This window comes from Clytia hemisphaerica, unplaced genomic scaffold (genome assembly GCF_902728285.1).
Source record: "Clytia hemisphaerica strain Z4C2 unplaced genomic scaffold, Clytia hemisphaerica genome assembly, whole genome shotgun sequence".
Lineage (NCBI taxonomy): Eukaryota > Metazoa > Cnidaria > Hydrozoa > Leptothecata > Clytiidae > Clytia > Clytia hemisphaerica.
Genome location: NW_027103394.1, coordinates 755518 through 827606, shown reverse-complemented (window position 1 = coordinate 827606; position 72089 = coordinate 755518). Strand labels below are relative to the sequence as shown.

At 35.8% G+C, this 72089-nt stretch overlaps 2 protein-coding genes across 2 annotated transcripts; one reads left to right on the top strand and one right to left on the bottom strand.

Moving 5' to 3' along the window:
• The first annotated feature begins 21410 nt into the window (after window positions 1-21410).
• LOC136824892 (atrial natriuretic peptide receptor 1-like) lies at window positions 21411-54977 on the top strand. Its single transcript, XM_067080868.1, has 18 exons — window positions 21411-22300; window positions 23533-23816; window positions 24355-24490; window positions 26384-26605; window positions 27247-27452; window positions 29265-29420; window positions 30784-30955; window positions 36990-37072; window positions 38080-38251; window positions 39769-39915; window positions 41231-41405; window positions 43769-43909; window positions 45077-45200; window positions 48636-48708; window positions 49407-49577; window positions 50214-50312; window positions 51119-51210; window positions 52179-54977. Exons 1-18 carry the CDS (start codon window positions 21619-21621, stop codon window positions 52284-52286), a joined length of 3243 nt encoding a protein of 1080 aa, XP_066936969.1. The 5' UTR covers window positions 21411-21618; the 3' UTR covers window positions 52287-54977.
• A 511-nt stretch (window positions 54978-55488) lies between these two features.
• On the bottom strand, window positions 55489-62816 carry LOC136824934 (zinc finger protein Gfi-1b-like). The gene is made up of 3 exons (XM_067080920.1): window positions 62228-62816; window positions 57163-57920; window positions 55489-55614 (listed from the first exon to the last, which is right to left on the bottom strand). Exons 1-3 carry the CDS (start codon window positions 62385-62387, stop codon window positions 55489-55491), a joined length of 1044 nt encoding a protein of 347 aa, XP_066937021.1. The 5' UTR covers window positions 62388-62816.
• Between the last annotated feature and the right edge of the window lie 9273 nt (window positions 62817-72089).

Sequence of the window (72089 nt, the reverse complement as noted above, 5' to 3'; positions counted from 1 at the left end):
GCTTTCTTGGAGACAGCCGACATCAACACACCAAACGAACGATGGAGACGCTCAATCAAAAAGGTGTTTCAAATTGGCTGACATCCATCCCTTCGGAATGAACAAGGTTTCGAGCTGACCAAGCAAGAGTTTTGGGATGCCATCAGAATTCGATACAACTGGCCTCTCGACCGACTACCATCAACTTGCGCGTGCGGATCATCGTTCGATCTAGCACACGCGCTCTCGTGCAAGAAGGGAGGATTCGTGTCTTTGAGACACAATGAAATTAGAGACATTACGTCCAAATTGCTAAGAGAAGTGTGCGTAGATGTAAGAACTGAACCCCTATTAAACGAACTTAATAACGAAGATCTACCAAGACATGCAAATGTCTCACGCGAGGCGAGACTGGATATAAGCGCTCTCAGTTTTTGGACTGCTGGCCAAAGAGCATTTTTTGATGTGAGGGTTTTCAAACCCGTTTGCTCGAAGGTACACCAATTCAAAATTGAGAGAGAACTGCTTATCATCCAATGAACGCGAAAAAGAAGAGACAATATGGTGAACGTATTTTGCAAGCCGAAAATGGGACTTTTTCTCCGCTTGTTTTTGCGGCAAATGGTGCGATGGGACGTGAATGTACGTTATTTTACAAGCGTCTAGCTGAAATGATAGCAGACAAAAGACATGAAACTTTCTCAAAAGTTACTAACAGCATTAGAACTATCATATGCTTCTCGCTCGTTAGATCTACAGTGAGATGCATCCGTGGATCGAGAGGTAGAGTACGACTCCCTCAAGATGAAGTTTAAGTTTTTATTTTTCCTTTCTTATACATAATCCATAATTCTAATTTTATTTAAATCCAAAAGATCCATGCCGGGACAGGCTCCGGTATATAGTATATTTTATATTTTTCAATACCGACTTGTATTTAATTTCTCTAGTATATTACGTTCCGAAAATGCTTTAACGAAAAAATTATCAAAAAAAAAAATAAATTAAGAGGACAGCGCGCTTACCAAAGCTACCGCTGGATGTTCCAATAAAAAAAAAAAAAAAAAAAAAAAAAAAAAAAAAAAAAAAAAAAGTTAAGAACATTTTAAGGCTTTGCGGACACCCGATTTCTTAGGAAAATAGATAAAATGGTAAAAAAGTGGTGAAAATAAGAACATGTTAAGAACATTTTTAGGCTTAAAACACAAAAAGTTAAGAAAATCCGAAAGGCTACAAATATTTTGAAGGTTCTTGTAAAAAAATACGTGTACTACAGCGCTTAAAAACGGTCAAGTCAAGGCGGAATATTTTCAGTCGGGCTCTTCTCTTACAGGAAAATACGGAGTAAAAGACGGTAAAAACGGCTACTTTACATTCTGTTACATTTTTATGATGATCCATTTATCTTTCCCTAAGTTTTAATATTCATCAAAAAAAGAATCCAAGAAGATGTACAGAGAATACAAAATGTTATCTTCTCGATATTACAGGATTCATAATTATTGGAATGAAAAATATTTTCCCGCCATTTTGAAACAGAATTTTGACATTTCTTAAACGGATGAAAGGTTTAAAAAAGGTCATGCTCATTTTGTCCCTTTAGATTTTTTCAAATTTTAGCCCGATATATTCGCCGATTATAATATGCCTGGATAATTATTAATGTTTTTCTAGATAAAAAATGTTATTAGAAAAGACTTGTAGCTTATTAGGGGGATATCGTGGGTATCACAGCGTATGAAAATTATAAATCGGCCTTGGAAGACTGACTTTATTTAACGTTCACAACGCCCATATAACGTTAAATAAACGTTGAAACAACGTTGTATTCCAACTGGGGAACTGCTTGATCTGAGACCCTGCGATTATTACTCTTGTTCACGCTAAGAGCGCGTTGAATACAACGTTGTTTCAACGTTTATCTAACGTTATATGGACGTTATGAACGTTAAATAAACGTTGAAACATCGTAGTGTGCCAACTGGGACCAATCAAATCACAAGTAAGAAACATAGAAATATGAGTTCTCCATTTTCGATTCTTCAGATATTAATGAGATTGATATATGCGCGATACAGTTCATCTCCACAGTTTGAATTTCAGAAAAAGCTATGCTTTAGTGCTCACGTTAAGGGGCATTGAGTGACAGCTGAAATTTGACTAAAAACTTTAGAATTGATTTTGAAGAATTTCATCCTCAGATTTAATAAAGATGGCACTGATTTGAATCCTTCTATTCCTTAACAATATCGGAGGAGATTAAAAGCCAAAATTGTAAATATAAGAAAATTGAGGCTGAGGTATATTTGCAGATGTTCTTATGTAAAAAAGTGTGTAATAATTTTTCATTTTCATTCTCCTTCCTCTACACTTGTAATTTTTCTATTTCGTCTTGCTTTTCCATATTATATTAATTATTTTACTTTTTTTCCTTATAATATATTTTTCAACCCCTTATCACTAAAGAAAAAAGTCACAAAAATATTGGGAAGAACTTGTTTTATTACTTTTAATATACGAAACTATATAAAAAACATGAAAAAGTTATGATGAAAAATCATGACTATGGAAGAAAAAAGGAAGAATACATTTTTTTTTACTTCGCGAAAAAATTTCGCTCAAAATAAGTTTGTTTTTCTGCTGAAAATTTGAACTGATGAATAGAAATGAAACCCTTTTGTAGCTTTTTACAAATGTATTTTTAGTTATTTGATGATGTGATCATGCTGAGAGTAGTTACAAGAGAGGGGCTTTACCAAAGTTTGTTGTTTTTCTTTTTCAAAGTTACTCGGCTTGTCTTCATTAAACAGTGCCGTAGGAAGCATTTTCATTTTAGGGGGCTGAAGTTTAGTGACACCACGAAGGGAGAAAATTTTGAAAATTTGAGCTCTAGAATACTTGAAAATGCACTCAAAAAACAAAATGATTGGGGGGCATAGCCCCCCTTGCCCCCCCCCAGTGGCTACGCCACTGTTAAAGGATATCTTCTGACGTGTTTTCTCAGTCCCCTACCATTTGCTTACTTAGAAAAAAACACCGGTGGGGGGGGGGGTACTAGGGTTGGCGGATGAGGGGTATGTGTAGATGCGACCTCCAAAAACCGACTCTTAGAGATACTGAGTTTTGCTGAAAAGGGAGAGTTTTTGAAAAAATTTTTCTTCGATTTTTGAAAATTTCCCTACCCTAAATGTACTAAAAATCGTGATTTTTGCGACCCTTAGAGAGACTTTGAAGGGTGAAAAACCCGACCCTTACCGTCCGCAAATACTCAACACCTATTTTGCCTAAGTACCCCCCTCCCCCCGGGAAAAACATCTTTCCTCTATCTCCATCCTCCATATTTTTGTCAGCATAAGAGGCGCGCCTCCTTTTTTATATGATAAAAGATATATCAAACTGTTGGTGTTTTTTGAGGAAGTTTTATTCTTCATCTGTCTTGCAGTTTTTGGTCTTCTTTTCATATTCCGATGGTTTGTCGGTACCGTGAGTATTGTTAGGCTTACTTTGAAGTGCAACTTGCGATTGCAAAATCATTGATATGCTTTAATATGCTTGTTTGAGCCCCGTGATAGCGTCATTTGGCAATTAGCTACGTGGCGTAGTTAGGTATTACTGTTTGAAATAAACTTTTGGACCCTTTAAGAGTTCTATGCTAAATTTTCTCACATGTGTTTTTTCCTACTTACGAATCGGGAAATAAGTCGAAACGGGAATACTAATAATAGTAACAATCGGGGAAAAAACTGTCAGATTAGTTTGCTAATAAGTAAATAAGTAAGTCTGCGACCGCAGTCGGAGGCGACCAGATTGCTGTTCTTTCGATAGCATCTACCCGAAGGTAGGGGAGGGTGTCACTCTTTCTCCCTGGATTGCTCCACTTACCCTTGATCCTTCCTTTAACTGTTGAGCATCAAGCAGAGAAGCATCAAGTACCATTTTGGAAATCTTTGTTTTGACCCGGCTCGGGGTTGTACCAACAACCTTGCGCACCGTACCCGGATGCTCTAACACTGTACTGCGGTCGCAGTTTGCTATTAACTATGATAAACGAACGTAGTGAGGGTAAAGCGAGCGTCAGCTGCAGCGTCATAGCCGTATATTTCAATGGTCTATGATGAAAACTCTTTTTTAACGCACGGTGAACAAATATAGCGCACCTTATCGGCCAGAACTTAGTCGGCCTTAATTTTAGTCGGCCTTGATTATTATTCGGTCCTAATTTTAGTCACCTCGTCAAAATGTAGTCACTAAGGGCAGACTAATAACTAAGTTTTGACCATTTCTAAATTTTTAGTCGGCCCAAATTTTAGTCAGCCTAGATTTTTAGTCGGCCCAAAATTTAGTCAACCTAAATTTTTAGTCGGCCCTAATTTTAGTCACTAAGCCAAAATTTAGTCACTTAGGGCCGACTAATTTTTGTCCGATTATGTACTTCTTTGTCCCTTTTTCAAGATGACATGGTGATCTGTTTGTGTTTTAAATCATAATGTCGTTTAGGTTTATTTTTCGCAAGTTTAAGAAAATTTTCTTCCAAACTCACAGATTTTTGGGTAAAAAAGGCAAACCCGTTTCGACACAAGTTTCTTTAAATTTTTCCTGACTGTTTTCAAAGTTTAACTTTACCTTCATGCTTTCGTATAGCTGTCTACCCGAAGGTAGGAGAGGGCGCCACTCCTTTGCCTGGATTTTTCCACTTACCCTTGATCCGTCTCTTTAGTTACTGAACATCAAGCAGAGAGGCACCAAGTACCATTTTGGAAATCCCCCCCCCCACTGGAAAGATTGGCCAATGGAACATTATACCCCAGTTTTTGTCCCCGCTAAAATACAGTAATTAGATAATATATAGTGTTTTTTTTTTATACCCCCGCTGAATTTTCTCACCCTCACTGGCTGACAATGCCCTACCGGGTCTTTGAGAAGGGAGTGTACTGAGTGAGACAAGGCCTGTAGAAAAACTGCCTAAGATTGGACTTTAATTTTAAGGTTTCTAATAGTCATACAATCGTCATACAATGTAAGATGTAAGGGTTAATGTTTTCTGTGTTTATGTGTGTTGATTTTTTAACTACATGAATCATTAAAGTTTATTGATTTTTCACAAGTTTAAGTGATATTTTTAGTGTGGTTTGTACCGGGTGTCCCAGAAAAAAGTTCCGCTCTTTGAAGTGAATTTTCTCGAGTTCTATTATTTTTTAGATAATGAATCTTTTTGCATTGGAAAGAGGAAGGATAAACTTAAATTTTGAGGGGTCATTTATTAAATTAAGTCAACTTGATCAAAAGTTATAGCCTAAATGCTAAAACATTACTTTTCAAAAAAGTCAAAAAAAGACGAAAAAAGAGGAGATCAAATCATCATAAAGAAAGCACTTCTTTTGCCAATTTATTTATGCTCAAAGTTTTTTCCATGTTCTTTAAGGTTTCTTTATTTTATTGTTAATTCCTTTTCTTTTCTTTGTCTAATTTAACGAGCTCCCATGGGCATAATCAAGGGGCACGATGCTTTTTCGAGCTCCAAACATTCCATCAAAATCTTACCAAGAGTTTCCAAAGCTTTTTGTGTCTTTGTCTTACAATGAATTTAATCCCCTCATTTTTCGTCTTTTTTTGACTTTTTTGAAAAGTGATGTTTTAGCATTTTGGCCATAACTTTTGATCAAGTTGACTTAATTTAATAAATGACCCTTCAAAATTTAATTTTATCCTTCCTCTTTCCAATGCAAAAAGATTCATTATCTGAAAGTTCATAGAACTCGAGAAAATTCACTTCAAAGAGCGGAACTTTTTTCTGGGACACCCGGTAGTTTTTTTTTCAAATTTTGTCATGATGGGTCAAACAAATGCATTGGACATAGAATGCAAAAATGTTGTTATATCACAAACATGTAAGTTGTCTTCGATGATTGATTCATGATACAGTTCTGGTCTATTATGAAAACTAAAGCTTGTCTCAAAAGTATGTGGACACTTTTACCTTTTTTACCATTTAAATAATTTCTCAGTATGGTACGCATATGCTATATCAGAATATTATACCTCGTTGGAAAAAATATTTTCAAGGAGAATTATCTATTGGATTTTTTAAAAATTGAGAAATGAGGAAGAAAATTTATAAAAATCTTTTACATTATCGGGGAAAACTTCGTCGGGAAAAAAATTGTCACTTGCTGGTAGTTGGTAAACGCATTAAGGCCGGGGAGAATTTTCGTCGGGGAAAATATTCGTCACTTGTCCAAAATTTCGTCAATTTTCCCCGACGAAGTTTTCCCCGATAAGGTATATTATTCTCCTCGGAAATCCCTTACCAACGGTGTATAGTTTTTTAATACCTATACCATAAACACATGTAAAGAAATGACCAAATACTTGAAGCTTTTTACGCTTTTTGAAATTTTCAGACTTTTTTTTGACCAAGCGCAAGGTATAACCACTGACCTTTATATATCCCTGGACCAAGCAATATCTGTTATCTTTGATTGGAGTTTTTTTGGAATTGGTACCCGAGAAGAAGCCATTGCAATGTTAAAAATTAACGTCGCTACATCATCAAAAGAATTTGAGGAAAAGTAGACCTAGCGCTCTCGATGCATTTACACCGCTATCGAGTAGTGCCGCCATTAGGGTACCACTTTTCAAAAAACTCTGATCAAAGATTTTGCTTGGCTGGGATTGAGAAGCTTGGTCCAGGGTATATAAAGGTCAGTGTGTATACAGTAGACGGGTCATCGTGGTTGGAAGACTTGATGTTTTTCTACACATTTTCTATAAGAACTAAATATTTAAGAACATAAAGCTTCGATAGCCAAAATATCGCGAACAAGTTTAAGAACATTTCAAGGCTTTACGGACTCTAAAATAATTACGTGCGTTAAGCGATTATAGGAAAAAGATTCAACTCCCAGCCAACCGATCAAAGACTCTCAAAATGGTACATGATACTCAGCGACTTAATAATTGGATCAAGGGTCAGTGGTCAAGGAAGGGAGTTGCGACATCCCCTACCTTCAGGAACACGTTGTTTTGTTTTCGAAATGTTCTAATTTCCACAATTTGTGAGTATTTTTATCCATATTCCTAAAAACTACGCGCGGGCGTTCTGGATGGGAGATAAGTGTTTTCATTTCCCATGCAGGAGTTTCGCCTCTAGCCCTTCTGGCTTGAAACTTAGTACATCATTTTATATGTTTACATATAAGCGCTTAAGAAGTAGATAAAACGTGTCACATCTTACAGCTTTATTTTACTTTATCATTAGCACGTTGATGAGATGTACCAAATTCGTTTCCAAGCCCATTTTAAGAAATTCAGAGAATGATTTATAAGAACTCTTAAGCGCCAAATAAAACGATCTTTTTTTTGCCAATTTAGTTATATTAGATGTACCAAATTCGTTGTCAAGCCTCTTTTAAGAAATTCAGAGAATGATTTATAAGAACTCTTAAGCGCCAAAGAAAGCGATACTCCGATCGATCTAAACGCCAAATGAAATTATCTTTGACGTCGATTTAGTTAAGTTGTAATTTGTTTCCAACCCCTTATGAGTATTTCTAAGAATTTATAAGAACTCATCTTTTTCACCGATCTTGTTATACTAGGTGATTTTCAAATATAACTACAAGAACATCTATACTATGGATGTTCTTAACTTTATTTGGTTAGCCTAAAAATGTTCTTAACATGTTCTTATTTTTACTATTACGTGTGTATTTTCATCATTCTTATATTCTCCTAAGAAATTTGGTGTTTTAGAGTCCGCAAAGCCTTGAAATGTTCTTAGTATTTTGGCCATCGAAGCCTAATGTTCTTATATAGTTCTTATATAGTTACATATCTTATGTATTCTCAAAAAAACGTGCAAAGGTTTAGCAGTAACGTTTCCACCCCTGTCTGAGTGTTGATGAGAATTTTCCGGCCTTTGGGGAAAGTCGCATAATTTCATAGGTTTCAAGGACTCACATTGACAATTCTAAATTTCCATGTGGATTTTTCAAAACCATGAGAATTCGTGATTGTTCTCTGAAGGCGATGAAGTTCCATTCAGGTGCTCGTTTTATAAGAACAAACTATATAAGAACATAAGGCTTCGATGGCCAAAATATTAAGAACAATTTAAGAACATTTTAAGGCTTTATGGAATCCCAAACACTCAACTTCTTAGAAAATTGCACAAGAATACTTAACGAGAAATTTTACGCTCAAAACTTAAAAAGTTAACAATATCCGAAGGTTTAATACTATTCACGTAATATAAAAAAAAAGTTTTGATTAAATTTGAAATCTATCACAAATTATTTCATTCGACCTTTACTTCTTATGTAATATTCTCAAGCGAACGGCTTTCTATCGATTGACTACTTAACGTCTCTACACGAAGAAAGAGAACTCTAGATTCGAGAAAAAAAATTCATTTCATTTCAGTTTTGGTATAGCTTTACTCATTTCAAAGATGTTATTTTGCTAATTTCTTGATATGAATTTGGGTGAAAATGGTATTTCTAATTTTTTTAAACACGCAAAAGTGACAGTCATCATGAAAGCCTAGAGTCAAAATAAGAGTTTATTTCCTGGGTGTTACTGTGTTATTTTTTCGGAGTCATCGACAAGATGATACAAGATTTCGATATTGTAGAAGTCGACCTTTTAAAGTTTCAGCATATTAGAAATCATGCGACAATTATTTTGGTAGTTTGGAGTGCTAAAGTGGCTCGGTGTCGGGAATAAAACTGTCCAAATCTCAGAAATGAGATTCTTAAATTTTAGAATTCAGTCAAAATGGCTCAGACACGAGAGAAAGATCGATAATAAAATTAAAACATCCAAATCCTAAGTTTAAGAAATCACTGCAAAATTATTTGGTATTTTAGAAATTAAAAAGCCCTCGTGTGCCCCCTAATAGGAATTCTGCAATTCTGCACATTGTTAAACAGAGCTGATTTACTTTGCAAGTGTGTCCCAAGTATTAGATTTTCATCTTTTAATTTTTTAATGTTTCGTCTAGAGTTTTGAGAAAAAAGGGAGAAGATAAAGTATCCCAGCCAGCACACAACGTCAAAACAACGTCCATTTGACGTTCATAACGTCCAGTTAACGTGACTTCAACGTTAAAACAACGTTGTGGGCCAGCTGGGATCATCAGACTAAATGATTTATAAAGAAGTATGCCCGGTTTTATTGATATCGTTTTATTGAACTTTAAGCCAGAGAAAGAACCTTGAGAATTTTTGGTTGAGCAGTGGACTGTTGTTACTCGAAGAGGTTAGACAGTGATATCTTGTAATACCATAGCTGAGCCTCCGAAGTACATGGTGATGTTAGATTGAATTTATTGTTTTTTCAAAAGTTGACGGCAAATTGTACTTAGGTCTAGCTTTTACTTTAAAAACAAGTAGTCCGTTCTGTCTTGGATAGAAAAAGGTTACCTTCTTTTCCATTAAAGAAATTAGTAGACTAACAGCGATTGTAGTGCAGTGGTAGAGCATCCGGCTACGGTGTGCAAGGTCAAAGGCAATCCCCGAGCCGGGTCATACCAATGATTTACAAAATTGTACTTGATGCCTCTCTGCTTGATGCTCGGCAATTAAAGAAAGGATCAAGGGTAAGTGGAGCAATTAAGAGAAGGTTCAAGGGTAGGTGGATCAATTAAGAGAAGGATCAAGGGTAAGTGGAGCAATTAAGAGAAGGATCAAGGGTAGGTGGAGCAATTAAGAGAAGGATCAAGGGTAGGTGGAGCAATCCAGGGAGAAAGACTGGCGCCTTCCCCTACCTTCGGGTAGATAACTATCGAAAGAGAAGCCTTCGGATCGCCTCCGACTGCATTCGCAGACTTACTTACTTAGACTAACAAACTAGTCTATTAAATTAACCAAATTTCAGGGTGTGGTAATATAAGGGCGATGTGACAGCGTTGTGTACCCAGCTGGCACACAACGTTGTTTTAACGTTCAAATAACGTTATTTGGACGTTATGAATGTCACATGGACGTTGTTTTGACGTTGTGTGTCGTCTGGGCGCTTTAATACCTTTGTATGTTATGTTAAGACCGCTACAATCAAAAGTTGAAGAATTTGCGATGTTATAATTTGCGATACAAACAAAGTGTTTTTTCAATTTTAATTTCCTGTTGATAGTTTTTTCTTTACGCGAAAATTGTCCGACAAACATTCCACAACTTTTTCATTTGTTTCTAATTTTTTTGAAATCTTTTCATCTTCCTTTTGAACTTGTTTACTTTCTTTATCGGGTTTCAAGAAGAGTATTCTCTCTTAGTTTCTAATTATCATGTTTTTCAAGATCCTTTTCCCTAAAATTCTTTTCTGAATCAACCCTAGATTTACTTAATTGCTTTGAGCTATATAGAGGCGCATTGAATTTCAGCTTGTCTTTTTTATCATGTCACTGACTTCTTTATACCTTTGAATAAGCTAATATATCCACCATCTTTGAGTTTTTTTTTGAAAAGTGGTACCTTAATGATAATACTACATGCAGTGTTACCGTTAGGGTACCACTTTCCAAAAACTCCGATCAAAGATTTTGCTTGTCCAGGGTATATCAAGGTCAGCTTTCGCTGAAGCCATTAAATTTTGAGTAATTCCGTGGTGATGTATTTTGGAGGCCCTGGTGATTCTTGAGAAGGATTTGGTGACCCTAGTGATTCTTGAGAAGAACTTTGTGACTCAGTTGATTCTTGGGAAGGATTTGGTGTGATATAAGGGGTACCAAGGGAACCCTAAAGATTTTCAGGATAGTTAATTGGCCTGTTTCAAAGAACTCGTCTGTTTTTTATAGACCTTATCGGAGTTTTTTATTTTTCTAAAAAAGCGATGCATTGTGGGATTGTTTCGAGTGTATTACAATAGAAATCTCTTAGGAATTCCTCGAGGGAATTCTATTGTAATACACTCGAAACAATCCCACAATGCATCGCTTTTTCAGAAAAATCAAAAACTCCGATAAGGTCTATTGGGCCAGCTTTTTTGCCATGATTTCCTGATTCCTGATGGAGGAATATTTTCAGAGTTTTCAGAGTTTTCAGACAAGTATATTATAATGATAAGTGTCTGATAAAATAGAGATACATGTTTTTTTTCTAAGAACTTTCAAAAAATTTTGAAGCCTCAGATGTTCCGTTTTTTTTAATATTCCATTTTTTTTTGCCAAAAATAGTCTTAAAATTTTCTTAATTTTGAGTATTTTTGTGCAATTTTCGTGCAACTTAAGAAATTAGGTCCATAAAGCTTGCATAAAGCCTTAAAACTTATTCTCAATATTTTGGCCATCGAAGTATTACGTTCTTATATAGTTTTTTCTTATAAAAAAGCATTTACTTGAGCTTAGGCATTTTTCAGTGTCAGTCTTCTGAGTGGCTAATGAAGTCTTAAGCCTATAATATGTATCAATTTTTCTTTATTGTGAAGTTTTTTAGATTAAAAATCTTTTAAATTCACAATCTACAGCACTTCAATTCACAAATTGACAGAATATTCATACCGTCGTTTTTTTATAAGTTTCCTATTTCTACAATAAGATTTTTATCACTTTTCCGAAATTTCTCCGCTATTTTACCGGGATAACCGGCAAGCGATTGGAAAGGGTTTGTTTCTAAAAGTACGGAAAATCTTGTGTTTACTAACGAAACTTTTTTTCCGAAGTTCATTAACTATCCTGAGTCCTGGTCTTTTTCCCGAAAGAAAAGTGGCAAAGGGATCTTATTGCAGGAATGGGAGAATTATAAAAAACGACGGTAGACATTGTGGATCTTTACCGGTAGTAAGTATGAAAACTTCATTATTCGATTCTCATTCATTTTATTGTAAATATTAGTGGAAACTTTTTAATTTGAACCTATAAAACTCAAATGACTCGAACAAGTAACACAACTTCACAGAACCCGCCAAATGGTTAAGCAACAACAGTAAAACTGTACGTATCTCTAACACCGGTAATCCAGTAGCTTAGCCAAGGGGTGCGCAAAATTTGTGTAGAAGAGCAGATTTTTAATTTAATTAACAGGTAAAAATTAACTACTTTTTCACTTCGTAGAAGTTCTTCAATTTCGGGCTTTTTTTTGGAAGAAAGATTTGCTTTAGATTGTTAGAGTCGTCGTTAAGTTTTTTGATTTTAATGATGGACGTAATACAATTCGTGAGCGCTATCAGAATCACGAAAAAGCAAACTGGGTTCGAGTTTGTTAAAAACCTTACTCCGTATCTTGAAATTTCCTTAACTTGACCCCCAGCTTGCACAGAACGTGGTTTCAACGTTCATCTAACGTTATATGGACGTTGGGAACGTTAGATAAACGGTAAAACAACATTGTGTGCCAGCTGGGACTGTACTTTAGTTTTATTAGCCACGCGATGAAACTTATTTTCAATCTCAAAACTTTTTGCGCGGAAATTCTGTTAGTGTTATCGCTTACCCAGACTTCTTGTTTTTTACATTTAATCAGGGGAACTTTTTAATTTTTAAATTAATTGAAGTAAAGTACATAGGGCTAATCTTTCAGTGTTTTTACTTTCTTTAACTTTTTCCCTGATTTTTATAATTTTTAATTCGGGATGAGCGATGGCGCGAATCGATTTCTCAGTTTTGTAATTTCTTTTCAAGTGAAGAATATTATCGAACTCACTTTTTTATGATTCCGTTTGTACTCTTACATTGCAAGCACATCAAAAATTGGTGCAAATTGCTCTGGGTACGAGATGAAGGACGTTATCTTAAATTCACCAGCTGAAGGGGATTTTCCTTGTTTCAATATGGAATTTTCAGAACCTTTACGGGAAAAATATGATAATAATATTGAAAATGTTGCAAAGTTTCTTCGATGAACGGGTTTTCCTCGACAGAAAAAAAGCTATAATTGTTATACCCTAAGAGGAACTTAATCTTAAGAACCCTGAATTTACTACAAGTTTTTTTTTTATAAGAACATCCAACATTTTTGAAGCCATTTTTGAGTTTTAAGACTAAAATGTTCTTAACATGTTCTTATTTTCACAAATTTTTGAGTATTTTTGTCTATTTCCCTAAGAAATTGAGTGTTCTAGGGTCTAGCCTTAAAATGTTCTTAACATTTTGGCCATCGAAGCCTTATATTCTTATATAGTTTGTTCTTATGATAAAAAACGTGTGAAAGATTTACTAAAAAAGATCGACAACAAATCACGCCATCCGCATCCCCGACTCTTTCATATTATATTTATATAGCTTCAAAATTGTCAATTCTAATGATTGTGATAAATATTTTACGTGCAAATAAATAAATGACGGTTTTCTGTGGTTTAAAATACCACTTCAGATGAAACATATTTTTCTATAAGAAAAAGGAGCAATGGCCAAGTGGTCAATGGTGTCAGTATTCAAACCAGTGATTCCCAGTTCAAATTCCCGCTCCTTCCTATGTTCTGTTCAGTTCATAGATAGCCAAGCCGGCTGGCCGTGGACTTTGGAAAACAATCGAATCACTGTCTAAAAGCCCTAGATTACTGTACTTTTCACGTTAAATATCGACTCTAAGAATTCTCTAATGGCTCTGGTGAATTTCTTTTTTCTTTTAAATGACTATTCTAACTTTAGCTTAGTACTAACAATTTTAATCAATCCGTTGATAGCTATTTGAGAGTAATATGCTAATTTTGTTCTGACTATGTTCTAACTATCCACAATGCAACATTCTTAGGCTTTCAAAAACAAACTTTGATTCAAAACTAGGATAACATTCTTATAATAAATATTTAAATTACAAAAGATTTCATAATCCTTCTTTCTTGATACAATTTTACCTCAATTCACGTTGTGGTTTTTTTCACACCTAGGGGCTCAAAGTGTGAAGTCCCATACTTTGGGAGAGATTTCAGATTTTAAAGAAAGATTTCGTACGTTGCGGTTTAAAGGAACCTGTAAGATGTTTTCAGATATCTTCCGAAAAGGTAGGTTCCCAGTTATTTCATTCTCAAGTATACTGTTCACGTTTTTTCATAAGAACATTGAAATATTTGAAGCCTTCGGATGTAAAGTATTTGAGTTTTATGCCTAAAAATGTTCTTAGCATTTTCTCATTTACACCATTTTCTGTATTTTTGTCCGATTTTTCTAAGAAATTGGGTGTTTAAAAGTCCGCAAAACCTTAGAATGTTCTTAACTTGTTCTTAACATTTTGGCCATCGAAGCTTCATGTTCTTGTATAGTTTGTTCTTATATAAAATCGTTCATCCCCTGGAAAGATGAATTTCAATTTTCATCCTCAAGTATGTTTTTTTTATTTCAACTGATTCGAAATGGATATTTTCTCTTCAGATTTTCTTCAATATTCTTTTGTAACAGTTTTTGTATGATTTACCAATACATGGTTTTGTTGTTATTAATCTTTGGCATTACCGTTGACGTTTTTTAAAGTATCATAATTTGCGAGATTTCTGAGCGAAGATATTACTACACCCCTGTCTCACACCCTGCCCCGGTGAAACCTTTTTCTTCAGTGGGGAATAAAAATCCCTATTGAAATTCCAATGGGGATAAAAATTTTATTGTTCCAAGGTTAGAAAAATCCAGTGGGGATGATTTTGGAGTGCAATTTCCAGACATTGATTTTCGAGTGGGGTTGAAATCAAAGTCAATTTCCCAATGGGGTTGAAATTTCAGGGTATTTTCCCACCAGGGACTAAATTTTTGCCAAATTTTCCAGTAGGGATGGGGTCCCAGTGGGTTTGTGACACAGTGGAGATATTTCTAATCCCCTGTGTCTGCCCTACTGGAAATTTTGCAGTAAGATTTTCGTCCCCGGTGGAAAAAATTTCAGCCCCATTTGGAAATTGAGTTTGATTTTATTCCCCTTTGAAAGTCAGTTGAAAAAAGAGCACTCTATACTGCGAATTCTGTACACTGCACTCCGAATTTTTTGAGCTGGGAGCAATGGAATTTTTATCCCTATTTGAACTCTAGATAAAGATCTTTTTCCAATTGTGGGAAAAAGCTCAACTGGGGCTGTGAGACAGAGGTGTATTACTGGAATCATTGCTTTCCTTTCAGTAAATATCTAACAGGCGTCCTGATGAAAAAGCTTTTTGTAAAAACAAACCAATCATAGGATTTTGCTCGCTGCAACATGAAGATTTAGTGCGAAAACGGAGCGATCTGAGGAAACTGGAGAATTTGGTGTCATGCACGAAACACTAAAAAACACTGAATTTTCAAAAATGTTAAAGGCATATAGGGATCAATTTAGTAGATCGCGCGCACTCTGCTAAAGATTTTTTACTGCAGTAGACGTTCTCTTTTGAATAAAATGGCTTGAGGCGCCGTCTTGTCACTTTTATATTTGTGTATGTCTCTTATTAGCCTAGAAATCTAAGCTACTTTGAATTAGTCACCAGGATAAATGGTAAGTTGTGACTGAATAACAAGGCTGAATAAGTAAAAGTATTCCGAGGCAAACTTAAAACCCATAAATATAAAAAGTCTTTAAAGCGCCGAGAATGCTGTAATGCCATTAGCCATGTGTGCCCTAGCCTTGTGAATATGGGCTTAGTTAATTAGGCTAATCTTTTATCACAGTGGGAATTTTTACAGCAATTACATATTTTTTCAGAAATTTGCACTGGAAAGGCCTAATATACCAGTTTAATTCACGACGTAATATTTTCTACAGAAATACCCCGATTTTAGCAAATAGCTGCAAATTTAAACTGGTGTAAAAGTCGCAAATTCTCTCAAAATGTTTCACTTTTTTCCCAAAATCTCCAAAAAACAGTACCCTTGAGGGACTGATTTTTCTATTATGGTGTTTTTGCAATCCACCTACGTGGGACTGGTTGAAAGGTACCCTGACCAGCAGCACATCTCCGTACCCCTTGTTTCCCAAATACCCACACCGGATTGACTTTATGATGAAAATTACTTGTATAGTTCTAGCCGGAGGTTAGTTTATCATCATTCACGAATTTATTTATGGAATTAAGATAATACAAGAAGAATGTTAATAAAAACTGCATGTCTAGTTCTAGCCTGTATCAGACGTATGTTTCTCACTTGTTAATGAAGAAGGTTGGTTTGGTTCAGGCTAATTAGCCTATTGATAAGATTATTGTAGTCCAGTGATTAATTGGATTGGTTTTTGGTCTATTTCTCAAAAAATGATTAATCGATTTCACGGTGAGGAGTCTGGAATACCATTATCATTCTGTCTTGTCCATCTTAGAGAAAAATTTTAATGTTTCAAAATCAAGATTAATAGGATATTATTTAGTTCGCTTTGTCTCCTGTTTGGTTTGAGTGTTTTTTAAGCCAGTATAAAGCGTGGTAAGTGCTCACACAGTCTTGATCATTGAGTTTTCAACTTGAAGTCTTAGGGGCAATTCTTCAACATTTCCCAGCTGGCACACAACGTTGTTTCAACGTTCATCTAACATTAAATGGGTTATCAAGTTAAGAGAAGTGAAGCCTTGAAGTTTTGTATCTTATTTCGGATGGTGGATTGAATCTAGCACTTTCTTTTTTTCGTGCTCTTATATTTTTTGTTACAGTTGACGCTCTCTAATTCGACATTCTACTATTCAATAGGCTCCCGTATTCGAAGAAATTTAAAGTCTCCGTCAACAAGAAACTCGCATAAACGACGCTCCCTTATTCGATAAGCTCCCTTATTCGATGAAAATCCAATTTTCCTTGAAGATCGAATTAGAGAGCGTCAACTGTATTTCCAATCAAGTGTTTGTATGAAAACCACACTGGCCGTACAACTTATGTAGAAAATAAGTGGCTTCACCGGCTTCAAATCTTACATAGAAGATTCGACTCTGGCTTTTGGTTATACTTTGTTGTTTTTTGACTGGTAGCTACTGTACGTAACGAATGAAAATTAACTTCATAGCCCGATTTGGTATTTCTTAAATTTTTCGGCAAAGGACTAGAGTAGAATCTCTAGCCTATTCCCAGGCAAGGAAAAGTGAAACCACTTATTTCCCATCCAGAACGCGCCTAGAACACGCCGTAATCATGACGACGGTTTGTATCCAGAGGTTCCTTTGTTTTGAGGACTTCATTTTTTGAAATATAGCGATAGATTTTTGTTTCAATACGGTGCTCAATCTGGATTGGAAATAAGTGGTTTGATTTCCAGTCCAGAAGTCTCGATTCTAGCCTTTCGGGCTTGGAAGTCAATGGTTTTTTCGATTGTAGCCAGTAGTTTGTAGATTGTAGTCCTTTTAGTCTTCAGATATTTTTCATCTTTATTTTCGAAAAAAATTTTGAGTCTGTAGATTTTGGGAGCTTGTTGACGGAGTTCTAATATCTAATAACTTAACAGAGATGACGTCACAAGCATGGTGTATTCTAGAGAAGGGATAATCATGGTTGTTAAAAAAGAAGCAGATTTTTTTAAACAAATTATTTCATTAAGAAAAAAAAATTATAAAAAATTACAAAATTTTCTCCAAATAGAAATTTCTTAACCGAGAAAATGGAGATGAAATGAATACAAAAAGGGGATATTCAAAAAAGGAGACCTGGGGCTGAGTTAAGTGGGTTATTTATCTTATCAAACCTATACAGAAGATTAATTATGAGTTTTCATCAATTTCTTTTCTTTTCCCTCAATGTTTGTTTTTCATACTTTTTTTTCAAAGTCATTTTTCTTTTTCATATATTTCTTTATAGTATAGATTACGGAGTCTTCAGATAGAACAAACTGATTTAACCCTATTAAGTACCATGGGCTTTTGTTCCTTCTTCGAATTCTTTTTTTCTTTTATAAGAACATCATAATGTCACCAGACTAAATTTAAAAAAGTTTAAGAACAATCAAGGCTTGATTTTTGAAGATGTCAACTCTAGGCTAAAAAGGGTTGATTGCCAGATCTCAATTAAAGAAGATTTTTTTAAAACCGATTAATCTTTTGTCTGGGATATCGTTTTAATGTGATGGGGCTCAGCTAAGATATTCTGGTTCTTACAATTAAAATACTGTGTATTTTTCATCTTCTTTATCCAATAATTTCTAATCATTTTTTATAAAAATTTTTGTTTCCCCCACATATCCAAGACTTTTGCTTTTTTTTCACCTATTACTTTATTTGACGTCTCTGCTTCGATGTTTTAACTTGATAACGATTACAGTTGAGTCTCCATAACTCGAACACGCACGGGGGGGGGATACAAATTTGTTCGAATCAAGGAAATTTAGATTTATTATGGAGTCAGGCTTACAAGCCATTGTTAGCTGAAGGGACCATAAAACTTGTCCGAGTTAAGGAGACATTTGAGTTAAAGAGGTTCGATTTAAAGAGATTCCATTGTAACAATTCCACCGTTGAGGAATATTTAAGTTATGGAGTAAGGTATGTAGTAAGGTTTATAATGCATCGTTAATTGACAGGACCATAAAACTTGTTCGAGTTAAGGAAACATTCGGTTAATAGAGGTTCGAGTTAAAGAGAATCCGCTGTTAAACGGAAACAGAAAACAACAGTTTTTCTCTTGGTATGTTTAGTAGGTGGTATTTCTATAGTCTGATTCAGAGAACATTTTAATAGGTCATACGTTGTATGATGGACGTTAGGTGAACGTTAAATAAACGATATGGGAGTTACAGTCAATAGATCTTATCAGAGTTTTTGATTTTTTTAAAAGGTGATGCATTGTGGGATTGTTTCTGATTGATTACAATAGAATTCGATCGAGGAATTCCTAAGAGATTTTTATTGTAATACACTCGAAACAATCCCACAATGCATCGCTTTTTTAGAAAAATCAAAAACTCCGATAAGGTCTATGAAGTATAAGCCCGAAGGGGCTAGAAGCGAATCTCCTTTGTAGGTTTTAAGCCGCTAAATCCTACAAAAGTTGTGCGGCGTTGAGCGGCCCGTGTGGGTTTTATACGAATTTCTGATAGAAAGTAAAATTTTCAGCTAGATTTCAAAAAATATACCACTCAAAAACAAAGAATTCGCTAAATCCAATCCGTTTTCACAAATACGGCGTATTTTCTAAGGCTTCACTTTTTCTTGCCTGAGAAAGGTTGAAGAATCACTTCTAGCCGTCCGAGCTTATACTTCATTGGTCACAGTATGTGGTTGTGGTTGATTTCTTAAAGACATAATATAACGTCACCCGATGGTTAAACAATGTGGAGCGGCCGATTTTTTTTTAGGGGGGACGCCGAAAACAGGGGCAAAAAAGCGCCTCTGATTCCTAAGTTTTGGTGCACCCTTTGCTTTTTTACACCTTAGAATTAGTTCACAGTTCTCAGCCAAAAACGAAACAAAATACCTATAAAAATTTCTTACTTTCAATACGAGACGCCAAAATCCTAACTTTAGAGAATTTAAAGGATTTAAATCATTTATCATATCTCCTACCAATTTTGCACCATTCGAGCACAGATTTTGAGAAATTAGTTTAATTTACCACTGGGCGAAATAAGAGATTTCCAATCATCAAATCATGAAGAACGGTGAAGAAGATAGTGCTCAATAACAAGTAGAGCTAAATCATTTCATATAGTTATTTCTCTTCAAAAATTAAAAACAAACATTACACTGTGTTTTACGCACAAGGCGATCATCAGATGTGGATTTCCAATCATGGAAATATCTTGAAAATATGATATTTCTATATACTTTTGTAAATATGGAAATATGACTTTTTTATATTTCCAAAGTATTGGAAATATCATATTTCATGATATTTCCAAATCTGAAACTCATTGAAACATCATATTTTGAAAATATGATATTTCAGATTTGGCAATATCATGAAATATGATACATGACCAAGTAGCAGTTTTAGTCGGCCTTGAGAGATACTATCACGCGGGAAAAGCGAACTTATGTGAACAGTTCCGATTTTCTGACCTTCTGTTTCCGCCCTATGAAATTATTAAGTAACCAACTAGTTTGCTAGTCTATTTCATTTCACAAAGTTCTTGTTAATTATCTTCCGCGAAACGAAATATATGTATTTTTTTTTGAAAATTCTGTTTTCGTTAAACCAGTGCTTTCGCAACTCTCCAAATTTATCATTCATTATTTCTTTCATCATTTTAATTTCAATATAAATCTTCATAGTGTTTCATATTGAAGAATGAAGAAAGAAAATGAAAAAAAAAGCCGTTAAAAGGACACAAATTTTCACACTTAAAGCTTGGGCTTTGAATAAGTGCGAAATCTGATTCTACTCGCAAAATTGAATCTTTATAAGAATATTAAATTTGTGTTGTTTTTCTTACGTAAAAAAAGGAAATCTTCTTTTTTATAAAGTGACTTCATGTTTTTAATTACGTTCAAATTACGGGCGGGAGGAGGTGGAACTCAAGGTAAGCATGCTACCGTTGGTGCGGCCCTTAAGGGTAAGTTTTCTAGGCTTCCTAAAAAATGTGTGTTGTTACGGTCGAAGTGAAAAAAGGGGTGTAAAAGTTATAAAACGCAGATTTTTGGGCGAGATTTCCGCTTAAGATAAATAAACATTTTCAGGAAAATGTACCATAAGAATTGACTTTTCGCAAAAATTTACTCAAATTGGGCTGAATTCTCTGCACAACAAGGGTCCAATTTTGTGACACTAATTTTTGTCCATGCATGCGTAGTTTTAAAATTGAGTGTCACTTCCCAATTTTAAAATCTATATCTTAATTCTCTATTCAAGAAATGGGGATGTTGGGAATGATGTTTTTGTCACAGCTTATTATATGGCAAACATATCGAATTCAACTAAAATACATCCTCTTTTGCTCTAAGTGAATTTTTTTTTTTGGGGAAAACAAACTTATTTGTTATAAGAAATGGATAAAGTTTCATTCATACTTCTTATAACAAATTTGTAACACCGACTGATTGAAAAAGACACTTGTAACGCGATTTGGCGAAATGAAAATGAAAACTAACGAATGAATATTCATTCAAATAAAATATTTTCAAGAAATCTTGAAAGTAATAATATCAGTTTTCTCTTGATATACAAGAAATTTCGTCTTTTTTCGTTTGTGATGAGATTTTTTGCGAAAATCGGTGTTTTGATAATATGTTGAAGAAACCAATGAGTTTAAAGCCCCGATGAAGCTAGAAGGGAATCTGCAACCTTTCTCAAGCAAGAAAAAGTGAAACTTTTACTTTTGCGCCGGATTTGGAATGGTGGCAGATTGAATCTAACTCTTTCGTTTTTTTTTAAACAGCATATTTCTCGAAATCGTGGGATGGGTTTTATTTTCATTACGGAGTTTGTCTAAAAACCATGCGGGACACACGTTTTGGATAGGAAACAAGTGGCCTCATTTACCATCCAAGAGTTTCGGATCGAGCCCCTTAGGGGGGCTTTGAAATCCATGTAAGATACCTCTTTATCCTTTACGGGGCTTTAAACTCGATGTTCACAGTCTAATTGTTGTACCATTCTGTTTTAGAGAATGACCTAATTGATGTGCTATTTTGTTTTAGACAACAATGAAAACTGAATACAAGAGAAATGATGATTGGTATCAAAGCTAACACATTCTCCATAAAGTTGCTAAGGTGACACACACTAAACAAGCCTACAACAAAAAGAATTTCCAAAATCTTTTTAGATTACTCAACTTTTGGAAACAAAAGAAACAAAGTTGTAAGGAATCATATATTGTGATTTGATTTATCAAGATAACAGGAATGGCAATCAGAAAATGCTTTCGATTTTTCCTCATTCTTTTGTTTATCATAAACATAAACTTGATTCATTGTTTAACGCCAATCCGCCTCGGAGTCGCTATACCATGGTCAGGAAAGAACTGGGATGCCGGACCTCGATTTGCATCCGGAATATCTATAGCGGTTGAAAAGATAAATGCGGATCCAACACTTCTTCCTGGATATAATATCTCGTTTATTTGGAAAGATTCGCAATGTGATGAGAAAAGAACTCTGGGAGTAATTGCTGATATGCTGAAAGATGATCAATTCCCGGTTAATGCCCTCATCGGGCCTGCATGTAGCGATGGTTGCCGATCGGGTTCCTATTTAGCTGATAATTGGAACGTCCCAATGATATCGTACGGATGTGCAGCTAGTTTCTTTTCAGTGCCGCAGAAATTCCCGAATTTTGCCAGAACTGTCGGCGTTTACTCAAAATCGGGACATATTTTCGTAAATTTGATGAAAACTTATAAATGGACACGTATTGCGATTTTGACGCCGTCGTCGGGTATTTGGTCGTCGATTATGAACGGCGTACGGAACGATATAGAGGCGGAAGACGGACTTCAAGTTCCGTTCTTTCAAAATTTCAATAAAGATTCAGTTTCAGATTCGTTCTTGAAGAGACAGCTGGAAGATGCAAAAGAACAAGCACACAGTAAGTTTTATGAGAACAATTTTATAAGAACAATAAGGCTCAAAATCACCAAAAAATAAGAACAATTTATGAACAACATGTCTGAAATTACTCAAATTCAAGCAATTTAAGAGTCAAAGTAGTAGAAATTGGGTATAACGCCCAAAATACGTCAATTTTACCCTATAATAAGAGCAAGATAAGAACAATTTGAGGCCCAAAAGTGGAAAAAAACATTAAAAACAGCCGAGCCTCAGAAAAATTTTACTGGTTTTATAATAAAAAGTGTATTCTATTAAATAACCGAGTTAGAAAGTAATGCCAAAATTTTATTAAATCGTAAATCGTTAAGATTCGGCTGTATATTTTGCAAATCTAAAATCATCAGCAATAGATGGACTTTTTGGTCTGATTAGAAAACTTTAACCCTGTGTCGATAACGCCTTTTAAGACCCTTAGACTTTTATATTCAAAAAGTTCAAAGATTATAACACCTCCGTGTCACAGACCCGCTGAAAATTTGCCCAAAATTCGTCCCCGGTAAGAAAAATACCCCTACTGGCACACAACGTTGTTTCGACGTTCATCTAAAGTTATATGGACGTTATGAACATTAGATAAACGTTAAAACAACGTTGTGTGCCAGCTGGGACCCTACAATTTCAACCCCAATTTAGAAATTGACTTTGAATTCATTCCCATTCGAAAGTAAGTGTAAAAATTGTACACTAAAACCACCCCTACTAGATTATTCAACTTAGGTGTTATAGGAACAATAGAATTTTTATCCCCATCGGGATTTTGATAAAAAGTTTTATCGCTGCTGAAAATGTTTCACAGGGGCTAGGTATGAGACAGGGGTGTAATGCATTAAGTCCTCCCAGCAGACACACGACGTTGTTTCAACGTTTTTCTAACATTCACAACGTCCATATAACGTTAGATAAACGTTGAAACAACGTTGTGTGCCAGCTGGGCTGTTGTTTACTTTTGTTACTGAAGCGCTTTCAATGTAAAACTTACACCGGGTACGGGATTGACCAATGAATTTTCTCTGAGGCGAAAATAAAAAAATGTAGTGTTTCCGCAAACCAGCCGGGCGAAGGAAAAAAGCAGTAAGCCCTGAATACTAATGTATCAACTACTAACGAAGTCTGCGGCTGGGTCAGAGAATTATTTTTCTTCACCCGGCCGGTTTCCGGAAACACTACATTTTTTTATTTTCTCTGATGAAAAATTTTCTCTATTTTAAGTATTTTTGTTGGGCGGCTACAAAGCAACCATTCTCAAAGTCATGAAACAAGCCAAGAAGATTGGATTACTGCGTCCTGGGTATGCTTTCATCTCTTATGAGCTTCTGATTGATAAATGTGTCTTACCAAACAAGACAGAAGCAGAAGACTGTGAATTACTTGAAGGGATGCTAGATATTAGCTTGTTCGTACCGCAAAATGAAGCGTACCAGAAATTTGCGAATTTGGTTCGAAAAAAGATGGCGGAGGAACCGTTTAATAGATTTATGGCACCTGAAGAGCCGGTAAGTGTTTATCTTCACGTTTTCTTGAGAAAAGAAACTAACGACAATCCATGACTAGGTTTGCAGATTGATGGGTATGTCCGAGTAAAAGTCCGAAAACCGACTCTTTGAGAGAATGAATTCTGACGTTTTTGTGACCCTTTGAGAGACTGTTTTGACAATTTTTAGCTCAAAATTAGCAGACTTTTAAAGTGGATTTTTTATATTTGCTATTTTTTAAACTGCTATTTTTACGGTTCACCAAATTTCGAAGTCTTTAATTCGGATAAATTTTTCTTGCCCCATCTTCCAATCAACCGTCTATAATAAACCCAAAAGAGAACAGAAATTGCTTCGAATAACTGAAAGCTCGAGTAACTTAAGTTCAAAGTGTTTTTTCCTGAGTTGGGTAAGCAGATTAAAGAGGGAACACCATCACATTAACTGAATTGTTCGAATAAGTGCAGGTTTGAATGGGCTTTTCCAGAAAAAAAAAGAGGAGCCTTCGGGTCGCCGCCGACTGCGGTCGCAGACTTACTTACAAATGTTTTTTTTTTAGGTTGAGATTTACGCTGCTATGTTACACGATGCTGCTCTGCTTTACGCGCATGCGCTGAACAAAACATTGAATATGAATGGATCAATTTTGGATGGCCGTCTCATTATTAACAATACGTTAAATTATACTTTCGAAGGTGTGTTGTGTCTGATATTCCAAGTCATTTTTTTCAGTACTAGATTAGATGTCTACATTAATCACAAAAAAGTTCGGACTATTTCATTTTCGGACAAAATCTCCAAAAAACGTCCGAACATTTGCACCCGAAAATTAAATGTCCGAAATAAAATGGTCCGAACTTTTTTGTAATTAAATGTATTACAAAAATCAGGTACATTTCGGATGGACGAATAAATCTTTCGAAAAGATATTTCAGCTTTTCTAGCAATTATATTGGAGTAAATGAATTTTTCATGTATCTTTAGCAATGTCGAGACACGCACTATTGACTTCCAAGCCCGAAGAGCTAGACTCGAGACTCCTGGATGAGAAATGAAGCCACTTATTTCCCAACTAAAACGCCCGCGCGTGGTTTTTACACAAACGTCAGATTGAAAGTAAATTCTTTCGCTAGATTTAAAAATTGCAGTCCTCAAACACAAAGGAACCACTAGATACAATCCGTCGTCATGATTGGCGGCGCATTTTAGGCGCGTCCTAAATGGGAATAAGTGATTTCACTTTTTCTTGCCTGGGAAAGGTAGGAGATTCTACTCTAGCCCTTCGGGCTTTAAACTCAATGGTCAGAACTAATTATTGTATTGCTGAAGTACCCAAAGATTAAAGTCTACTTCTGGGTGATCTTAGGTAGGGATTCACAAGGAAATTACACTTGATAATTATGGGTAATCAGAAGGTCCTAGCACAAATAATGGAGGAAACATCCTCCACCCTGCCCAATGATGGGAGAAGAATCACTCGAAACGTAGGCAAACGTAAACGCACGATCCACGATAAACTTTCAATATGAAAATCACTGGTTCGGTAAACTTAATTTTAGAACACGTGGATGGATCTACCCAATCTTGCGTACCCAGAGCCACTTATATCACTCACTTGATCTTATTGATGACTGTAATACAATCACCTTTTATGAGCGCCATCAGAATCATAAAAAAGGCAAACTAAGGGACTGGGTTTGAGCTTGATAAAAACGTATTAGTTAAGGCCGGATGAATCCAACATTCAATCCAACATGTCCAATTCATTGTTGGAAAAAATGTTGGACAAAAAGTCACGTGGAAAAATTCGAAAAGTTGTATGAAAAGTCTTTTGCACAAAAACGAATGATTACGCAAATGCATCCAACATTGAAACCAAAATAAAAGTGACGTCAATCTCATAAAAAATGTTGGATTGATTTCCAACAATTTTCTTAAAAAGTTGCAATTTTATGATTTGCGCAAACGAACCCAACATTTGATCCAACAATAATGTTTGAAATCATTTGCGCCGGCCTTTAAACAACCCACAATGTTGGGTTCATTTGTGAAAATTGTTGGAAATCATGGATGAAGTTTGATCCTCGTCAAACATTTCATCCAACACTTTTATGAGATTGACGTCACTTTTATGTTGGTTTCAATGTTGGATGCATTTGTGTATTCATGTTGGATGAAAATATTTGACGTTTTTGCGCAAATAACTTTTCATACAACTTTCCGAATTTTTCCACGTGACTTTCCGTCCAACATTTCGTCCAACAATGTATTTGAAATGTTGAATCAATTGGATTCATTTGCGCCGGCCTTAACAATTCATTTTTTGTTTGGAGCAAGTACTTTGAGTAACCCCAGTTCCCATTTGTTTAGGGTATTTTTCGGAACTCCAAAACTCGAGGATAACGGTTTTAAGCAGTCCAAAAGTTTCTGGAGATGAAATTAGCGCCTTGGACATTAAAATGGTGATACCGGATTCTCCAGGGGCATTGTTTTTTAGTGATTGAATTGCTTTGGTTATTTCGTTGTCGGTTGGAGGATAATCAAGACCTTTGAAGGATAATCAAGATTTTCTTTTAATTCTCTATCAGGAGCATCGGGTACAGTTGTCATTGATCACGTTGGTGATCGTGCATCGGCTCTCGTCGTAAAGAACGTACATAACGGTCGGTACCAACGAACAGCCAATTTCTTCGTTACCGAGAAACGACTTCAAGTTCTCAACAATACAGTTGTATGGCCTGGTAAAACAACTACTATCCCACTTGGGAGACCAGAATGCGATTTTGATAACCAGTTATGCCCACCCACTGGTACGTTGATAAGTTTTAATAAAAGTCAATTGCTACGATGATAATACTGTAATCTTATTTGACTACAAAATTTTCCAACCAATTCCTTTTCTTTATTAGCCAACGTTTTCGGGTATGTGTCAGAAAATATTGCTTACTCATCTATTTTAATTCACAAGCTTTTGGAATACCTTATCGGGGAAAGAATGTCGGAGTTTTATTCCGTCGGGGTTTTTTTTTTTCGTCGGGGAAAAATTTCGTCACCTAGAGGCATTTTCGTCACTTCCCCCCGACCAAAATTTCAAATTTGTCACTTTTCCCCGACCAAATTTTTGGGTGGGGAAAAATGTTTTTTTAAAGACTTGACTGAAACCCAATACCAATGATGACGGTCCACTTTCATTTTATTTCAGAGCCCTCGGTTTACGCTGTACTTACTTTCATTATCCTCTTGCTCCCATCATCTAATGCCGCTTACATTTTATTTCAGAGCCCTGGGTTTACGTTGTGGCTGGGGTACTTACTTTCATTATCCTCTTGCTCCCATCATCTAATGCTGCTTACATTTTATTTCAGAGCCCTGGGTTTACGTCGTGGCTGGGGTACTTACTTTCATTATCCTCTTGCTCCCATCATCTAATGCCGCTTACATTTTATTTCAGAGCCCTGGGTTTACGTTGTAGCTGGGGTACTTACTTTCATTATCCTCTTGCTCGGTGTCATTTTCTTCATTGTTCACCACCGTCGCAAGTTATTCGAACAAGCTCTAATGTCGCAAACGTGGAGAGTCAAATTCAGTGATATTCAATTCAATCAAAAACATCACCAAGGCCGGATGAACCATGCTGGAAGTATCTGTTTTACGAAGGTATGAGCTTTTCACTGATCTATAATTACTTGACTAGATCAGACTAGTATATCCAGTTTAACAGTCAACTATTCTGCCATGCCTATCTGTTTTACGAAGGTATAGGCTTTTCACTGATCTATAATTACTTGACTAGATCAGACTAGTGTATTCAGTTTAACAGTCAACTATTCTGCCATTCCTATCTGTTTTACAAAGGTATATGCTTTTCACTGATCTATAATTACTTGACTAGATCAGACTAGTGTATTCAGTTTAACAGTCAACTATTCTGTCATGCCTATCTGTTTTATGAAGGTATAGGCTTTTCACTGATCTATAATTACTTGACTAGATCAGACTAGTGTATTTTTTTTTTTTCTTTTTTTATCTATAGTATAGTAAAGGCCTGTTTCCATCGATCGCGCGAGCGTGCACGCTAGGCCAAAATTCTTAAAATAGATTTGGCCGCACACTCCGCGCGATCAATGTTTGATTTCCATCAACAACATACACAATCTGTATGTTTACATTTTTTTGTTTACTCAGCAGTTTTTCGCTTTCTTGATTGGTGAAAGAATTGTCAATTGAGATGTGCGCTCCTGTACGCTCAAAAAAGTTGAAAATTTTCAGCGTAGAAAAGAGCACAAAAGCGTACAAGAGCGTACACTTTTTGTGTACAAGAAAATTTAATTCGTGACGTCAATAGGCTATTTTAGGAAATTTTGCCCTAGCGTGCACGCTCGCGCGATCGATGGAAACAGGCCTTAACACGAACAAATAGTACAAATCTAAAGGTTCCTATCCTCCCGCAAAAGGACCACCAGATCATACCGCCAGGAGGAAGGAACCCCAAATGAGCTTACAAAATGAGCAATAATGACTAAGAAATGAAAATATATATAAAAAGAAAATAACAACAAAAACTAACTACAGAAAATAATTGATAACAAAAAGAAAAATAAACAAAAAGAGCTAGGAGAGCACTTGGAGCATAAGACTAGAATAACGGTCCCCCAAAACGTCCAGTATCGCAGATGAATTTTATCGTTATGCTCAATATATCATGATTTTGGACAACGCTAAATTCGGGTTCTACTAGTGTATTCAGTTTAACAGTCAACTATTCTGCCATGCCTATCTGTTTTACAAAGGTATAGGCTTTTCACTTATCTATAATTACTTGACTAGATCAGACTAGTGTATCCAGTTTAACAGTCAACTATTCTGCTATGCCTATCTGTTTTACAAAGGTATAGGCTTTTCACTGATCTATAATTACTTGACTAGATCAGACTAGTGTATTCAGTTTAACAGTCAACTATTCTGCCATGCCTATCTGTTTTACAAAGGTATAGGCTTTTCACTGATCTATAATTACTTGACTAGATCAGACTAGTGTATTCAGTTTAACAGTCGACTATTCTGCCATGCCTATCTGTTTTACAAAGGTATAGGCTTTTCACTGATCTATATTCTGCCATGCTTATCCATTTGTTAACTAACAACCAAGGGATTTAAGTGTTTTAAAATTGAAAAGTTTGACAATCTGACGTAAACATGGAATATGTAAGCAGTTTGCCTATATAGTGCGTAAAACAATATTGCCCACAATGTGATATTTTTCTTGTGTTGAAAATGTAAACACTTTCCTATTTTAATAACAACGTCTTACTTGCACGGGATCTATAAATTTAGATTTGAATGTAATAAATCTTAAAATAATTGAGATAACACTAACATTTAAATACATTTAAAACAACGGAATCAAAAGTTTACAAAAATATATCACGCACTTTCACTATACACTGACTTTAACAACCCATTCCATAGCAACAACAACAACAAATGAACAACAATCAAAATGGAGGCGTAAACACTGTATCAGCCATGATGCCTCTCTTACAGAACCATTCACACGGTAGCCAACAATCAATCGAATCGATCGTTCACGAAACGCAAGTTTTCACAAGGATAGGACTTTTCCAGGTGAGTTTAACAATCTTGCGTCGCGAAATATATTACAAGTAGCACAACGTTTTTTCGACGTTTATCTAACGTCCATATAACGTTACAATCATGGGTGAAATATATTGAGAATTTCAGTTATTTGAAAGTTTTTCAAGACTTAAAATTCCGGCGAGAAAGTCGATTTTGGGCTATCTCTTTAATTTAATCGAATATTTCTATTTGGGAGTGGTTGGCAGACTTCCAGGCTATATTCTGAGCCTTATTGGACTATTTTTGAACTTTTGGATGCTGAGATCCTGTAAGGTCGGATGTCTAGCGTTAAACTCAGAGTTAAAATTCTACCCTTCGAACCTACTTTAGAGCACTTACAAATCGATTGTGGTTTCAAAACTCCCCGGTGAATTTCCCTTTTTTCTCAAATATCATGACCTTGATTGTAGATGAACGTTGAAACAACGTTGTGTGCCAGCTGGGAATAGGCCATGATAACTGATTACCAACGGTTCTAATAAATGCGCACTTTATTCAAATCTTTTCATAACGAGGCCAACGTTCTTTGGTTCTTTGTGTGACAGGAAAATTACCCCCAGGAAATTTTTCTCCGGGAATTTCTTGAAATCCTTTCTTTCAGACGTTAATTCAAAAAAACGCTATTTATAAATTCACGGCTTTCTTATACGGATCAGGGAACAAAGTTGCCCATATCAACCCTTTCAGCTACAAATGCTGGATATACTAAGTCACGCCCACACCCCTGCCGATCTTACCACACCCCTGTCTCATTGACCCGGTAAAATTTTGTTTACCTGATTTTTTTCATTTTAAACAAATACCAAATACCAAATGTCTACCAAACGATCTAGAATCCTATATTATAAATCTGTACCCTTGATTTATCAAACAACTAGATAGATACTTTACATGGATAGCGCAGTTTAGAACTTTTAGACAGTCTTGGGACTGCTTTCAAGGGGCCCACGGCTAAAGTCCGCCCTGCTGTCAATGAACTGATCTGATCGAAACATGAGAAGGAATGAGGATTTGAAACAGGAACATCTTGAAGTGGTGTCGAGGGCTTAGGATTCTCGGCATTCACTCCTTAAACTTATTTCTTTTTCTTGTATGGTAACTCTGTGGCTATCAAACAACTTTTCAACAGCAGTATAAAATTTCAAAAATAAGACTCGCATCAATGTGTGAATTCTAGGTCCACATGGGGCCTCGTTAAAATGCTACTAACATCATTATTTTCGTGTAAAACTATGTGGCAATCAAGCAACTTTTTATGAGCAGTATACATTTTCGAAAAACAATCACGTTAATAATACGTGGATTTTGGGTCCATTGGGGGCCTAATTAAAGCATTATTATTTTCTTTAAGGGAAACTATGTGGCGATCAAGCAACTTTTCAAAAGCAGTGTACAATTGACAAGAGAATTATTGGTGGAGTTGAAAGAGGTGTCCGAATTACAACATCAGAATGTCAACTCGTTTATTGGCGCATGCGTGGATAGTCCGAATATTTGTATTTTGACACAATACTGCAACAAAGGTAAGTAACATATTTCGATATTTTTACTCGTTCTTTTTGACAAAAGGCTTTATAACTTGGAACATTTTATAAACGATGGTAGATGGATATTTCTTCGACGTTCTGCACCAGTTAATAAATATCTTTTAAGAGAATAATTTTATAAGAACACGAGCCTCGAAATTCTAGGTCAAAACCTAAGAACAAATTAAGGACAACTAAAAATTTCTTACAAAGTACCGATTTTAACAGATTTTAAACCTATTTTAAGGTTTTAAGTAAAGAAACTTAGCGTATCAAGAACATCGTAAGAACGTTTAAGCCAGAAAACTTAAAAAATTAAGAACAGCCTAGCCTGAGCTAAAATTAGTTGTTCTTTAAGAAATTTTTCGTTCTTTTTTAATGTTTCGAAGTAGGCACTTTCTTCCCCTCATATAACCCACAGATATCTTATATAAAACACTAGATAGAGCTACTCCGTCTCTATCTTTGATAAGTAGACCATACTTCGGTGCCGGTAATTTGATCGATCAAGCCTTTCAATCTTTCGCGTCGTCGCTTCACGCCATTCAGTTTTTTTTTTGCTTGGTTGAACAAATTACCGGTACCGAACTGTGACCTACTGTGACCTACTTTCAGCAAAGATAGCGCATTATCTTACTTTGCCTGCCGTTGTTTGGGAAACACAGAGTAGCTCTATCTAGTGTTTTATATAAGATTATGATATAACTTTACCCAAAAAACCAAAATAATCAGATAGATGCCTGAAAATTACGTTAATTCTGTATTTTCCAAACAGTTACAATTTATAGATCTACAATCAGCGCTGAAATATATTGGCAATTTTGGGTATTTTAACATTTTTTCAGAATTTAAAGGTCGGGTGAGAATTGAAGTTTCAGTATACTTCCACTTTATGCCTCATTGGACTTTTCAATTTGGGAAGGGTTAAGTGGCTTCCAGGCTATATTCTCAGCCTTATTGGAACATTTTTGAGCTTTTAGATTCTGAGATCCTAAGGTCGTAAGTCTCAAGTCTAATGTTTAAACTCAGAGTTAAAACTCTACTTCCGTACTGTACTTCAAAGCACTCAAAAATCACTTGCGGTTTCAAAGTTTTGAGGGAATTCTCCTTTTGTGCCAAATATTTCGGGGCTGATTGTGGATGAAAAATATTAAACCGTAAACCAATAATTAGTTAGATTTCTGATCATTATTTTTGTGATTATTAATCTATTTTGTAATGAATGACACCCTTTTCACAGATCCGGTAAAGTTTTTTTAAACTAGTAGGGCCGTAGGGACTACACTTTTTTATAAGAATGACGAGGCTCAAAATGTCCAAAAAATAAGAACAGTTTAAGAACAACGCTGAGCCTAAAATACCTCAATTACATTCTATGAATAAGAACAGGATAAGAACAATTTTGAGGCTCAAAAGTGCCAAAAAAATACGAACAGCCAATTCTAAGTAAAATTATACTGGTTCTCATAAAAAAAGTGTAAATCTCAATGGGGTTGATATTCCCATGTTTTTTATGACTGGGGATTTGCATTCTATTGTTCTCAAGTTAGAAAACCATTGCAGATATAACAAACTGTCACAATAATTTTCAGTAAGGATTTGTTTATTTTCAGTGGGGACAAAAATTGACGATACTTTGGTTGACATTTCCAATGGGAAGGTCTTCCACCGGGTCTGTGAGAAGGGGGTTGAAAGGAGGTCATACAAAGTATAAATAAAATAAAATACTATATAAATAAAATACTAAATAAATCAAAAATACTAAATAAATGTAAAACTAAAATATGTAATAACTAAATTAAAACTTGAAAAAATGACCGCAGTCAGTACACGTTTTTTTTGTTTTTTTTAAGAAACACACTTTTAAGAAACATGAGGCTCAGAATGCCTAAAAACTAAGAAACATCTAAGAAACATGCTGAGGCTGAGAATGAGAAAATAACATTTTTAATTCGTTTTTTTTAAGAACCTTCCAATCAAAACAAATGTTTTTTTTTCTTTGCATGAAAAATAGGCTGATTATGTCAAAAAGTTTAGAAACATGTAAAAAACATTTAAGGGTCAAAAGGCCGATTTCTTAATAAACATCGAGGCTGCTTGGTAAAACTAGTTTCTTAAAAAAAATAACGTGTAGATGCAGTAGAAAATGTGAGAATGGTAGATGATGTAAATGAAAAACAAAAAAATGGGCACAATATTTCCAATGGGAAGGTCTCCCACCGGGTCTGTGAGAAGGGGGTTGAAGTTGAAAGAAGGTCATTCAACTTATAAAAATTACTATATAAATAAAATACTATATACTGTAAATAAAATACTATATAAATAAAATACTATATAAATAAAATACTAAATAAATCGAAAATACTAAGTAAATGCATAAACTAGCAACTATAAATTAAAACTTGAAAAAATGACCGCAGCCAGTAGATGCAGTAGAAAATGCGAAAATGATAAATGAGACAAAGGAAAAAAAAAATTGGCAGAAAACTTCCAATGGGAAGGTACATACATATTTAAAAACAGAGGAGTCTCCATAACTCTAACATGCAAGAGGAATTGAAATTTATTCGAGTTATAGAAATTACTCATTTATAAGCCAATGTTCCATTGTTAACATTGTTATTCTTCCATGTCCTAGTGCCTCTAGAAAAGCACTCCAGAACAAAATTTTACTTACTAAACCCCTTAATACCAAAATTAGAGCACAAAGGTGGACACTTTTAATTAGCGGAGACTAGCCCTATATTCCCCCATCTTACAAAGTTTATACAGTGCCGTAGCAACTGGGGGGCAAGGGGGGCTATGCCCCCCAATAATTTTTTCAAAAATGGTTATTTTGCAAAATGCAAAGTTTTTCTTTTTTAATTTGTCATAATTGTCTTTTATGTGCATGTTTTGAGTGCAATCTAGAGCCCAAATTTTCAAAATTTTCCCCCTCGGGCCAAACCATGGTTGGCCCTCGCGGTGTCACTAAACTTCAGCCCCCCCCCCCAATATGAAAATGCTTCCTACGGCACTGTTATTATATAATCAGAGGTTTTTAACTCTGCATAGTCTGGATAAGTTCTATCAATTTTGTTTAGCCAGGATATCCAGTATAATTACCATAATTACCCTGCTGTCGATTAATCGGATATTTCTGTCGTTGGCGCGAGCCATATCTGTCCTGACTTTGGTCAACTGGCCGTATCTGTGATTGTGTTTGCCCATATACGCTACTTTGTCGTTGTCTTTGTCGGTATTGTAATCGGGTGCTATATTGGGGGTCATTTCTGCTTTTACGTTGTTCGACTGGAAGCATTTGACCCTGTGGGCGTCTATATATACCGGGGCGGAGTGACGATGGGCGGCTTTGTTGACTATAGTACTCTGACTGAAGGCGTTGTGGCGGAGATGGTGGGGGTGGTCCGTTATTAACTTCTCTTAGAAATTCGTTAATCTCATCGACTTTAATATATCTCCTTATTTGAAATTGATCTAGGTTCCCATTATATTTAAATGTTTTCTCAGCTTTTAAGTTGCGTTTGCATATCGCTTTGGCTCTTTCTTCGGTCATTTGGTTTTCCTCCGTCTCATATTCTCTGTCGCAATAATCACGAAAATGTGAATTCATTTGGAATCGACATTGAACAATTCGTGGGCGCTGTCCACCCCATTTACCACCAAAGAAGCCATCCGTTTTGTCTTTAGAATAATCTTTAGACCAGCCAACTTTATCAACTTTTCCAGCAGACTTAAAAGCGTAAAAGATCAACCACATGCTATTAGCTAAATACATGAACACTTTATCAGAAACACTCCGTTGGTTCAAGTCTGAATCCAAGCCTTCAAAAATAGTTTGGCTTTCTGCCTTCTTTCCAATAACCCGATAAGTTTCGCATTGAGTCAATACGGTAGTGACATAGCTGGTAAACATTGGTAAATTTGCAAACAATCGGTTTATTTCTTGGGATGTCCAGGGTAGATTTTTGGAGCTCTCATACTTTCGCTGGACTCTTTGCTCCCAGATATGAAGCGCTTCTGGCACGTTTTGGTCAAACCTACTTCTCTTTCTCTGAGCTACTAAATTGAGCCTATCAGTAAACAGTGCAAATTTTTTGAATCCTGCTTTAACATAACTACATCTGTCGCTCAAACATTGGTCTCTTGATTGAGTGTCTCGTTTCAACAAACAGTTTGAAAGATGTGATTCCATTTGGCTCAGTTCTCCAATCAAACGCTCCCGATCAGATGCAATGATACTTTCGTCGACATATTCCTTTAATTCTTCATATCGTGAGTCCATTAAATTACTTAGCATCTGAAAATTTTTGTGAATATCGTGTACAAGCTTTTGTTGTCCTTTCAGGTCTTGAATCGATCCTATAAAACCAAATATCCATGATGCTAAGCCTGAAATAGGGCTTGCGAGAGCCAAGGCTTTCGGCACCACAGATAGAGATGCGCCAACGATAGCAGTAACCCAACTTCCCAATTCTCCTGTTGTTTTTAAACCATCGAGCCAACCATAAGATCCTGATGAATGTTCATTCAAAAACTTTTGCAAACTCTTTTTAATATATTCCTTGTCTTCAACGGTTGGACCAATTTCAGTTTGCGAAATAGAAGAAACAGCAAGGTATTTTTTAAATCTGATGTAATCAGTAACGCACTCTTCTGACCTTGGTTTAAAATTCTCAATTAATCGTTCTCCTTTTGCCAAACTGAAGGCCAGGGATATTACTGCAATGACGTCGAACAGTCTCATGTTAATTCTTTCAAACCTAAAATAATACAAATTTGAAAAATCTTTTTAGAAAAATTTGTACCATCAATAAATTTTCTATACAACTAGGTTTCTGTTGTATTAAAGCTTCTAGATTGTACACACTAGAAAGTTTCAAAAAACCGCCTTCGATCCCTTTATTCCCTTATAAGTTATAAGCAATAACAATACACAAAACAGCCAATAAACCTCCTCAAAACTACACTTTGTTTTTTTTAATTTACAATTTACAATTCACATATTCTAGGTCATTGCAAAGTTACGCTTGACTGGATTTTTCGTAATAATTCGGTATATAGGGCCATTGAAGTTATGTTTTAGTTTGCCGAAGACATTGTTTTATGTACACCACGGTTGATTTAACAAACTCTGATTGAATTTTGTGCGAATTTCCAAGAATTCATGATTAAGCCATTAAGGGCTAGGCCGCGATATATGTGTGTCTAGAAATGTCGTTGCTTTTAACGTCTAATGGAATAAGCTGACGTACGGCGAAGTGAAAATCGTCATGTATGAAACCGGCAATCTCTCTCTCAATACGAAAATTTCATAATATCACACTACAGTCAGTAAAACATAACGGGATAATGCTCTTTCACAAGCTATGATTATTTTACGTGGATAGCCCAGTTATCTAGGACTTTTTGTTTTCACGGAGTCCACGCCCAGCCGGCTCGGCTATCTATGAACTGAACGGAACATCGGAAGGAACGGGGATTCGAACTGCGAACCCCAGGTTTGAGACGCTGACGCCATTGACCACTTGGCCATCGCTCCTTGACCATCGTATATTCATGGTAAACCCAATTGACAGCACAAATACAAAAATAATCACCGAATTCATTCTACTAATTTGACAATCTGGTCTGCAAAATACCAACAAATAAGTTGCCTTCTTAAAGCTTTGCGAATCATCTTCAATTTTAAGCTCAAAAAGTTAACTTCGTAGAAAATTAGCAAATCATACAATATGAGGCCCTTAACACCTCTAACGATAGCGGATTTGTCATATTTGACACGTACGACATACAAATTTCTGCCTGATATAGCCCACAAAACAAACAAGTTGTCGTACTGATGCTTTGCTTATCACCTTTTGGCCATACATTTCATAGAAAAATAGCTAATCATAAGATGCAAGGCCCTATAACTGCTCCATAGTAAACATAGTAAAAAATGAATATGCCAAAAGGGTCTTCTCATGATCCCCCTATTTTTACTTTATTCAAACATTTTGAGTCATAATGTTTATTACATAACTTCTAGGTAGCCTACAAGATGTGCTTTTCAACGACGACCTCAAGCTAGACTGGATGTTTCAAGTTTCAATAGCCTCAGATATCGCAAGAGTGAGTACTTAAAATATATGTTCGCATCTTTAAATTTATTAAAACCTGGGTATAAATCCGGGGGGGGGGTGGGTAATTAGGCAAGTGAAATTTTACAATAGAAACCAGCTCCTTCCAGTATTTCAATGATAGTAGAAATTAATTTTTCAACTTTTCACTTTTTCTTGTATTACTCAGCGTTTTAAAATTTTTACTTTTACTGCTTTTACATAAGTGTTCCCGTTTCATATCAGACACATGTTTCATATCAGGACTGTCTTCCTATTGCTATATTGTGCTGAATAAACAAAAAACGTATTCTTTTTCTTTTTCTGATCAATCTTGCTCCGCATTCGTGTCAATTCAATATAAAAAAACTTGCGTAAATTAAAATTGATGCGTAAGCAAACAATGTCAATCTTATTTAAAACAAAACCTTTAAGGGACAAATTTTGAGACCTAAGTTCTTTTTGAGAAAAATTTGTCCTTCAAAAACAGATTGCCAAACAAAACATACAGTTGATGCTTTTCAATTTGATTTTCAAGTGGATTTGGATTTTTATTGAATAAGGGGGCGAACGTATCGAATAGTTGAGAATTTCTTGTTGACGGGGGCTTTAAATATTATCGAATAATAAGCAGTTATTGGACAAAGTTATGCGTCCAAATAAATGGTTTATTATCCGTTCATCGCTAAAATATTTCTAGTTTTCAAACATAATTCCAATTTATATGCTCGTAAATCTTGTTTCTTGGTAGTTTTTTATTCAAAAGTCTTATTTTTATTTTGTGACGTAACGTCAACAAGAAGATGCTCAATTGTCATTGAACTCGTTTTGTGACGTCAATTTTTGAAATATGTGTAGCCCCCATGGAAGCTATGTATTCAAAAATATTGAACAGCAAAGAAGCCAATCAAATGTCGCTATTTACGCGCGTCGGATAATAATATCAAATATCAAATAATAAAACGTCGGATTAGAGAGTGGCAATTCTATACTTGTTTATTTTTTGTATTTCTTTCATAGGGAATGCAATATATACACAACGGAGCAAGCATTGGAGTGCATGGACGTCTAAAGTCCACTAACTGTGTTATTGATAGCAGGTGGACATGCAAAATCACCGATATTGGGTTGTTCAAATTCAAAGACGGTCAGGCTGTTGATGAAGAAGTTGGTATAGATCATGAATACGATGGTAAGTTTTCGATCAAAACTCTGTTATTTTTGATTGGTTAATCGAGGCAAGGAGTGACTTTTCTTCGTATAAAAGCATTTCGAACGAGACATGGTAATAGAGTCAAGGCTTGTATTTGAATTCAAAGACGGTCAAGCTGTTGAAGAAGAAGTTGGAATAGATCATAAAATACGATGGTAAGTTTTCGATCAAATCTCTGTTATTTTTTATTGGTTAATCGAGGTAAAGGATGATTTTTTTTATACAAAACGAGACATGGTAATAGAGTCAAGGGTTGTATTGAAATTCAAGGACAATCAAGCTGTCGATGAAATAAGTCGGAATTAAATATGATTTTAAGTTTGCTGTCAAAACGCTTTTATACTTGTTTCGCTAATCGAGAGTGCCTAAGAATAGGGACAAAAGCCCCTAAAAGTAAGCATGGGTCAAAAGTTAGCCCAGGGTCCACTTAAAGCTTTTTTTTATAGACTAAATGGAGCGATTAAGATAGATGTTAAGTTGTTTGAGGGGCGTCACTCTCGTTGTGAGAGTCTTTGCCCATTGGGGATTTAGAGAGATTGGATGTATAGTTCAGTTCTGTATCCAGCTTACTGAACAATAAGAGAGAGGGTTGCTTTTAAAAGACAAAGATGGAAAGAGGTTAAAAACTAAATGGAGCGATTAAGTGGCCAGTAGTATGGTAATATGGTTTTTGCTTAGGCGGACTGTAAAACAATTCACTAGATTTTAGCTGTAAAAAATGGATGAAGCAATAATATTTTTACTTACAAATATTACAGATCTGTTATTCATGTTTGCTTCCAAATCTTAATTATATTTTCCAGCTCCAAGTTTTTTGTGATCTGAAATTTTTGTGCTTTTCTTTCAAAATGGCGATCTCGTCAAATGCGCCTGGTCTAGTCGAAGGTATATAGCGATAGATTTAGGAGGCCCCCTAAGCGATTTGCGTGATGACGTAATAGAAACTTCTTTGTAGTGTGATTACGTAATTTTGAAATTTTTTGGTGATTGCGTGATCAGGGGTCAAAACGTGATCGTTATTTTAAAAATGGTGATTTGGACTTTTTCAAAGGGGAATGTGATTATTCAATGTTTTTGCTGATTTGCGTGACCGTGATTGAAGACAAAAATTTGCGTGATATCGTGATCAGAGTTAGCCTCATTTAGTACTCAATCATTGGGCTCTTCCAGAAAATATCTGTACATGGGGATGGAAGATATTGTCCGGGGGGGGTAGCGAAAAATTATCAAAATTTGCCTTGTCCAGGGGGTAAATTTGCTCTTTCCTGGGGGTCAACTGATGTTTGTCGGGGGGTAAAAGCCGTTGTCCGGGGGGCTAAAAGTCTCTTTGTCCGGTTGGTAAATCACTGAAAATTATTATATCCCCCCCCCATATTCAAATTTTTTCTGGAAAAGCTGACATACAACGTTGTTTCAACGTTCATCTAACGTTATATGGATGTTATGAACATTAGATAAACGTTGAAACAACGTTGTGTCTTTTATTCTCGTTCCAGCCTTGTTATGGACTGCACCAGAGCATTTGGACAATATAAAAGAAGAACGATCAAAAGAAGGCGATGTTTACAGTTATGGAATTATCTTACAAGAAATCATAACCAGAGGGTCTCCATATTCGATGTATGAAAACTTGTCTGCTAAAGGTATGTTTATTGAGGCTCGGAATTCCCGAGTTAGAAAAACCGAGCTAGAAAACCATATTCGATGTATGAAAACTTGTCTGCTAAAGGTATGTTTATTGAGGCTCGGAATTCCCGAGTTAGAAAAACCGAGTTAGAAAACCGAGTTAGCAAAAAGTTGAGTTATGACGTCATCAAACGAAAATTTTGACGTCACAAAATATATAACTCGATTTCTGATTTCTCTAACTCGATATTTGTTTGTCAAATTAAAATTTTCGAGTTAGATAACTCGATTTTTTTTGTCAAATTAAAATCTTTCGAAATTTTCGAGTTAGCTAACTTGTCTGCTAAAGCTATGTTTGTTTATTTGAATTTGTCAGTTTTCCATTGAAATCATCTTGCCAACATGCCAATATGACGTTATTTCTTAAGTTGTTTAGAACACCCCTGTACCAACACCCGCTAGGACCCCATCCCCACTGGGAAATTTGGCAAAAATTTCATCCGCGGTAGGAAAAAATACCCTGAAATTCCATCCCACTGGGAAATTGATTTTGATTTCTTCCCCATTCGAAATTCAATGTTCAAAAATTGCAAATTCAAAAGTTCCACCGGGGCTTTGAGACAGGGCTGTTTAGAGCTTTTATTGGAGCTACTAGAAAGTTCGGTGTTATCAGAAAAATGCGACAGGGGTATTACTAAATTTTGTTTCCAATAAAATAATAATAAAATTCGTGCAGAACAACTGCAAATAGTCAGAGCAGGGGGGGGGTCAAGTTAATCGTTCTGTATGATGATTTTAATTCACTAATTGGGACGAGATGGAGTTTTAACAAGCTCTTATTTGATTTGGTTGGTCGTTAACCAGTAATAAAACAATTTTGTTACTTTTTCTAAAGAACGCGTCATTTTTATTACTTCAAATAACCAATTATTAAGGTATCTTATAAAATCTCCATCTCATCTGCACTAATTAATAGCATGAATAAAAACCTGGTCTGGAAGTCGGGTTGTCTTTTTTTTTCGAGGATGAAATATGTTTTACCCATTCGTTTTGGTCGTGATCAAAATTGACGTCAGAGATTGGTCAATAACTTTTGGAAGCCACTGCAGTGGAGTAGCTGTTGCGACGTCACCCAGCAAAAATTCTGTAGATCGCCCATTTGTTTTGATCACGACAAAAATGCAACCTTTTTGCTTGCGTTTCCTGACCTTAAAGTTAGGAGACTTCTTATGTATACTGACTTCAAGAAATGACAAGTGCTATGGGGAGGCTTTAAGAAGAATTAATGCAAATCAGATTTGAAAGTTTTAAAAAAAATCTAACTTATTTCAGAAATCCTTGACCGCGTGAAGAAATGTTCAAACCCTCGTTTCCGGCCGGTCGTACCGGAAGATTACGGACATCCCGAGTATCATGATCTGATGAGTCAGTGTTGGGAAGAAGCTCCTACGTCACGGCCTCGTTTTGATGAAATCATGAAAGCTCTGAAGAAACTAAACGGGGGAAAGTAAGTGTGCAACTCACAACGTTGTTTCAATGTTCATCTAACATTATATGGACGTTGGGCAACCTCGTTCCCTTCTGTGTAATATCAGCTTTTTTATTGCTTTATTGACAGGGCTAGATAATACCCTGGCATTAGCTGGTTTTCGAACGCGTGAGATTACGTAGTCCAAAAACAAAACGCCAGATTTCATTCGTTCTTCATTTTTGAAACCGTTGCATTTCAGTGTAACTTTGTAACGTCAGATTTTTTTATGACTTATTCATGATATGCACCACTGCAATGTCTTTTGACATTACGTCACAGACCCAATAGCTCATTGGTTGGAAGTGACCTAAAATCAGTCAATACGTCACTTTCAACCAATCAGCTATTGGGTGGAACGGAAGACATTGCAATGGTGCATATCATGAATTGTTTTGAGAAGTTCCCCCTCTGAGAGGGGGAACTCGCATCAGCCAACACCAGGGTATTCTCTGGCGTCAATCAGCAGTAACGTAAATAAAGCCTGGAATACACGGGGACGAGGATGGGACCTTGGGAATATTATAAAAACGTTGAAAGAATGTTGTGTGTCAGCTGGGTGTGTTTTCTTAAACTTTTTCACATGGTCTTCAAGGTCTTTCTTTCTATTTCATTTTGCTTCCTTGAACTGCAACTTGAAGTACACTGCATCTCCTATTATGTCTTTTGTCAACATTATCCCTTAATATTGAGTTTCAAATAGAAAAACCGACATTGTATGGAACATTAATACAATAATGACGGAGAAGTACACAACATAGTCTGTACAAACCCGATATCTAGGGCTACACAGTGATCTTTCATTGGAACTTTTGTAAAATCGGGATTATTTTGGCTAATATCCCTTGTATCTCTTTAAGTAGTGCTCATAAGGAGATTAAATTTGGTATATAAAGTCTCCTTATAGCAATGTAAAAGTAGGAAAAAAAGTTTTTTGATACATCAAACTGTTCAACAGTTATTGGTCACTTTCGTTTTCGAGAGATCCCTCTATCCCGTCCTCATCCCGGGTGAAATCCCTCTAAATCGGAATCAAGATAATTCCGGATAGGAAAGCGCTAGGAACTTGAAATTTTCACAGAATGTACTTATATTTGTCCTCTAAAGGATAAAAGAAAAAGAAATCATTTCTTCTCAGTTAATTTCCTAAAATTTGGCTAAAACAAGGAAATTTGAATCCGATTAACCCTATCAAAGATCGCCGTGCTAATTTCAAAATTCATTGCCGTAGAGGAACTATGCTACGATAATCGACCCTCTACACGTTTTTTATAAGAACAAACTATATAAGAACATAAGGTTTTGATGGCCAAATTGTTAAGAACATGCTAAGAGCATTTCAAGACACCGAATTTCTTAGGAAAATTGACAAAAGTACTCAAAAGTGGCGAAAATAAGAAAATATTAAGAACATTTTTAGGCTCAAAACGCAAAAAATTAAGAACATTCGAAGGCTTCAAAAATTTTGGATGTTCTTATAATTCTTAACCTTTTCCGTGAAAACATCAACATTTTGAATAAATTGATCAAAATATTTCACATCATCTTCACTTTAACTTCTAATTATCTCTTTAGTGCAATATTACCGGGTGACCCACGAAAAAGTATAAGAGTTTGGAGGGTAACTGCGTCCGAAAAAAATTGAATTTTAACCAAATTCTTTTGTCATGGTAAAGAAGAAAGGCAAACTTAAATTTTGATGTATCATTTTTTAATTTTGGAAAAGTAGTTATCAAGATATGGAGGTATAAATTCAAAGGTCATTATAAAAAACAGTCAAAAAAAGTCAAAAAACATCAAAAAAGACAGCAATCAATATTAACAAAATAAAATGAGACATCGAGTGAGAAGCCGACTTTGATTTTTTTTACCGGAAGGATTCAGAAAAGAATAACAAAGGTTGACAATTCTTTTTTAATCATATTTATTCATTTGGAAAAGTACGACCCCTAGCATTAATACTTTTGACTTTATACCTCCATATCTCGATAACTATTTTTCCAAAATTTAAAAATTTTACATCAAAATTTTATTCGGACACATTTACCCTCCAAACTATTATACTTTTTCGTGGGTCACCCTACCTCTTCAATATTTCCCGCTAGAAACAATCATTATCTCTTTAATATTTTACTCATTAGAAACATTAACATCATTGATAACATGATCCAATTGACGGAGAAGTCCACTGCATTTCCTAAATAATAATATCTCTATAATGCAACATTATCTCCTTAATAATTTCAAATTAGGAACATTAACATCGTGGATAACATGATCCAAATGATCAATCAAATTATCTCTTTAGTGCAACGTTATCTCTTTAATATTTTTCTCATTAGGAACATTAACATTGTGGATAATATGATCAAAATGATGGAGAAATACACAGACCATTTGGAAGAGTTGGTTGCAGAACGAACAAAACAACTGGAGGATGAGAAAGCCAAGACAGATGAATTACTTTACCGAATGTTACCAAGGTTGGTGGATCTTTTTTTCCCGGGGGGGGACTCAAAAACGACCATTTTTGTCCATTTTCAGGCAAAATATAGTCAGATTTCCGAAATTTTACACCCTTAGAGTGCAATTTTTCTGATCTTTTGCTGATTTCGACCCTTACAGTTCACTTTGGGAACCGAATGTTACCGAGATTTGTGGATCTTTTTTCCCGGGGGTGGGGAGGGTCGAATCAAAAACGACCATACGTGCGGCCCAAATTTTGGACTTTGAATTCGGACCCTTACAGTGCAGAGAAAATTTTGCACTATTTGAGGGAAAAATCGACCCTTACGGTGCGTTTTGTTGAAAACTTTCGACCATTTTCAAATATGGTCCGATTTCCGAAATTTTACACCCTTAGAGTGCAATTTTTTTCGTCTTTGCTGATTTCGACCCTTGCAGTGCACTTTGGGAAGCTTGGAAAATATACCCTTGAGGTCCACAGGTATTGTAGGTCATTTTTTCCAAACCCTTTTCTGGATAAGTGCAATGTTATTCTTTAAAATAAGGATTTCGATGATGAAATACTTGTCGCAGAAGAATCCTATTTTGCTGAAAATGTCTTGTCTTAAAGTTATTTAAAATCTTTGAAAGCAGGTCTGAGTTAACCTTTCACTCCTCTAATATATCAAAATCCATCCTCTTGTTTGAAATGACTGAACTCATACTATTTGAAAATGGTCACAAAATTCACAATGTCACAAAATTCGTCCTTTTTATTCAAAGAAATTGCGTGAACTAAATCTAATTTTTGAACGGCGTTCATATAATGCATCACATTATCCTATCCCCAAATTTGATAAAAATCTTTCTCGATTTTGCCGAAAATGTCTCCAATATTGTCCTTCAAATCGAGTTTATATGAATTTCTATAAATGTGTCAACTTATATTACACAGGCTTATAATACACAAATTAAAGTCTGAAGACAAATCACGCTTTTATTCGAAATTTTTATGTGCTTGGTACATGACATTTATTTCTGATTTGTTCGAATTTAATAACACTAATAACAAGTTATCAGCTGTAAGTTGTAAAGCAAGTAACATGGGAATAAAATCACGTGAACTTTGTCGAGTATAATCACATGTTTTGACTGCACTGATACAATTTTGCAACCCGTGTATTCTTCATGTGTTCCACTTATAGAACAGTAGCAGAACAACTGAAACATGGAGAAGCAGTGAGCGCTGAGACGTTCGATATGGTGACAATCTTTTTCAGTGACATTGTTGGGTTCACAAAACTGGCTGCCGAATCCACTCCAATGCAGGTACGATTTAATGGTTAAAATATTGTTATAGCAGACTGCAAATTGCCCTGGACAAAATTCTTGATAATATCTTGGAAGAACTTTCAAGATCTTAGTAAAATCTTGGCAAGATTCTTTGAAGATTTAATATGATCTTGTCTTGTAAAGTCTTGCTTTTTCGTTTATAATCTTGGAAAATGTTCTTGTAATATCTTTTATGATTCTATATTATCCAAGATCTTGGATTTTTTTGGCGATATCTTGGTAAGATTTTCTAAGATCTTGTCTTGTAAAGTCTTGCTTTTTCGTTTATTATCTTGGGAAATGTTCTTGTAAAATCCGGATGAGCTGGAGTTTTTACAACGTCGGTCATGATTTTTGATGTCTATTTCACAGAACGCAAAAACAGAATAAGTTGAGATATATTTTATCAGAAAAAAAAATTTACACCAACCTAAAGTCCCGAGGTCCCGAAGTCCCAAAATGTCAAACTTATGAAAAAAAAAATTACACCAAACAAAAGTCCCGAGGTCCCGAAAGTCCCGAATTGAACTATATCAAATTTCGAAGAAAAAAAATACACAAGCCTAAAGTCTCTAGGTCCCGAAAGTCCCGAATTGAAATATATCAAATTTCTACTAGGAAAAATTTTTTACAACAACCTAAAGTCCCGAGGTCCCGAAAGTCCCGAATTATAATATATCAAAATCTACCAGAAAAAAAAAATTTACACCAACCTAAAGCCTCGAAGTCCCGAATGGAAATTTACCAAAGTATAGTTTGAAAAAAAGTTACCCCGATCAAAAATCCCAAGGTCTCGAAGTCCCGATGGAAATATGAAAACTCAAGTAGAAAGAGGACCGGGGGAAATGACTGATTGATTAAATTTGATTGGGCAGGGGTGAGATTGATGAAATAGACAAGGGTGTAATTTCCACACAAAACTCGAGTGGAAAGAGGGGAGAGTTTAGTGAATTTCACATAAAGAAAGATTGGAAATCTGTCAAAAGAGGTTGGGGTGAAAGAGGGGTGGAGACAATGAATGATAAATTGAATACAGTGAGACAGGGGTGAGATTATTGAAATGGACATGGATAAAATTTTCACATAAGGAAGGAAAACGGGTGGGGTGGAACTAAAGTTGAAAAAGGACCGGAGAAAAAGAATGATAGATTAGAGATGGTGAGACAGGGGATCAGATTGTTGAATTAGGCAAGGGTGGGATGAAACTCAAGCAAAAAGAGGGGCTTGGATAAATGATTGATGAAACACAAGATAAAGGGTGAGATGACCCGTAAAGAGAGGTCAAAGATATACATGAAGACAGGGGTGAGATACTGTAGATGCAAAGGGAGGGTGAGAAAGGGGTGAGATGGATGTAAAGGGAGGTGGCAGTAATAGTATGAAAAGAGTAGGGGTAAAAATCAATTAAGACGAGACATAGGTGGAAACTTTTTCTCTCAGAAATTTGATATATTTCAATTTTGGGACTTCGGGACCTCGGGACTTTTGGTTGGTGTAATTTTTTTCTCTCAGAAATTTGATTTATTAAAATTCGGGACTTCGGGACCTCGGGACTTTTGGTTGGTGTAAATTTTTTATTGATGAAATTTTGACATACTTCAATTCGGGACTTCGGGACTTTTTGTTGGCGTAATATTTTTTCTCAGAAATTCGAATTATTGAAATTCGGGACTTCGGGACCTCGGGACTTTTGATTAGTGTAATATTTTTTCTCAGAAAGTTGATGCATTTCAATTGGGACTTCGGGACCTCGGGACTTAGGTATGGTGTGATTTTTTAAAAATAGATTTTCGATATTTTGCAATTCGGGACTTCGGGACCTCGGGACTTTGGGTTGGTGTAATATTTTTTTAATAGATTTTCGATATATTGCAATTCGGGACTTCAGGAACCTCGGGACTTTAGGTTGGTGTAAATTCTTTTTTGATGGAATTTTGACATACTTCAATTCGGGACTTCGGGACCTCGGGACTTTCGGTTGGTGTAATTTTTTCTCAGAAATTTGATATATTTTAATTCGGGACTTCGGGACCTCGGGACTTTTGATTAGTGTAATATTTTTTTTCAGAAAGTTGATGTATTTCAATTCGGAACTTTCAGGACCTCGGGACTTTTGGTTAGTGTGATTTTTTTTCTCAGAAAGTTGATGTATTTCAATTTGGGACTTCGGGACTTCGGGACTTGAGTATGGTGTAATTTTTTTTGATAGAATTTCGATATATTCAGTATTTCAATGAATGTAACTTTGTGATTTTAAACATTGTAGTAAGAAAGGATGAATTGATGCTGTTCTGCAAAATTCAGCATTTCTCTATCTTGTAAAAACTCCAGCTTGTCCCGTAAAATCTTGTAACATCCTATATTATCCAAGATATTGGATTTTCTTGGCAAGATCTTGTACCAGCAACCCATAACGAATCACCGCAAATGTCGAGTTTCGTTTATAGGAAGTGTAAAGACTCAGTTTTATTCAACAGATTAGAATATTACAGTGACGTAGCCGAGAGGGGCGCAAAATTTGTGTAGGAGAGAAGATTTTTATGATATATAGTAATTATCTATGAATACCATGGGTGTTCAAGCTAACGTGTGAATCATATAAATGTCTTGTTGGTGAAATAAAGAAAGGCTGGAAAAGAAAAGAAATTTTACTACTTCTCGCTGGAATGCCAGAGACTCGTTCAAGCAAAAGTAATAATTTCCTTTGTTTTCCTGGGGAAGGTCTGACGTTCCTTGAGATGTTGGAAAGCGTGCAGTGTAATTACTTAACAATGAGTTTTAAAAATCAATGTGAATGATTAGAAATGAATACATGAAGGAATTTTTCATCAGACAAACTTATTTATTCATAACACAGTAATTTGTTTGATGTATAAGGAGAAAGAAAATGTTTGCTTCTGAAAGTCGTTAACGATTATCCAAACGAAAATGAACTGACTATACATATTTGAACAAATTAAATTAAAAACCCTAAATTTGTATATTTCCAATACGTGTAATACGGCTTTTTTTCCATATAAGAATCAAAAATATTCTAATGATAAGTGGCATCCCGAAAAGAATCTCGGTTCACAAACTTATTTTAATTGCTCATTTTACTTAAATCATATCGACTTCAAGTATGCTTGACATCTTCAAGCGTCCGTGCAAACTCACACAATAGCAAACAATAGAGAAAATCGTGCATTCAATTGTTCACCATGTTTCAAGCAGATAGTGTGAAAACACCCCATGAATATGTAATTACAGATGTAATAAAAATCTGCTCTTCTACACAAATTTTGCGCCCCTCTTGGCTACGCTACTGAAAGGGAATCAAAAAGAAACGGACTACTAAAATGGCGTGGGTGTGGGTCATCTTTGGCTAGACTTTGTCATATAGTCTTTCCTACATCTTGATTGTTCTGACTTATATCTTTCATCAATTTACAGGTTGTTGATTTGTTGAACGATTTATACACGTGTTTTGATCAGATTGTCGACCAGCATCATGTTTATAAGGTAGGTGAACTAACTAACACTCTTCGTTAGAATAAAATCCACTCGGCATCCATAATAGCGCGTTTATGTGTTTGTATATTTGAGGGAGGCTAAGTGACTGAAGCGATTTTGAATAACCCGCATTTCTGACCCGCAAAATCTAGGACGGTAAAAGTAATGATTTACCACTGTCCTCAGTCAGTCAGGATATAGACAAATAACAAGCTTAACATCTCCATCGCAGAAAAACACATATACATAAACAAATGTTGGAATAGCGTTATTACTTTTAAAGCCTTCAAATCATCTTAACTTTTTGAGATAAGCCCTGATCTTAACTTTTTGAGTTAAGGCCTGATCTTAACTTTTTGAGTTAAGCCCTGATCTTAACTTTTTGAGTTAAGCCCTGGTCTTAACTTTTTGAGTTAAGCCCTGATCTTAATTTTTTGAGTTAAGCCATATTTTTTTTGCCGGGGTTGGGGGCTTACGAAGCTTTGTTCGTGATGTCTTCCGTAAGTTCCAAACCTGGCTTCGAATCTTTCTCACTTTAGGCATGATGAGTGACGTTATTGAAAAATCTTTCGTGTCAAAAGTTACCTTATATGACAAAGATCAAAAGTTAAGGGCTGGTACAGGAAAAGCCCCCCTCTCCATATTTTTAAACCGCCTTTAAAAGACAAGTATTAATAAATCAATAATTTTGACCATTTCATTTAAAGGTAGAAACGATTGGAGATGCATACATGGTGGTGAGCGGTCTCCCCGAACGAAATGGAAATCGACACGCGGGTGAAATCGCACGCATGTCTCTCGACCTGTTGAGTGCAACAACCACTTTCGTTGTGAGACATAAGAAAGAGTATCGCATACAGCTAAGGATTGGCATTCACTCAGGTTAGTTTGTTTCAATTTTTTTCGTGATATTTATGACGTGATGTTTTATACAAAAGCACCCAAACAAGCCCAGGCGTTTGCCACTGATTTTAATAAGAGCTAGTGGAAAATCGCCCAAAGCTATTATGGGTGCTTAAGTCTCAAACATTACGTCATAAATACATTTATTAGTACGGGCTCTTCAAACATGAAAAGTGTAAATTTGAATAATCTGTAAAATTTTAAAAGTTTTATATTTGTCGTGGTGGGATCTCCTGCCTTTGAAGATTTTTAGAAATTGGTAACTTGGTTATTTAATTTTTCTAATCAACATGGTTAAGAGCATCCCTGTGTCACAGATACGTTGGGATCCCTACCCCACTGGAAAATGTAGCCAAAAATTCGGTCCCCGTTTGGAATATAACCTACAAATTCAGCCCCACTGGAAAACCGACTTTGATTTCTTCCCCACTAAAATTCTCAAAATTGTTCCAATAAGGGTTAGAATGTAGCCTAGAAGCCAACGAACCCCTCCAAAATTAAAATATTCAATGAAAGAAAGTGGAAGTGCTAAAATTACCATTCTCAGCCGAACTTTAAATTCTGAGAAAACTTAAAATACACAAAAATGCCAACATATTCTGACCACCATTCTAGGTTCATGTGTTGCTGGAGTTGTCGGATTAAAAATGCCGCGTTATTGCTTGTTTGGTGATACTGTGAACTATGCAAGTCGTATGGAGTCTAGTGGACTGGGTAGGTTACTTTCATCGTTGCTTTTTGATTGGCTCTTTTACAGAATACTGAAATATGATTGGCTAATAACCTATTTCATATGATTTGTGTATCTGTTATATGCTATTTTCAATTCAATAGACCTTATCGGAGTTTTTGATTTTCTAAAAAAGCGATGCACTGTAAGATTGTTTCGAGGGTATTACAATAGGAATTCCCAAGAGGTCTCTATTGTAATACCCTCGAAACAATCCCACAATGCATCGCTTTTTTAGAAAAATCAAAAACTCCGATAAGGTCTATTTACAAGAGAAAATATAAATATGTGCAGATTTCCCTCTGAGAAAGACGTTGAAATTTTGATTATTTTTTTCATTCGATTGAACTATTTTCCATTGCTGTTGTCTTTTTAATAATCATATCTAAATTTGCAAATGAAGGACAACCCATTGACTTTGAAGCCCCGAAACTCTTGAATGGGAAATGAAACCACTCACACCCCCCCCCTCCAAGACCCGTATGGTTTTCTTACAAACGCCGGGTCGAAAGTATAATCTATCGCAAGATTTTGAAAAAATATGTCAACAGATTTTTTGTGAATTTCAGAAAGATTCGAATTACAGAAAGCAATTTAAACCACTTTTTAGTTGAAGAGACAAATACTTTATTACGAACTATAGGAAGATTCGAATAACAGAGATTCGAATTAGAGAGAGTTGGCAGTGATCATTTAAACTTACAATAGACCTTATCGGAGTTATTATTAGACAGTTGGATTTGATCATTTAAACTTACAATTCCAATCATCTTTTTCTCCTCATTTTCAGCATTAAGAATTCACGTCAGTCCAGAATGCCATGAGGTTTTGACTGAACTTGGTGGCTACCATCTTATCGAGCGTGGTCCTGTCTCTATGAAGGTAGGTTGATTTTACCTGAAAACTGTTTCCCAGACGACACACAACGTCAAAACAACGTCTATGTGACATTCATAACGTCCAAATAACGTTATTTGGACGTTAAAACAACGTTGTGTGCCAGTTGGGCTTTTAGTGTGTATACACGGATTTCCTTTTCGCAGATTCATGTAAGAAAGTCACGAAAAAATACCGAGTAAACGCTCTGATTGGCTGACCTTAAATGGAGCTCATTATAGACAGAGGCTCATTTTAAATTAACATTTCACGGTCGGGTAGTTCAGTTTGTAGATCATTCGCTTTACCCAGCTGGCACACAACGTTGTTTCAACGTTCATCTAACGTTATATGAACGTTGGGAACATTAGATAAACGTTGAAACAACGTTGTGTGCCAGGTGGGTACAAACCAAGGGTTGAGGGTTCGGTCCCCTTTTCACAGAGAATGGGTAGCATAGATGAGATAACCTGATCTAGGCAGTAAGAAGTTGTCTGGAGCTAAGAATAGGTATGGCGCTCAGCATTTGACTTCCCAGGTCTAGCGCAAATAGTAAAGGGTATAGACTGCCTCACTCCCGGCTCCATGAATAGATGACTCTCTCTAATTCGATCTTAAAGGGACTAAAAATTTTCTTCGAGTCACATAAAAATTTGGATAGTAAAGCTTCGGATCCGGAGGTACTAGGTTTGCGAGATGACGGTATGTCTGAGCCAAAATTCGAAAATTGACCTTTAGAGACAATATATTTCGAAAATTTTGTCCAGCATTTTTTGACGTTTTTGTCACCTTAAATTTCAGCTAAAGATTTTCAAATCTTAGTTTACCGTTTACCATAAGTTTCAAGAATTCAAGACCCTTTGAGAAATGATTTTCGATTTTAATAATTTGGAACCATTACAGAGACCCAGATTTTGTACCCCTTTGAGGGACTTTCGAGGGTTTTAAAAAAGGGAAATTTATTTTTTTTTCAGGGCAAAGGGACCATAGTGACCTACTTCTTAGCTGGTTATGACGGTTTCGACAAAACCTTACCTGATCTTCAATTCGCTGCTGGTTTAGAAGAACACTCCTTCAAGTAACACGCCGCGTGTACGCCAAACAGATCTAGAATACAAGGCTAGCGAAAGGAGAAGTGGAGGAGAGCCTGTCGTTCTAATCTATAATGGGTTATGGAAAAAGTAAACAAGTAGTAGGGGGAAATTTGTTCGTTTTTTTGAGGTCGCTCGATTTTTTTAGTCAAAGCACTTGTTATACATTTTTGGAAAGCTAAGGGGTAGGGGGATCAAACTAACTTGGGTGCCAATTTTTTTTCGCACACTTTGGTGTGATTTTCGGACAAATACGACGGTCTCAGGCAAAAATCATAGGGTGAAAAATTAATAAAAATTTCAGCTTGAGAAAACGGAGACCTGTTGTTTATTTTTGGAAAGCTCTCAAAAAATTAAGATTATTGATATATTGCGAGTATAGGTGATTTCTTTACCTAACTCGAGATATTAATCCTTAAAAACAGTGTTTTTCAGTGTTTTTCAGCCAGAAACAGCTGTTTTGTCCAGTTTTTGCGCTTTCGGAAGCTCAATATCTCGAGTTAGGTACTGAAATCACCTATACTCACAATATATCACTAATCTTAATTTTTTGAGAGCTTTCCAAAAATATACAACAGGTCTCCGTTTTCTCAAGCTAAAATTTTCATTAATTTTCCACCCTATGATTTTTGCCCGAGACCGTCGTATTTGTCCGAAAATCACACCAAAGTGTCCGAAAAAAAATTGGCACCTAAGTTATTTTGATTCCCCTACCCCTTAGCTTTCCAAAAATGTATCACAAGTGCTTTGACTAAAAATATCGAGCGATTTTACAAATTTCCCCCTACTAAAGCTCTTATGCTTTGAGCAGCAAACATTATTGAAAACAAAGGTTAAACATGTTTTGTTGAGTTATGAATCCGCCATTATGGAAGGAAACGTTCGATCTGCAGATTCGAATGTTTTTTGCTTCCATAATGGCGGTAAACATAAACATAAAAACCTCCATACCCCACATGAGGTTGTTATTCTTTTGTGTGAAGATAAACAACGACTCACCGTGTCTCATAACTGGCACACAACGTTATTTCAACGTTCATCTAACGTTATATGGACGTTGTGAACGTTAGATGAACGTTGAAACAACGTTGTGTGCCAGCTGAGCTATTTCAAATGAAAGAACTTTTCGATAACAACATAAAACAGACGTATGGCTGATTTTAAAACAATTTTATCAACGCAACAAACGTTTATGTCATAAATGTACGAGAGTAAAGGAACGTGAAAAAAAAACACATTCAAATTCAGATACTTTAAAAGACAATGAAAAACAATGGGTGAGCGTAAAACAACACCATCTATTGTTGCTTACTGGTGTCCCAAGGCAAGGATGAACAGAGTAATTTTTCTGCGCTATCTGATGTTGGATTTCCGAATTATAAGATTGAGAAATTTCAACCTACAGTTGACTCTCTCTAATTCGAACTCAAACGAGAAATCTTATTTGTTCGAAATACAGAGGGATTCAAATTATAGAGAGTCTTTTAAGAGGGTTTTTACTTGACGGAGACTGAAAAATATTCGAAGATTCGAATAATAGAAGTTCGAATAAGAGAGAATTTTACTGTAATTTACTATTTAAATACATACTTAAAATATCTGAATCCATTCGATAATTTTTGAACACTTATTTCGAATTGGCCTTTAGTCCAATGGATCTATGTATGTCAAATTTGTTATCTAATTTTACAGGTTTCAACTCGTTCTTCAGTGAACTCCTTCTAACTCGAACTTTTACTATTCGAATCTTTCTATAATTCAAACTAAATTTTCGGTCCCCCTAAGCTGTTAAGTAATATAAAATAGTCTCTGTAATTTGAATTTTTCTCTGACTCGAAGAGAACTTTTGGTCTCGTGACGATCGAATTAGAGAGAGTCAACTGAGAGAGTTGGTCTTTACAGAAAATCTTCATCGATTTACAGAAAGAATCGAATTACAGGAAGTATTTTATGCTAAAGGACCCAATATTTTAGTTCGGAATACAATAAGATTTTGGATTTGCAAAGTTTCGAATTAGAGAGAGTATTTTGATAAAAATCACGTACTTAGGAATCTTCTCTTCGATTACAAATTGACTCAAGGATAGTTAAACAAATACTTGATGGATAGGACACCCCTGTGTCACAGACCCGATGGAACCCTTCCCCCCCTCCACTGGAAGAATTGGTCAAAAAATCGCCCTACTGTAATATATATACCCTAAATCTCAACCCCACTGAGGAATTGCACCCTGATTTTATCCCGGCATTGAAAAAATTACACTCCAAAACCATCCCCACTGGCTTTTCTGAGCTTAAAGACAAAAAACTTCTTCCCCATTGGGATTTCTAGAAAAATTGCCATCCCACGGAGAGAAAAAGTTCCACCGGGGGTTGTGAGACAGGGGTGTGTTTTAGGCAAGTGTTTCTAAAAAGCTGTATTATAAAGCCAAAACACAGATACTGTATTACTTCGAATAAAAGCCCCGGACGTTTTTTAGATATTTTTGATTTTTGGAGGGGCATTTATTCAAGGGGCGTTTGAAGGAAGGGGGCGTTTGTTCGAAGTAATATGGTAATTAACTCTAACAAGATGTGTCCTGTAAATATATTATGTAAATGATAACTTGTAATTATGAAACATATTTTTAGTACAATGATATAGTGATGCCAAAGTAAAAAAACAAATAAAAAACCTGGTAATTCTTCTTGTTTTTATTTCATCTAATCTCTTTTTGACCTTAAAAAACGTTTCCAATAATATCTATAACCATTTTACTAGTGGCTTCGAAGGTCTTCATATTTTTTGGTTTCTTAACTTTTAGTTTTGTCTCTGTTCTGATTTGTCTCGGTTTGCTACTTTTGTTCTTGTCGCGTTGCGTCGCTTTGAGTTGGTGAAATGATTCTCATTTGGTTTGAATGTTTTTGACTTTAAGCTTAACATTTGTCTTTCTGAATTTTAATTAGCTTTTTCAGATATATGGGTGTATTAATCAATGAAATAAAAGAAGCGAATCTTTAAACTTTTCTCAGGTAAGAAAAAGTAAAGCTGTAGAATACACGCCGTATTTTTGACGACGGATTGAATTTAGCGATTTCTTTGTTTTCGAGTGATATATTTTTCGAAATCCAGTGGAAAATTTTACTTTCAATCTGGAATTTATAAAAAACGATAAAAGGGTAGCAAAAGCTCAAAAGACAATCTTTCGCTTTGTCATTTATCGTTCTTCAAAATACCATGTTGACGGTTGTCATGACAACAAAGAAAGAACATGGTATCCATTTGCTGCGGAGCTGCACTGTTGATGTTGTTGCAGATGTTTTCGTTGCAGTAAGACACCTAAATATTAAGAGCAATTAGTATTAATGTTACCCCGAGGGGGGGGGGCGGCACTTAGGCAAAATTTGGTATGGAGACGTGCCACTGACCAGGGACCCTTTTTAAGGCTCTGAAGATATCTGACAGGGCCCGAAATTTACTAATTTTCAAGATTTGTATCTGACAGGGTATTTTCTAATAATTTTCAGGGTGGAAATAATTATTTTTTTCAATTTTCCGTCTACTTTTAGTTCTCTTTGGTCACTTTTCACGGTGAAAACGGAAAACAATTTTTCGATTTTTCTTTCTGGGTTACAAATTTAGCAAATAATTGAATCTGACAGGGTCCATTTTCCAAACTCCAGTGACACGTCCCCATCGACCGTCAAGGTCAGTGCCCCCCCTCCGGTGATGTTACTTAGCTGAGCTTTTTACACTCAAGGAATTTGCCATTTCGATTTCACGAGAACTCGTTTTTCGAGAAAAGCCGAAATAATTTCCCAAAAATCGGTAAAAATTGCCTAAATGGACGGCAACTTTCCTTTAAAGGGAAAACTGACCCATTTATGTTTAAAGTTTTTTTTGAAATTCACAACAGCAGCATTAGTAAATGTGTGTGTCACGTGTCCTAAGTTCTGCGTTAGAAGAAACTAAATAAACATTTTTTGTATACGTGAAATAACTCTGATTCATAAAAAAATCACAAATTTATACAACAAAACTTTGGTTAAAAATTTATAAAGGATTAAAAATTTATTATAAAAAATGAATATACAGTGTCCCTGAATGTATCAAAAATACAAAAGTTATGTTCAGAAATAATAAAGCTTCTATAACGAAGCGATTAAAATCGAATATCGATTCCATAATATAATATCTTCAAAATAAAGTATGATCCTGTGTCAAAGTTAACCATGTAATAATATAATAATCTAGTGTAATGTGTAATCCATTTCTGCTTTATATTCATACCACCTCCCCTCATATTAGGAATAAACCCCTGAAATAACATAGTAGAGTGATTTACCCAGTTGGCGTGATAACCCAGTTGGCGTGATAACCCAGTTGGCGTGATAACCCAGTTGGCGTGATAACCCAGTTGGCGTGATAACCCAGTTGGCGTGATAACTCAGTTGGCGTGATAACCCAGTTGGCGTGATAACCCAGTTGGCGTGATAACCCAGTTGGCGTGATAACCCAGTTGGCGTGATAACCCAGTTGACGTAAATTTCGACTTTGGGTACTAATTGGACAAAATCTATAGCGTTTCAGAGAAAAAGAGTTTCAGAGTCTCAAAGGGGTATCTTTTAGTGGCTTATACTATGGAGAAAAATTAGGAATAGGAATCCACCATAGCAGTTAGAATGAAAAGAAGTCCTGTGAAAAGAGGTCCTCGCAAAATATAATACCGACATGAATAAACGGGGATCTTTATAAGCTCACGCCAACTGGGTACCCCACTCTAAACTCATTATGGATAATTTCTCTTAATGACTTTTTTCAATAACCCCTATGAACTGAAGCATGTCTCCTAACATCAACTTTCCGGTAAAAAGCCTTCCCACATACACCACAAGAATACGGACGGATCCCGGTATGGCGTCTTTGATGAGTCAGCATATTCGAAGATTGTGAAAAGCGTTTACCACAAACGTTACACTGGTATGGTTTTGATCCGGAATGTGTGACCATGTGTTTACCGAGGTCAGACTTACGAAGAAAACTCATATTACAATGGTTGCATTTGTATGATTTGGAGTTCTTATGGATTAATCGGTGATTTGATAAACTACTTGATCTTTGGAACCATTTAAGACAATATTCACATTGGTGCTTTTTGATCTCGTCTGAGGAGGTCACGTGCCAAGGTGGTAGATAGCTCAATCCTGAAGAAGGTAGGATACCTCCACATCTTTTGGTCGAGGATAATGCTTCTACATGGTAGTCACTGCTTTTTTGTTGGTGTTGTCCGGAAGGGGATGGTATCATTTCTTTTTCCTGGTGGTAGCTCGAAGCAGGCGAGAGGGAGCCTGCTACCATATGGTTGTAGTTATGTGCGGATAGGGTGGATCTTAGTAAATTTCTGTGATAGTTAGATTCAGGTGACATTGGGCCTAATCCATCCTGGCTGGAGCTAGACCGAGAGAAGAACGGGCTTGATCCCTCGTGATGGCAGCTAGATGCAGGTGAGAGGGAACCACTGTCCCCATGGTCTTTATCGCAGCATGACGATACTAACATTGTTGGAGGGGACATTCCTGAATGGAAGGGTGTCAGAATTTGAATCTCAGAAGGTGACGATGTTGAGGTTTTACCGCTGTCTGATCCTGAGAAGGGAAAAGAGAAAGTTAATTTAGAACAGATTATGTAAATGCTATAAAGATGCAATATATATTACAATCAGATGTGGTTTTCTGTGTAATTTTATGTGGAGAAATCAATTAAGGCTTCTTCTATATTTAGAAATGCATTCTTTGTAAGACAGTTACATTTCCGTGACCTGTAGATCTATTACACATGGGAATATTGTTGCCTGTGCATTTATATCGTTTTTTTATTTACTTAAGGGCTCTGACCATAGTGAATTTTTCATAATTGCCGTGTTTAAAATGTGTTTTCTGACTGATGTAACCAACAAAACTATGGCATGTTATACATTTTCTGTTAGACAAACTATTCCTGAATCTGAAAATACAAAAATTGCATTGAAAAAATTTGACGAAGAAGAAAGTGAAGACTTTTGCGAGGAAGAGTATTTCAACTTTGAAGAGCTTATTTTCGGCGAAGAAAAAACATTTTGTAAACATTTTCGCAGCAGATGGTGTATCTTTTAACGAACAATAAAAATTTTTGCGGAAAATTTTTGTAAATGCTTCTTTGTCTCGAAATCTTCAAAATAGTGTTTTTTCATCAATTTTTCATCTGGATTTTGCCTAAAAAAACAGTCATAACTTTTGACACATCGTTTTAGAAAAATTTTCCGCAAAATTTAAAATAGTTCAAATTTTGAAACAAAAAAGTTAATTACCCATTAAAACTAAGCACTTTTTGTAAAAGAGGGTGATGCAACATATTATTAACATCTTTTTAAAGTTCATAACGTCATTTTTACAATTAAATTCTTAATTACTCTTAAGGGATTCGATTAAAAAGCAATTTATAAAGGCAATTCTTTGTTAAAAGTGTTAAGGAACCTGAAATAATACTTTTATGTTCAAATACCAAAATCAATTTTTGGACTATGGTCAGAGCCCTTAAGGAATCGCTTCTACAGTTTCGAACGTATGTTTCTATAATGGTGGAAATACAATCTGTGTGACACTTCTGTAGTCTGTCACCGTGGGAACAGTTTGTAAACAAAAAGTTGAGACCAGTTTAGCTTCGAAACTATCTATACGAGGTAGGGCGGAGCATAAAAAGGCTATCATTAGTGGAAACTAAATCGTTTAACGATTGACTCTTTACCATATAAATATATAAGTCTTGGACGCGAGCCAACGGTTTTATGGAATTCAAAAGCTCTAAAACATGCAATTCCTCATGAAAGTACACCAAAAATGCCGAAGACAAGAACATTTAAGGACATTTTTAGAATGAAATCCAAAAGTGGTTATAAAACCTCTCTCATAAAAGAGTAACAAATTACTCTTTTTGATTGACCATGTGGCATCTTCGTGGTTTCGAACGCCCCGCCCCGCCCTGGTCGTGTCTGGCACCGAATACAAGAGAATGTTTTAATTACTTTTTATTTTTTATAAGAAAATCAGGACTTGTAACGTATTCATTTGTTCTAAACTTTTTAGATTTCCACCTAGATTTTCTCCTTTCCGATTTTGAGTATTTTGGTGGAATCCGCATGTCCTAAAGATACCCAGCTGGCACACGACGTTTTTTCGACGTTTATCTAACGTTCACAACGTCCATATAACATTAGATGAACGTTGTGACAGCGTTGTGTGCCAGCTCGGTATGTATCACTGAATTGGATGAGGATTTAATTATCAATTTTCCTTTAAATTGTGAAAAGTTCTGAGGAAATTATATATTTTTGGAAATAAGCTTGAAAAACAATCAGTCATGTGCAAATTTTTAAATTTTGTCGAAAATTAAAAACTCTACTAACACCCCTGTGTCACAGACCCACTGGGACCCCAGTCCCACTGGAAAATTAAGTAAATATTTCGTCCCCGGTGGGAAAATACTTTCAATCCCACTGGGAAATTGACTTTGATTTCATCCCACTCGAAATTCCATGTTTAAGAACTGCACTTCGAAACCACCCCCCCCCCCTGGGTTTTTTAACCTTGGAGAAATAGAATTTCTATCCCCATTAGGATTTCAATAGGAGTTTTTATCCCCACTGAGGAAAAATGTTCTACCCGGGCTGTGAGACAGGGGTGTGTACTACGACAAAAAGGACTCCTGTCAGTGCGTATTGCAAAAAATACCCCATCAACCTTAACTGAACTTAAGAACTTCGCGAAAGCAGTGCACTTTGATTTAGATCGCAAGGATAGATTTATAAAGCCCGAAGGGCTGGATGGCGTACTTTTGCTAAAAAGTGTGTCGTGGTTAGGTAGGATATCCTACCTAAGTCACGTGACATTACAATAGAATTTCAGCGCTTGACTAATCAGAAGCTTCGCGGGTTTTCGAAAACAACAGCAACAATATTTTTTCGATATTCACTTTCTTTTGCCTGCGATGGCTTAAAGCATGACCTCTAGACCTTCGGGGATAAATCTATGGGTGTTCCGCGTGCAAGGGATAAATAGGTATGCTAACCTTAAAACTTAACCATGAATTGCCATTTTAACGAGTTTTCTATTCTTATTTGAAAAACATTTCTAATGATAATTGAATGCTAATTTCGAAGAAACTTGTAAACAAAAAAGTCGTTAACGTAATTGGCTTCATGCCTTTTGACGTCAATTCAATAAACGTAAACGAGGAGAGAGCGAAACGAAAATGAAAAGTCTTTGAAAGCAAGCCAATGCGTGTTGTTTATTCCAAGTTTGACAAAAACCAATTATAACTGTTCACAATGGGTTGGCATGGGTTTTTTAATTTCTTTTTGTGGAATTCTGGTATTTTTTGATTTGTCATTATATTGTTTATAAGTTTGTCTATTGAAGGAATTGAATATCCACACTACACGCATTTTTTTATAAGAATGGTGTAAATCCATTTCATCATGGATATTCTTAACTTTTTTGGGAAAATCATCCTAAAATATTCTTACAGCATTCTTATTACTTGGGGGTAATTGGCAATTTATAATTGAAAATGCTCTAAAAATGACATTCTTAGCTTCACTAGCCAAATTCCATGATGGTGATATTCTTAGCATATTCTTAGTTTTTAGCCATTTTCATCATGGACATTCTTATAAAGTGTATTCTTATAAAAAAAAAGCGTGTAACACGTTTTCATAAGAACAAACTATATAAGAACATAATGCTTCGGGCATACTGGAGAAGTGGGACGTGGGACGGTGGGACGCTCAGGTGGGACGCTCAGGTGGGACGCTCAAGTGGGACGCTAAGGTGGGACGGTAGTGGGACGCTAAAGTGGGACGGTAGTGGGACGCTAAGGTGGGACGGTAGTGGGACGCTAAGGTGGGACGGTAGTGGGACGCTAAGGTGGGACGGTAGTGGGACGCTAAGGTGGGACGGTAGTGGGACGCTAAGGTGGGACATTAGTGGGACGCTCAAGTGGGACGGTAGTGGGACGCTCTTTTATATGTATTTTGTCTTTTTCTTTTTATAATACAGTGAAGAGGGATAGGTCAAGTACTTATAAACAATACACAGATCGATCGAAATGTTTTTGACTTTTTTCATAGTGAATGGATTATAAAATAATAACATAATCAATTTGAAAACCCGTGAGGTGAAACATACACGTGGCGCCCAAAAACTTCTTTCATCAAATTTTATGAAGTTGACTAGGCTAAAGATTTTTAAAGTTGCGTGTCCATCGTTGAAAGTTGTTTTTAGATTTTTATTGAGTTTTTTGGTTTTATTTTCATTTGTTTGTGCATCATGTTACCAAATTGATTACCAAACTTCTCCAGTATGCCAATGCTTCGGTAGCCAAAATATTAAGAACAAGTTTAAGGCTCTAAAACACCCTATTTCTTAGTATATTACACAAAACTATTTCAAGGACAGTTTGACCTAAAACTCAAAGGGTAAGAACATCCGCATGATCCGAAGGCTTAAAAGATTTTGGACATTTTTATAAAAAAACCTGTAGTTCTTCTTGTTGCTCTAACCCCTTCAAACTAGCTCTCAGTCCCCGTGAAGGAGGAACCCACTTAAACTACCCCCTATAAAGTTGAATTTCTGTGATTCGAAAACATAAAAATTTCCCGTTCGAATTCTAATAAACGAGTTAGTACATTATATTTTTCTAGGTCATTGCAGTAATCAACTTTTTATGGAATAATGGAAAAGAATTCTTGAAGTCAACTGGATGATGAAAAAAAAATTCTAAAAGGGTAATCTAAACAGATTTGTGCATTTCCCCCATTGTAAATTAAATAGAAAATAACATATGACAGCCGCACGAATTCTATGAAATAGGCTAATGGTAAACACAAGACACACTCATGCAAAGAAATTCAAATTACCTGAATGTGAATCTCCTTTTCCATCAAATGCCGCGCGGTCCATTTCATCTTCCATTTCATATTTCAAGCAGCATCCTTCCATCAGCGTCTCATCCTGCCAAGGGAAATACCCAGTAACCATTTTCTCCTCGATTCGCTTAATCAAAAAAGAACGCGGCATTGTTCTTAGATTTTTTGAAATTTGGGCCCGAGATTGTTTTGGTGTTCCTGTATATTGGAATTTTGAGCTTCGATGCTTTCACACTGTATCAGGAATTTAATTTTCGGTCCTTTCAGTTAGCTTCTAAATTTATTAATGACCTTTCCAAAGCTGTGACAAACAATCGAATCAACTTTAAGCTTCTTATTTCATAGCGCACTTTATCAGGAATCTAGTTTTCGGTCCTTCAAGTTCAGTCCCGTTTTCTCACAATTTCATTAATGACTGGATTTCCAAAGCTGTGACAAACTATCATCAATTTCTTCCACTTACGGTAAATTTCAATCGAACGTGTTCATTAGCTCAGTTTTATTCAACAAGCCTTTAGAATTTTGATCAAGATATATAACAAACTTTGCAGTAACTGGTACTTAATACACTTTGAGTTGATCAAGGTCTAATAGCGAACTAAATATCTGGGAAAATAAATTCCCTGCTTATATAAGGACACTTGCTAATTCTTCTTTCTCTCTCAGTAATGCAGTGATTAGGTAATTAACACGATGGTATGTCATAAAACTTAATTAAGCTTTTGTTCTTATAATTCTGTAAGAATCACATCTTTTATTAGCACACATAATTATTTTCTACTTTGGAAGAAATTTATTCTATTCGAGACGACTAATTATTCCCCTGTCTCACAGCCCCGATTGAACTTTTTCCCTCAGTGGGGATGAAAATTTCTATTTTAATCCCAATGGGCACAGATCCCAGCCCGAAAATAACTTTTGGGTGTAACTATCTCGATTAAATTTTACGAGAGGATAAAATTAAAGTCGATTTCCCAGCGGGGCTGAAATTATTGGGTGTATTTTCCACATGGACAAAATTTTGAGGCTATTATTTTCCAGTTGGGCTGGGGTCTCAGCGGGTCTACGATAAGGGGTGTCCAATTGTGAGTTTTATTTAATATCCAGTGATGACAAAAAAATCACTGGTGATATGCGGACCTTCAAAATCCACACACCCCCTTCTCACAGACTCGGTAGGATTATTTCAGCTAGTGGGGGTAAAAATAACGAGCGCAAACTCGATGTGGATTGATATTCCCATATTTTTAATAACTAGGGTTTCGAATTTCCATTGTACTTTGTGAGTATTTTTTATACGATTTCTTAAGAAATTGGTAAAGTCTAGGCTTAAAGTGGCCGGGTAGCTCAGTCGGTAGAGCATTCGCCTTACAATCTCAGGGTTGTGGGTTCGATCCCCGGTCACCGCCAACTCAGCGGATGAGTAGCTTAGATAGCCACCGACAGCCACCAAATGAATATACTTACTTACTTAGGCTTAAAATGTTCTTAACAGCTTGTTCTTAAATTTTTGACCACCGAAGCGTTGTGTTCTCATAAAGTTTGTTGTTATTAAACACATGTATATATCACATGGGAATAATTGACTGTTGAGTATCTTCTTTTTTTTTTAAAGAAATCAAAAATAAATGATTTTGGTTGCATAAGCGTCAACGTAATGATATTGATCAAGTTCCAAGATTTCTGCTGCTTTCTCATGAATAGGTCTGACGCCAAAGGTTTTTCGATTTTTGCATAAGAACAAAACTATAAGAACAGGCTTCAATAGCCAAAAAATTGAGAACAAGTTAAGAATATTCAAAGACTTTGAGGACAACACCCAATTTCTCAGGAAAATGGACAAAAATACTTCAAAAATGGTGAAAATAAAAGAACATTAAGAACATCCGAAGCCTTCAAAATTTGATAGATGTTCTTAGAAATAATGTGTATTGGAGATCAACAAATTATATATAAAAATATCATCATGAATATCATATCCGTCTCCGGATCCCGGGGGAGGGGTACTAGTGTTGCGAGCTGACGGGGGAGTGCCGCCCGATTTTTGACCCTCGCACTCTTAGCGTGACTAAAAAGAAGGAGAAATTTTGGAAATTTGACCATCCTTTTTGGGACTATTTTGACCAAATTTCGATCTTTCTGGGGCAAAAAGTTGAAGTTTACCTATTTTTTCCGACCCTTAGTGCGGATCTGGAATTCGATTTTCTGATTTTTTCAACCAATACAGTGACTGCTAGGATTCAAAAAACGGCACCCTTAAGGGCGTCACATACCCATACCCTTCACTTGCCTAAGTACCCTCCACGGGAAAGAGATGTTCACTTCGTGCAGACCAAAATTTTTATTATTGAGGTACTCTGCGGCACTTAAGTGGAGTTAAAAAGGGTAATATGAATGAGTTAGACCCTAATGGGAAAATACTCTGGGAATTAAAACATAGCAATCTAAATATTCGATGGAATCATAGGACCCAGCTGGCACACAACGTTATTTCAACGTTCATCTAACGTTATATGTATGTACGTTGTAGATACATTAGACTGGCACGCCAGTCGAGCTGGAACGGTATCAGGCCGGAAAGGTGAGCGTAGGAGCTAGGTAAGCGTAGGAAGAAATTTTGCCGGCGGCAATGACTGAAAGCAGCGTCTCACAACTGTTCGTTTTCCTACGACGCCGCTCCTATTCTAGCAAACGCCCACCGCCTTTATGTTCACGCACTCTGACAATATTAGTTAAACGTTTAAAGTACATTGCGTGACAGCTGGGGAAGCGATAGAAAAACGCTGATGGTAGCGCTGATGGCGGGTCGAATCTCTGAGACAACGAGCTCTGGCTGATCAGTTAAGATAAGAGACTGTTCATGTAACGTTTCGAGACTATCCAAAAAGAACGACAAAAAGCTATTAAAAAGCGACAAAAAGAGCGACAAACATTTATCCTAACCCCAACAAAGAACCGACCTTGTGAGTGACTACCACCCAATACATATTCATTACTTTTTGTAATTTACGCTGTAACAACTAGCGGTTTAAAGAACGATAAATAAAGCTTGTGTATAAAAGGCTTGGGAACACGAAAAGATTTTTTCACGTTGGTGCAATGCAACATGCTCTATCCCACCAACCTAAAACGCGATACAAGTCTTTATTTGGGGGAGCTGGAAACATTGATGAACTAATTCTAAGGTGCAGGAGGGTTAAATCTTCGTTTTGTTAAGGCTAGTACTATTATAATAAATTTTAAACTAGGAAATTATCATGCGCTTTTGACAGAGAAGATTGAGATTGTTTGTCGCTTAATAATAACAAGTAGACTGATATAATTAGCACAGTTATGTCATAAAAATGCCATCAAATCTATTTATAAGAAAATGTACTAATTAACGTAATGGCATTCTCTATTTAATGTGTTTTGAGGTGACTCTCTTCATTTTTTTGGATAAAGATGACGGTACACCCCAACCTCGATCCCTGCCTATTATCAGCTTTCTTATGCTTACTGGTAGCGATAGATAATACCATTGGCATAATGGCATAGGCTGGTTTTCGAACGCGTAAGATTATGTAATTCAAAAACAAGACGTCAAACTTCATTTTGTTCCTGGATTTGAAACCATTGCATTGTAGTGTAACTTTGCAACGTCAGATTTTTTATGCCGTATTGTTTTGAGAAGCCCCCCCTCTCTAAAAGGGGGGACTCGCATCCGCCAACACCATCAGAGTAACTCCAGAGTATTCTCTGACGTCTATCAGTAACGTAAATAAAGCCTGGGATACACGGAGACGAGGTTGAGTACACCCCAGCGTGTTTTGCGACCCTTTATGGTACTAATGGAGGTAAAAGCAGGTAATAATATTAATAATAACGAGTAGAGAGCTCAAGAATCTTTTCCACAAAGGGCCACTACGAACAGAACGAGAACAGTAGCAAAAAGGAACAGGAAAATTGGATGAATAATTGAAAAATTAAATGAAAAAATTGTAGAGCTTGCGAAGGTTTTTGCTTCAAATCTGTTTCTGTTTTGCCGTACTGCTAAATTATTCTGAGCAGCTAATCTAGTGTAGTGGTCGTGAATGTTTCTAGCGAGGATTTACACCCTGACCAGCGGCGCATCCCTGTACCTCTTTTTACCCAAGTAGCCACCCCGGGTACACCCTAAATGGTCAGTGCTTTCTCTGAGGGATACTGCACTGCAGGTAAAATATGCTACATACCTCATCAGTATCTCGTATCAAGAAAATTCTACTCTCACCTCACATTCAATCAATTTCGTTTCGTGAGCGATCTGACAGTGCTGAAATTTTTCCTTTCACAGGGCTTACCTTATCGCGGAAAACTTCGTCGGAGCGGTTATTACGATACTGTAATTATTGTCTTTGTTTTATCAAAAGATAATGAATATATCATAAACGTCTGCACTCCCTCATAAATTTTGCAAGGATCTCGCTTCGAAATATTTTCCCCGACGAAGTTTTCCCCGATAAGGTAAGTGAATTTATCACAAATTCAAATATTCGTAATAATCCTACAATCAGGGACAAAATACTTGGCACAAAAGGGAAATTCACCGGGGTGTTTTGAAACCACAATCGATTTGTAAGTGCTTTAAAGTAGGTTCGAAGGGTAGAGTTTTAACTCTGAGTTTTAACACCTTAGAATCTGAGGAGTTCAAAAATAGTCCAGTAGGGCTTGAAATATAGCCTAGAAACCAATAAATCCCTCCCAGATCGAAATACTCGATGAAATCAAGTTGAAGGCCTAAAAATTGACATTCTCGCTCGAATTTCAATTTTCGAAAAATTGTAAATTAGCCAAAAGTGCCAATATATTATGACACTGATTGTAGATTAGTCAGTTATTCCCCCGGGAAGGGGGGTACTAGGGTTGCGAGCTGATGAGCATGTGCCGACTACCCTCATACCCTTTTTAGGGGGACTAAAAAGGAGAAAAAATAGGAAAAGATTTTTACGACCATATTGGGACTAAATTTTCCTATTTTTTCGACCCTTAGTTGGAATGAAATTTAATTTTTTGTTTTTTCCAAACATTACAGGGACTTTCAGGTCCCAAAAAAGACACCCTTAAGGGCGGCACGTACCCGTACCCTTCACTTGCCTTAGTAGCCCCCCCCTAGAATTCGACGCTTTCTCCACTGCGGCCGGGGTTCGAATCCCCGCACGGGTGACAAAGTTTCTTTCGACAGCCTTGAAATTAAACATGAAAAATTAGTACTACAAGATTACCCTGGCCCTGGACCATCTCAGACATAACCGACATCTCAGAAACCTAAAACTACCGGGTGCGCCACAAAAAAGTTTCTCTCTTTGAAACTAATTTTCTCGAAATCTAAAAATTTTAAAAGAACCATTCTTATTTCATTGGAAAGAAGAAAGATAGACTTAAATTTTGATGGGTCATTTATTAAATTTGATTCATTAGGTCAAAAGTTATGTCCAATTGAATAAAAATGTTACTTTCAGAAAGTGCTCGAAAACGTTAAAAATCGACCTATCAAATTTTTACTTTAAATTTGGCAATCGCAATAGCCTTTACATGATTAAGAGCATTTTTCATTAACTAAACACATAAATTTTGACACTGAAGGGTCGAAAGGGTTCAAAATCATCATCAAAATTAATTTGATTTAGTTTTACCGAAATTTTCCTCAGATTTTTGGTTCTAGACTGTTAAGTCTATGTAAGGCTGAATCTACCTCGAAACCCATATTTGATGTATTTTTATGAATTCTACCAGATTTTTTGGCCTTTTTCGACGAATTTTCTTCCTTTCATTGAAATTCAACCTTCCTTTAAATAACAAAAGGTCATTTAAACAGCTAATTATCATTTTTAATGAGTGAAACAAAAATACTGATACATCATGTAATTATGCTTCTGAATAATTTGATAGGTCGATTTTTAACATTTTTGAGCACTTTCCAAAAGTAACTTTTTTATTCAATTGAGCATAACTTTTGATCTAATGAATCGAATTCAATAAATGACCCATCAAAATTTAAGTTTATTTTTCTTCTTTCCAATAAAATAGGAATGGTTCTTTTAAAATTTTTAGATTTCGAGAAAATTACTTTTAAAGAGAGAAACTTTTTTGTGGCGCACCCGGTATTATAAGATTTGAGAGATTTAGTCTCGAGTTGGGCCTCGAACACACGAAAAAAACTGTTAAGGTATAGTGGGGGTATAGTGTATATCAAGAAAAGATGAGAAAAATGTCAATGGATGATTTTTTTCAAAACCTTAGTTTTAGATCCTTAAATTAACTAATCTCTTATAATTCAAAGACTAAAAGATCCTCTGTTTATTTCAATGTTAGAAAACTAAATCTCTAATGGGACTCGAACACACAAAGTCCAAGTTTTCGTCCCAATCTACTTTAGAGTCGGTATAACTAGTCATAGCTTTCACTAAATGCCCCCACAGAAAGGTCATGTCATGCAGTTATAAAGCTTTTAATAAAAATAATCAGGAATAATTGATTGATTTAATTATTTATTAATTGATTGAAAAAAAATCATATTCCATTAACAAATACTTGAAGAATTCATGCAGCTTGACAATTTAATGAAATTCAAGGAAAAGCTGGAAAAGCTTCTCAAAAACATATTTCGAAAATCATGGTATCATTATCTTACTGACTTTCACATCTCCTTGTTTGTTTGTTTTTTCTTACAACAATATATGTCATGATCATTCACTAAATAGACCTTTTCCGATAATGCTGCAGACATCTTAGATTGTAGGCAAAATATATAGCGGTGCGGTGAATAAATCAACAAGGTAACCAATCAGAAATAGCTTGTTTATTTTTCATTGGCTGCTATATATTTCAACAACTCTCTATTGCTACTTTGCCTAATAAACAATAGTAAAATGATAAGATGATACTGCGTATAAAATCCATCAAAAAGTTCTGCGCCATCTGAAATAGACCAATCCTAGTCAAGGCCCGGGTTCCACTTGCGTACGCTGTGATTGCAGTCAAAAGAAAAATAAAGGAATGTCATTGTGGTCCATTCAGGCGTACAGTCGAAAAGTTGAAATGTGCCTAATTTTTTTTCAAGTGCATAGTACTTTTTCATGATGCAATCTTTTCTCCAAGCTGCAAGGATTGAAGCCATTAAGATATGATTGCAGCGCAGACAATGAAGAGACGGGCCTTCAGGAAACTAGACTTTTTGAGTTTTTAGCTATATACTCTCACTTTATGGTGTTCCTGTATGACTGTCTGTGTGCCTACTCTAACCACCGTTAAATGCCATAACTTGGAAAGCTAGAATTGGAGCTATTTCAACAAACCCCTAGAGCGTAAGTTATTTAGGCTATGGGGCCATCCATACACATACAGTACGTACGCAATGAAGGGGGAGAGGGGGGGTTAGCAAAAGCGTACATCTATTGTTTAAATGACATCATTTCTATTGTTCTCTGCGTACAAGGGGGGAGGGGGTATCAAATTTTTGGAAAATCTTTGCGTACGTACTATTATATGAATGGACTATATGGGCGGCCTCTATCACAACTGCATGAAAAAGTGGAACGTGCGCATGCAAAGTTAAACGAATGTAAACGAACTTTTTTCAGGCTTTTGAAATAGATTTACCACACAAACAGTGAAAACACTCTAAGTGAGGTAAATCTATTTTGAAGACCAAAAAAAAAATATTGATTGACATTCAACCACTTTTGGATTCAACTTTACTCACGTGCACATTCAACTTTTTTGTACTTTGCCGGTATCTTGTTTTACCAAGTTAAGAAGGACTTTCTCGAGTTACGACCATATGATGGTCTTTAAAGCTCAAGAAGCTCTATAAACAATAAAGCTAGTTATTAATATAATAACAGACAAAGATGAATTACAGTTTGAACAAAAATATCAAATGTACATTTGAAAACTTGAGCAAACTTCTTTAAAGATTCCAGAAAAAGAATTAAAATCATTGCTGAAATAAACTTCTGACTAAATTACAGTATTTAGTATTCAGTTTGAAAGACAAGAAACAAAATTTGACATACAAAACACTTTTTCCAGTCAACGAATCAGCTCATCATCATAACCAGTCTGCCATTTTGTTTGTTTTGATTTGCACAAGTAATATTGTAATTCGTGTTATGGTGTAATCACTATACTTTTTCTATAATTTGCATTTATAACACTCGCTTCAGCTTTTCAATGCTAAATCGAAACTAATAAAATGTAATACGCAATAATAGTAATAGCATATAACGTAATATGAAAATATGTATAACATTTACCGCTGTATAATTTACCGCCATATTTTTGCGGAACACTTAATTGGCCGGAAAGCCGATTACGACGCAAACACAAAAACAAAAACAATTCGCAAAAAATCGAGATTCCAGTCCAATATATTGCGTGAAGCTATGAGTGCCTCCTCAGTCGCTGCGCTCCTTGCGGGGGCAATTAATGTTTATACACAAAAAAGACATTCTTATCTTTGTACATATTTTTAAAACGAAAAGTATTTTTTTTTAGCTTTATATAATATATATTATAATGGTATAATATACCAATAATGTTAATGGTGATAAAGGAGAAGTAAAAAAAAAAAATATTATTTCAAAAAAACTTATCAGGCACAGACGATCTTCTGTTTACGAGACAGACGCTTTACCTCTAAGCTACTGCGCCCCGTTAATTTCAAAAAACATTTGAATATTAAAACCACAAACTGTAGTATTTTCGTATTGACCAATCAAAATCAGATATCGTAATCCAATCCAATTGCGAAATCTGATTCAATTGTTATGGTTCTGATTTTTCTATAGTTTTTGTTTCTGATTTATGATTCTCTCTTCTAATTGAATCGGAAAGACTACACGTTTTTTTATAGGAAGATTCAAAATTGTTCTAATTTTCGCCAATTTTTTGAGTATTTTTGTCCATTTTCCTAAGAAATTGGGTTTTTAGAGTCTGCAAAGCCTTAATATGTTCTTAACATTTTGGCCATATGTTCTTATAAAAAAATGTGTAATCAACCAGCCACATACACGTTTTTTTTCTAAGAATAAACTATATTTAAAGCCTTTTACAAGTTTACATACGGGGGTACTCCCGGGCTGGGGTAGGTACTAGGTTTGTAAGCTGACAGGGGGGCGCCGTCCGACTTTCACCCTTGGACCCTTACCGGGACTAAAAAGGAGAAAAGAAAGGAAAATATTGACAAATTTTGACCTAATTTCGATCTTTCCGGGGGTAAAAAGTTAAAATTTTCCCATTTCTCTGACCCTTAGTGGGACTGAAATTTGATTTTCTGATATTTCGGACCCTTAGCGGGACTTCCAAAAAAGGTCCTTATAGGCGGCAAACACCGTACCCTCCATTTGCCTCGGGGGCAACTAGGGTTAAGGGATGAGAAGTATGTGCGGATGGGACCCTCAAAAGCCGACCCTTAAGCACCTATTTCTACCTAAGTCCCCCCGGGTTTATATCATAAAATATTAAAAAGATTTTTAAAGGTTTTGTAGACTCTAAAGGCTCCTTTCTGTTTTTTTGCATTTTTCGAAAGCTTTGGGGCAACGAAAAGTTTTTTTTGCGTTGGTGCAATCCCGGTGCAATGCAACATTGCAACATGCTGGGAAAATGCTCCATCATCTCACCAACACAAGAAAAAAAGGTATGGAGGGAACTGAGGCAAAATAGGTGCTGGGTATATGTGCGAACGGTAAGGGTCGGTTTTTTCATCTTTTAAAGTCTCTCTGATGGTTGCAAAAATCAGAAAGTCTTAAATTACACGCTTTTTTAATAAGAATACAGTTTATAAGAATGTCCATGATAAAAATAGCCAAAAAATTAAGAATATGGTAAGAAT

Bases quoted from the DNA above. Each gene is read 5' to 3' on its own strand.
- LOC136824934 (XM_067080920.1), bottom strand. From the start codon at position 62,387: ATGCCGCGTTCTTTTTTGATTAAGCGAATCGAGGAGAAAATGGTTACT. The intron at 57,921-62,227 runs GTAATTTGAATT...TTCCCTTCTCAG, and splicing joins AAAAGGAGATTCACATTCAG to GATCAGACAGCGGTAAAACC. The intron at 55,615-57,162 runs GTATGTGGGAAG...CTTAATATTTAG, and splicing joins TCCGTCCGTATTCTTGTGGT to GTGTCTTACTGCAACGAAAA.
- LOC136824892 (XM_067080868.1), top strand. From the start codon at position 21,619: ATGGCAATCAGAAAATGCTTTCGATTTTTCCTCATTCTTTTGTTTATC. The intron at 29,421-30,783 runs GTGAGTTTAACA...ATTTTCTTTAAG, and splicing joins CAAGGATAGGACTTTTCCAG to GGAAACTATGTGGCGATCAA. The intron at 50,313-51,118 runs GTAGGTTACTTT...CCTCATTTTCAG, and splicing joins TATGGAGTCTAGTGGACTGG to CATTAAGAATTCACGTCAGT.